This window comes from Trichomycterus rosablanca, chromosome 10 (genome assembly GCF_030014385.1).
Source record: "Trichomycterus rosablanca isolate fTriRos1 chromosome 10, fTriRos1.hap1, whole genome shotgun sequence".
NCBI lineage: Eukaryota > Metazoa > Chordata > Actinopteri > Siluriformes > Trichomycteridae > Trichomycterus > Trichomycterus rosablanca.
In genome coordinates, this window is record NC_085997.1 from 12,653,366 (window position 1) to 12,706,698 (window position 53,333).

Genomic DNA, 53,333 nt, shown 5'->3' on the forward strand with positions numbered 1-53,333 from the left:
CTTCTACAGTGCATAATATCATTAAACCATTCAAGGAATCTGGAGGAATTTCAGTGCGTAAAGACCAAGGCTGCAAGCCTAAGCTGAACGCCCGTGATCTTCGATCGCTCACACGGCACTGCATCAAGAACCGCCACTCAACAATAGCTGATATAACCACATGGGTGAGGGATTACTTTTGCAAACCTATGTCAAGCTCTACAATACAGAGTTACATGCACAAATGCCACTTAAAACTTTACTGTGCAAAAACGAAGCCTTATGTTAACCATGTCTAGAAGTGGCATCGACTTATCTGGGTTCGGAGGCATCAAGGATGGACCATCACACAGTGGAAACGTGTATTGTGGTCAGATGAATCAGCATTCCAGGGTTTTTTTTGGAAAAAATGGATACCGTGTGCTCCGGACCAAAGATAAAAAGGACCATCCAGACTGTTATCAGCAACAAGTCCAAAAGCCAGGGTCTGTCATGGTATGGGACTGTGTCAGTGCCCTTGGCAAAGGTCATTTACACTTCTGTGTTGGCAGCATTAATGCAGAAAAGTACATTGAGATCTTAGAGCAACATATGCTGCCTTCAAGACGTCATCTTTTCCAGGCACGTCCATGCATTTTTCAACAAGACGATGCAAAACCACATGCTGCACACATTACAAAGACATGGCTGCGGAACAAGAGGGTACGGGTACTGGACTGGCCTGCCTGCGGTTCTGACCTCTCCCCAATAGAGAATTTTAAAAGGAAAAATGAGACAATGACAACCCCGTACTGTTGCACATCTTAAGACGTGTTTGCAGGAAGAATGAGACAAAATAAAAGCTGAAACACTAAATCACTTGGTCTCCTCGGTGCCAAAACATCTTTTAAGTGTGGTGAAAAGGAATGGCAACATTACAAGGTGGTAAATGTTTTAATGTCCCGACTTTTTTTGGAATGTGTTGCAGGCCTGAAATGCAGTAATGGATGTTCATTAATAAATGAAATGAAGTTGATCAGATAAAACATGAAATGTTCATCCTGTCTGCAATCAAATACAAGTCAAAGTAAATGTAAGAAACTCTGTGTTTTTTTATTATTTGCATTTTCCATACTGTCCCAACTTTTTCTGATTTGGGGCTGTAGTACAGCAGTCATTACTAATGTATAAATTAAACTGAAAACAGTTATTATATATATTATATATAACATTTTAATATAATCAGTGTTTTCAGTTTAATTTATACATTAGTATAACTACTGTTTAGAACAAAGTATTTAAAACATCGTAAACACAAAAACCTTAGTATAATATAAAATGTAAGTTTTAAAAATGTAAAATCAGTCTTTAATAAAGTCTTAAGTCTTTAATAATTTGTAATCTTCAGTAAAAGTGTAAGATCAATCTGTACAAACCATGTACTAAATATTATTGCAAGTATATCATATGCTTTGCAGTATTCTTACACTAATCTTTTTATTAGGTTTTGCTGTCTAATATGAAGCTTAATACAGGTCTATGCTATTATTTTTTTGTTTTGATTTGTTTTAGTGAATGTTAAACTCAACAAAACCTTAAATCTATACATGATTGAGTTCATTAAGTACATGCTATCACATAGATTCTTGTCAAATACTATTTTGGAAAAAGTCCAGTCTGGGCCAGTGACAAATGAACATAAAAAGAAAGAACTAATATCTGCAAATATGCTTGTGCAGTTGCACCACTTACAATTTTTGTAGACAATAATAATAATAATAGTATTTTTTTAAGTATAGTATAAAATTGTTATAATACCACCTACCTTTTCCGATAAAACCAAGCAAATCCAATTGAAGCAGCATAACAAGACTAAAGCGGCCACTTTCTTCATGAAGTCCATTCTTCAGGAGACCCAGAGCTGGGTTAAAGAACAGACCTTTCTAGACTAATAAAGAAGGAACCATGTTATGCTATGCTATTTTATAAAATCACATAGAACTATTAATAAATGCACACACTTACTTTGGCCTTACTTCTGCTTGACTTTTGTACTAAGTGCCAACTCTGAAAGACCAGAGACCAAATATGTTAACATCACGTATTGATCGTGTGGTGTTTGTTTTAATGGGACTGGCTGATCATCTGAGCATGTAGGTGTTCAGTGTTAAGGTCTTCGGATAAAAGTCTTCTAATAAGCTTAGTAAATCAAAATATATCATTATTGATATATTTGCAAACTTGAAAATGTTAACATACATTTTATATACACCGATCAGCCATAACATTAAAACCACCTCCTTGTTTCTACACTCACTGTCCATTTTATCAGCTCCACTTACCATATAGAAGCACTTATAGAAGTTCTACAATTACTAACTGTAGTCCATCTATTTTTCTACATACTTTTCTAGCCTGCTTTCACCCTGTTCTTCAATGTCAGGACGCCCACAGGACCACCACAGAGCAGGTATTATTTAGGTGGTGGATCATTCTCAGCACTGCAGTGACAGTGACATGGTGGTGGTGTGTTAGTGTGTGTTGTGCTGGTATGTGTGAATCAGACACAGCAGCGCTGCTGGAGTTTTTAAATACTGTGTCCACTCACTGTCCACTCTATTAGACACTCCTACCTAGTTGGTCCACCTTGTAGATATAAAGTCAGAGACGATCACTCATCTATTGCTGCTGTTTGAGTTGGTCATCTTCTAGACCAGGGGTGTCAAACTCACGGCCCGCGGGCCAGATCCGGCCCGCCGCGTCATTTGATCCGGCCCGCGAGAGCTTAAACGACTTTGTGATGGTTCGAGTCGTTACAGAGACGCGCTTAAAATTTAATGCGCTCCTGCGCCTTTAAGAGACAACGTGACATCGTAGTCATGGCAACTAACTTTAACCTTTGCTAAGAAGCCATGTGACTTTTACGGCAAAAGAACGCGGGGTAGCGTAGTCAGTAATGTAAACAATAATAAATAAATACAAATAATTATATTGCAATATAATACCCAAGCGTTGTCTGTAAGTAGTGGCGTTTATATTCTCAGTTGTTAGTAAATGTTTAGTGAGTATATCACAGCGTTTTAGTTACAAATTTACCGTAATTAAATACTGTTGTTACGTTACTATAGCAATTAGTATCTTTACACACAATTTTAACTCGTTATTTTATGTTTGGTTAAATCTCATATTGTACCAGATGTAACACTTGACTACAGCTGTGTGCTTTTACTGTATTAGGTTCTTTATTGTTTTTATTGTTTGTATTTTTACTTCATTTTGATGCACACAGCTGGGGAGCAAATAAACCGACTGTATTCTGAAGGGAGCTGTCTGTCTGTCTGTCTAGCTGAGAAAGGGGGATAAACTATTAGTGAGGGCAGAATGATTGTCTTAAAAATACACTGTAAAATCCCAAATAAACTGCATCTTTTAAAATGCAGGCTGATTTTGTGACCTGCAAAGTGACACAGCCCGCCAGTAGATGATGTTACACATATTTACACATGATCCTACAATGTACAAAAAGATAAGTAAGAAAATTAAGCATAAGGAGGAAATTTAATGAAAGTGAAAACAAGTTTGTGCTTCAGGAAGAAAAACCGGTGCGTCTTTTGTGTTATGAGGCTGTGTCTGTGGTAAAGTAGGACAATATAAATGCAGAATTCAGCCTCCAAGAAAAACAGCAATGTGACTGCAATCACAGCAGGATACGTTACAATTGGCCCTTTGAGGGCCACCATAATGCTGATGTGGCCCTCGGTGAAAATGAGTTTGACACCCCTGTTCTAGACCTTCATCAGTGGTCACAGGACGCTGTTGGCTGGATATTTTTTTGGTTGGTGGACTATTCTCCATCCAGCAGTGACAATGAGGTGTTTAAAAACTCCATCAGTGCTACTGTGTCTTATCCACTCATACCAGCACAACACACACTAACACACCACCACCAATTGCTAACAAGCTTCTTAACCAAGCTTTGGTTGACATGAAAGTGTGCTTGAGATTATTGTCTCATTATCACCAAGGTTTAGTTTCTCCAAAAAAGTCAAAACATTCCTCCTCAGAATGGCTAGATATTTCTGTTGATACCAGTCACATGGTAAACATTACCAGTTACTTTATCAGAAAACACCTCTGTGCTTGATAGGGAGGATAGCATTATTCTTTCTTGCACCAGACAAATTACAGTTCCTGTTTTGATTTGTCACTCCATAGAACTGTGTCCCAGAACTCTTCAAGCCTATTAAAATTCTTTTTGGCATATTCCAGTCGACCCCAACTGTGCTTCTTGTAGCATGGTAATATAAACATAGTTTTGGTTTAGTTCAATTATTCGGAATAAAATAGATGCAGATCCTAAGTTATTGATTGAATATTTATGTGAACTTTTCTGACTCTCCTGTTTGCAGGATTGTCGACCTTTGAGAGTTGACTGTTGCTTGTTTGTTTGTTCCAGTAAGCTTAGATGGCTAACATGGGTTGTGTGTACATGCAGTAGCTGTCTTTATAATATGAAACAACTGCTATTAGAAGTCCTGACGCCTTTGAAAAATATTTTTTTGTATTAATAACCAATAATTATTACAAAAATGTACCTAATTATAGTATTCGACTTTTTATATGCATTATTATATTTTTAGGGAATTATTTCAGTGCACTGTAAAAAATTTTATCAGCTTCAACTCAAAAACTTAAGTTAAAAAGCTGCCTTAAAGTTTCAAGTAGAATCAAATTATAATTACTATTTACTTTAACTCATTACTTTAAGTCTAGTTTTGCTTCGGATTCCTGTCTTCAGGTTGATATGACTATGTAATGCTTGTTGTTTCAACTTAGAAATGCAAGTTTAAAATACAGACGACAAAACATTATGAGTCAAGACAATGGGGCAGACACACACACAGAGATGCAAACACACTAAGAATTTATTAGTAACAAAAGCTAATCACAAGGTCTAGGAACATAGCTAGTAACGCGAGCTAAACACAAGAGCTAGTAACACAGCTAGTAACGCGAGCTAAACACAAGAGCTAGTAACATAGCTAGTAACGCGAGCTAAACACAAGAGCTAGTAACATAGCTAGTAACGCGAGCTAAACACAAGAACTAGTAACATAGTTTACAGAGCTACCAGAGCTTACAGAGCTTAACCGAGTCCTGTCCAAAAGTCCACACCAGAGCAGTTCAAAATAGGTCCCAAAGTCTACACAAAAGCTGCCTCCTTAAATAAGGAGCAGCTGGAGATAATTAGTCCACATGAACCAATCAGGGTGTGGCAGGAGACAGAGTGTGCTCACGGAGAAGGGGGGCGTGGCAGACAAGCTCCAGAGCACACAGAGGCTTCAAGTGTTACATAACCCCCCCCTAAAGGCACTCCTCCTGGAGTGCCTAGAAAACAAAAAACACAAGGAGGTCCTGGACCCTGCGGGGCAAATTTTAAGTCATTAAGTATATCTTGAGGCAGGCATGACAAAAGCGTCAGAACACAGGCTGCTGACGGAAAACCAGCAAACGAGAGTTCAGAAGCATGCTCTGGGAGTGCTGACTTAACAGGAGCGCCATCTGGGGGCGCCAACTCGGGAACAGGAGCACCATCGGGGGGCGCCAACTCGGAAACAGAAGCGCCATCGGGGGGCGCCAACTCGGAAACAGGAGCGCCATCGGGGGGTGCCAATTTGGAAACAGGAGCGCCATCGGGAAGCGCCAATGAGGAAACAGAAGCGCCATCAGGGGGCGCCAACGAGAAAACAGGAGCGCCATCAGGGGGCGCCAACTCAGGAACAGGAGCGCCATCGGAGTGTGCCAACGAGGAAACAGGAGCGCCATCAGGGGGCGCCAACTCAGGAACAAAAACCAGCTGCGTGGAGCCTGGCGAAGAGGCTTCGGGCGCCATCTGGGGGCGCCAACTCGGGAACAGGAGCACCATCGGGGGGCGCCAACTCGGAAACAGAAGCGCCATCGGGGGGCGCCAACTCGGAAACAGGAGCGCCATCAGGAAGCGCCAACTCGGAAACAGGAGCGCCATCGGGGGGTGCCAATTTGGAAACAGGAGCGCCATCGGGAAGCGGCAACGAGGAAAAAGAAGCGCCATCAGGGGGCGCCAACGAGGAAACAGGAGCGCCATCAGGGGGCGCCAACTCAGGAACAGGAGCGCCATCGGAGTGTGCCAACGAGGAAACAGGAGCGCCATCAGGGGGCACCAACTCAGGAACAAAAACCAGCTGCGTGGAGCCTGGCGAAGAGGCTTCCGGAGTCAGCTGCGAGGACCCTTGAGAAGAGGCGTCCGGAGTCAGCTGCAAGGACCCTGGCGAAGAGGCGTCCGGAGTCAGCTGCGAGGACCCTTGAGAAGAGGCGTCCGGAGTCAGCTGCGAGGACCCTGGCGAAGAGGCGTCTGGAGTCAGCTGCGAGGACCCTGGCGAAGAGGTGTCCGGAGTCAGCTGCGAGGACCCTTGAGAAGAGGCGTCCGGAGTCAGCTGCGAGGACCCTTGAGAAGAGGCATCCGAAATAAGCTGCGAAAACACTGGAGAAACGTCATTAATCAGCTGCAAAAACCCTTGAGAAACTCCTTGAATCAGCTACGAGGACCCTGGAGAGGCGTCCGAAGTCAGCTGCGAAAATCCTTGAGAAACTCCTTGAAACAGCTGTGAGGACCCTGGAGAGGTGTCCGAAGTCAACTGCGAAAACACTGGAGAAACATCACTCAGCTGCAAGGACCCTGGAGAGGCGTCCAAAGGCAACTGCGAAGACACTGGAGAAACATCATTAACCAGCTGCGAGGACCCTGGAAAGGCGTCCGGAATCAGCTGCTTGGAACCTGGAGATTCATCTTGAATCAGCTGCTTGGGACCTGAAGATTTGTCTTGAATCAGTTGCTTGGAACCTGAAGATTCATCTTGAATCAGCTGCTTGGGACCTGAAGATTCGTCTTGAATCAGTTGCTTGGAACCTGGAGATTCATCTTGAATCAGCTGCTTGGAACCTGAAGATTCGTCTTGAATCAGTTGCTTGGAACCTGGAGATTCATCTTGAATCAGCTGCTTGGGACCTGAAGATTCGTCTTGAATCAGTTGCTTGGAACCTGAAGATTCATCTTGAATCAGTTGCTTGGGGCCTGAGGATTCATCTTGATTCAGTTGCTTGGAACCTGAAGATTCGTCTTGAATCAGTTGCTTGGGGCCTGAGGATTCATCTTGAATCAGTTGCTTGGAACCTGAAGATTCATCTTGAATCAGTTGCTTGGAACCTGAAGATTCATCTTGAATCAGTTGCTTGGAACCTGAAGATTCGTCCTGAATCGGCTGCTTGAACCCTGGAAGGACGTCGTGAATCAGCTGCTTGAACCCTGGTGGGACGTCTTGAATCTGCTGCTTGGAGCCTGAAGAGGCATCTTGAATCAGCTGCTTGAAGCCTGTCGGAGGCAGCAGCAGAGCTGAAGGAGAATTGTCTGTAGTAGCCTGTGGCTTTAACTCTGCAGGCTGGAACATAACGCTTGGTACTTTGACAGGAAACAAAACTGGAGAGGACTTGGAACTGTTTGACTCTGTCTGGGTGGCAGGAGGGCCCGAACGTACAAACAGACCGTTTTGGAAACCCTGACCCGTTGACTTACTCCTAAGACCGAGCGAGACAGACGAACACGGAACAGGACTGGACAAACTAGAACTCCTGGAACCTGACTTGGAGACAGGACAGACTTGGACAGACGGACTAGAAACAGGCAAGATCGACGGACTAATAGAATTAACTGGACTAGACACAGGGGCTGGACGAGTTTGAACTAGCGAACATGACCTGAACTGGACTGAACTCGACACTGGCGAACATGAAGCTACCCGAACGGGCAGGATACAGTCATAACCTTTCCTAGACAAAGACTTAGACTGACTAGGAGTCATTGAAACAGACGGAACCGGCAGAGGACTCACCCGAAACTGAGTACCTGGAACTGGAGCCGACGAACAAACAGAAGGGCCCTTGGGGTCATTACAAGAAGCATTATTAAACAGACGATCCTGACTGGCTCCTAACAAGGATGTGGGACGGTCACGAGCACTTTGAGCGGGCACTGGCACCCGGACCACATCAGCAGTGGGCACCGGGGGAAATACAACCTCCCCAGTGGGCACTAGATGCCGGGTATACGCTGCAGTGGGCGCTTTGCTGCGTGGAGCGTCTCCAATGGGTACGGGAGGTTTAGCAAACTTCCCTAAGCAAAACTCATAGGGGTTCCCTCCAGTAAATTTGGCTCTCATGAGGCCCTCCAAGACTTCAACCGAGTTCAGCTCAGCTCCCCTGTCAGACCACAACTGCCTAGCCCAACTACGAGCAGCACCCCTCAGCCGAGACATCATGAACAGCACCTTGTCTGTTTCAGCTGGCTGGGGGTCCAGAAGGTTCTGCAGGTAGAGCTGGCTTTGCAGAAGGAAACCTTCGACCCAAGGATCACTTCCATCATAGGGAGCCGGCCTACTGAGCGGGAAGGTCTGAGGGAACCTCATGGAGTCAAATTCGGGGAAGACAACAACAAAAAACATCTCGCTGTGTCCTATGAGGGGACCTATTATGTCACGAACAGGGCTAAGGCAAGACAATGGGGCGGACACACGCAGAGATGCAAACACACTAAGAATTTATTAGTAACAAAAGCTAATCACAAGGTCTAGGAACATAGCTAGTAACGCGAGCTAAACACAAGAGCTAGTAACATAGCTAGTAACGCGAGCTAAACACAAGAGCTAGTAACATAGCTAGTAACGAGAGCTAAACACAAGAGCTAGTAACATAGCTAGTAACGAGAGCTAAACACAAGAGCTAATAACATTGCTAGTAACGAGAGCTAAACACAAGAGCTAATAACATAGCTAGTAACATAGCTAGTAACGCGAGCTAAACACAAGAGCTAATAACATAGCTAGTAACATAGCTAGTAACACGAGCTAAACACAAGAGCTAGTAACATAGCTAGTAACGCGAGCTAAACACAAGAGCTAGTAACATAGCTAGTAACGCGAGCTAAACACAAGAGCTAGTAACATAGCTAGTAACGCGAGCTAAACACAAGAGCTAGTAACATAGCTAGTAACGCGAGCTAAACACAAGAGCTAGTAACATAGCTAGTAACGCGAGCTAAACACAAGAGCTAGTAACATAGCTAGTAACGCGAGCTAGTAACAGAGCTTACATGGGAAGAGGGTCATGTGACACATCAAACTTATTGAGAATTTCACAAGAAAAACAATGGTTTGCTTGGTTTTAACGTAACTTTATGACCCGGGTACTGCGTTCACCAGACATCAACACAATTTCTATCCGCTCCTCACGTGTTAACCTCTGCGACATGTCAATGGCTGTAAACAAAGAGAAGCTTGTAAATAACTCATGAAAGAATAAAGTTACGTTAAAACCAAGCACACCATTGTTTTTCTTGTGAAATTCTCAATAAGTTTGATGTGTCACATGACCCTCTTTCCATTGAAAAAACTAAAGTTGGATCCAAAATGGTCACCACCCATCTTGAAAAGTTTTCCCCCTCCCATATACTAATGTGCCACAAACAGGAAGTTAATATCACCAACCATTCACATTTTATTTAGGTGTATCCATATAAATGGCCCACCCTGTAGAATCAGTGTATTTATCTACTAAAGAACCCCTAAAGAAATCTTTTTAAGATTATTATTATTATCTCTGTAAATATGTGCCCAAAAAGCCTCTCAAAACACATCCAGGTCTTAATTTATATCCTCCAACTACTCAAAAAACTTTACCGTAAAGCTGAAAACTGCAGCCCGCCATTTTAAACAGCGGGAGTTAAGGTGAAGTTCATTTATTTTTATAATTCAGATAAACTCATACTGTGTAATAAACCATGTTGACTAGTCTCGCTGACATATATTAAGACCTGGATGTAGAATTTAAACTCAAAACAAGTCATAAATGATCGATTACATCTGTAGTATGTAAAATATTTGGATTTTGAGTTATCATTATTATTTGCTTGAAACTCACATCGGTATGTGTGCATTTGTTAAACGGCAACTGGCTTGAATAAAAAAGGGCGGGAAGGCAAGCTAGGGTTTAGTGTAAGCTAGCGGTTTGGTTTAACTAGCTGTCTCGGTTTGCCAACTTATTTCCAAGCTAGCTAACATCTTTCACGAAAACTACGCAAAACTGATAGAAGCGGCATCTTGTAAAGAATATACTAACATGAGAGCAATTTATGGCATGTATTTTTTACAAGACACCTGATGAACCAAATACTAAAGATAGTTTTCAAAATCGATGATCAATGCACCCACTTACCTCACTGAGACTGTCCGTATAACGGTCGTTTTTCCTCCGCCTGGTTGTAGCTAGTGACGTTCAACATTTCGCCCTCAAAATGTATCCCTCCGCCTCCAGGTGTAGTTCGCTTTTATTAGCTGGTGTCTGCAGATGCCCGTTAGGTGTTTCATTTAGAATTCTCTAGTTTAAATTATTACTACGTCTGGAATATCTGTAAGATTAGTATATTACCGAAAAATAATATTGCTAAAATAATTGATCAAAACAAAGGGCTCCTCCTATGACACATTCATACAGTTGCTCACATAGTTAAGTTCATTTGACTCCTTCAGATTTCCATTTCATTGAACTTATTTAAAAACTTAAGTTGAAACACTGAAAACTTGTAAAATCTAGTTGAAATTACAAAAATGATTTTGATAAGTTAAAGTAAATGAAAGAAAGATGTTATCTTGACTTATTGCTCAAATAATTTTTTACAGTGTGGTTTCTAAGGTAAGTGCAGTGATGTTCAGGGGCAGTAAAATTCATAGAAAACTATTATTAATAATGATATTTTATGTTATATAATTTTTTTTATATTCTATTTTATATTCTATTTGATTTTATATTGTATTTATATTTTTTATAAATCTATTTAAACACAGTTAGCATGGTTAAAGGAAAGAGTGTACTACCCACAATGGATAAATGGATATGTTTATTTTTTATTATTATTAATTATTAAATTTATGTTGAATTAAGGTTTTTTTTTACAGTTGAAAAAGAAGGTAAATACGGTAAGATGCTGAACGGGCAAACATAAAACATGTTGTTATTATTGTATAACAATTTTGTTATTATATTGTTATTTTGTTGTGTTTTATTATTAGTATTATTATTAATATATTGTTATTTTGTTATTATTACTGCTGTTCAAACAAATAGACTGTTGAGTGACATAAAATGGGCCTGGTTAAATTCCCGCCAGGCAGTCAGGTTACTTTCTGTGTGGAGACTTTAATCCAAAGTGTTGTACAAGAGAACTGAATGTACACATACTGTATTAAATATTAATAGAATCATTGTTGTTGTTCATTACATTTCAGCATTTGCATTATCACATTTTCTTTTATTTATTTAATAATAGTCATAGACATAAAACAAATATGCAGTAATAACCAAAAGATGGCATGAGTAAAGTTAAAACAATTAATATTTTTACTATTTACATTTTAGTATTTATGTATTTACTACACCATAAAACTTTACTGATTAGCTGAATATCATTCTGCCCAAATCTGTTTTAATAGGAAATGTAGGTAAACAATTAGTATTTGCTAGGCAATAAAAGTCTAGAAATAATAATAACAAATAATTAATAGCCTTGTCTATGTTTATGCAACACACCTCCAGCTAATAAAAAGCGATAAAAGTAAATCACGTACCTAAAACAATAGTATAGCTATGCAACTGATATGCAACTTTTCAACAACTGATTTATTACTTACAGCATTAGACTTAGGTAAATGAAGCTAAAAAATAAGCTATATATATATACAGTGTATCACAAAAGTGAGTACACCCCTCACATTTCTGCAGATATTTAAGTATATCTTTTCATGGGACAACACTGACAAAATGACACTTTCACACAATGAAAAGTAGTCTGTGTGCAGCTTATATAACAGTGTAAATTTATTCTTCCCTCAAAATAACTCAATATACAGCCATTAATGTCTAAACCACCGGCAACAAAAGTGAGTACACCCCTAAGAGACTACACCCCTAAATGTCCAAATTGAGCACTGCTTGTCATTTTCCCTCCAAAATGTCATGTGATTTGTTAGTGTTACTAGGTCTCAGGTGTGCATAGGGAGCAGGTGTGTTCAATTTAGTAGTACAGCTCTCACACTCTCTCATACTGGTCACTGAAAGTTCCAATATGGCACCTCATGGCAAAGAACTCTCTGAGGATCTTAAAAGACGAATTGTTGCGCTACATGAAGATGGCCAAGGCTACAAGAAGATTGCCAACACCCTGAAACTGAGCTGCAGCACAGTGGCCAAGATCATCCAGCGTTTTAAAAGAGCAGGGTCCACTCAGAACAGACCTCGCGTTGGTCGTCCAAAGAAGCTGAGTGCACGTGCTCAGCGTCACATCCAACTGCTGTCTTTGAAAGATAGGCGCAGGAGTGCTGTCAGCATTGCTGCAGAGATTGAAAAGGTGGGGGGTCAGCCTGTCAGTGCTCAGACCATACGCCGCACACTACATCAAATTGGTCTGCATGGCTGTCACCCCAGAAGGAAGCCTCTTCTGAAGTCTCTACACAAGAATGCCCGCAAACAGTTTGCTGAAGACATGTCAACAAAGGACATGGATTACTGGAACCATGTCCTATGGTCTGATGAGACCAAGATTAATTTGTTTGGTTCAGATGGTCTCAAGCATGTGTGGTGGCAATCAGGTGAGGAGTACAAAGATAAGTGTGTCATGCCTACAGTCAAGCATGGTGGTGGGAATGCCATGGTCTGGGGCTGCATGAGTGCAGCAGGTGTTGGGGAGTTACATTTCATTGAGGGACACATGAACTCCAATATGTACTGTGAAATACTGAAGCAGAGCATGATCCCCTCCTTCCGGAAACTGGGTCGCAGGGCAGTGTTCCAGCATGATAATGACCCCAAACCCACCTCTAAGACGACCACTGCTTTATTGAAGAGGCTGAGGGTAAAGGTGATGGACTGGCCAAGCATGTCTCCAGACCTAAACCCAATAGAACATCTTTGGGGCATCCTCAAGCGGAAGGTGGAGGAGCGCAAAGTCTCGAATATCCGCCAGCTCCGTGATGTCGTCATGGAGGAGTGGAAAAGCATTCCAGTGGCAACCTGTGAAGCTCTGGTAAACTCCATGCCCAGGAGAGTTAAGGCAGTTCTGGGAAATAATGGTGGCCACACAAAATATTGACACTTCAGGAACTTTCACTAAGGGGTGTACTCACTTTTGTTGCCGGTGGTTTAGACATTAATGGCTGTATATTGAGTTATTTTGAGGGAAGAATAAATTTACACTGTTATATAAGCTGCACACAGACTACTTTTCATTGTGTGAAAGTGTCATTTTGTCAGTGTTGTCCCATGAAAAGATATACTTAAATATCTGCAGAAATGTGAGGGGTGTACTCACTTTTGTGATACACTGTATATATATACACTGATCGGCCATAACATTAAAACCACCTCCTTGTTTCTACACTCACTGTCTATTTTATCAGCTCCACTTACCATATAGAAGCACTTTGTAGTTCTACAATTACTGACTGTAGTCCATCTATTTCTCAACATACCTTTTTAGCCTGCTTTCACCCTGTTCTTCAATGATCAGGACCCTCACAGGACCACCACAGAGCAGGTATTATTCAGGTGGTGGATGATTCTCAGCACTGCAGTGACAATGACATGGAAGTGGTGTGTTAGTGTGTTTTGTGCTGATATAAGTGGATCAGACAGCAGCACTGTCCACTCTATTAGACACTGCTACCTAGTTGGTTCACCTTGTAGATGTAAAGTCAGAGACGATCACTCATCTACTGCCGCTGTTTGAGTTGGTCATCTTCTGACCTTCACCAGTGGTCATTTTTGGTTTGTGGACTATTCTCAGTCCATCAGTGATAGTGAGGTGTTTAAAAACTCATACCAGCACAACACACACCAACACACCACCACCATGTCAGTGTCACTGCAGTGCTGAGAATGATCCACCACCCAAATAATACCGGCTCTGTAGTGGTTCTGTGGAGGTTCTGACCATTAAAGAACAGCATGAAAGGGGGCTAACAAAGCATGCAGAGAAACAGATGGACTAGTCAGTAATTGTAGAACTACAAAGTGCTTCTATATGGTAAGTGGAGCTGATAAAATGGACAGTGAGTGTAGAAACAAGGAGGTGGTTTTAAAGTTATGGCTAATCGGTGTATATATTTATATGAACCAGTTGTTATCTTATGTTATCTTATGATTTAAACATTCAGTTTAATTTGTGATTAAATGACTGCTATAGACTCATATTATTATTAAGCAATATTTGTCTCCAGTGCACAACAAGCAAAGTTTAGCAGAGATACTCTGTTAGATATGCTGAAAGGTTTATCCAGGTACAAAATGCCGTAATGCATCAGTGACCACAGGAATGTGCCAACTTCACACAGACTTTTCCTCACTGTGGTTAACTTGTTTTAGAGTTAAATAGCAGTGAAGTACATTTTGTATTTCAAATGCTTTATTTACATTTATTAAAACAACAATAAGTTAATTTAACATAAAAAGCCAAACTAAATAAATTAAAGTTTTATAAACTATTTATTAAAATGTTACTAGTTAAAGGAATAAAGCTGTAAAAGAGAAATGTGTGATAAGGAAATTTTGTAAATTACATTTTTTCTTGTTTATTTCTTTTACTGACAAAGACTTGTGCACTATAGTAAACCTGCAGTGGTGACACATCAGTGATTCAAAAGTCTTTAGTAAGTCATCAGGTTAATACTTTATTGTATGGTTGTAGCGTGGACAGAGGAAAACTGAAGAAGTAGAGCAGAGAAATAAATGTATATTACAGGCTTGATTTGGCAACAGATCTTTGTATGAAATGACCACAGAATCAACAAGAAACCAAACTTGCCAAATATGTAAAGCTCTAAAACAATGGCACAACTGTAAATTTACATTTTTACAATGCCAGACAAAGCTGTCACATACCTACAAGTATGACCTGTTAAATGTAAAATAATTTTGCCAATATGGACAGATAATTGACATCTTTAGCGGGCTCTTCAGATCTCATGTGTGTTGCTGTTATTTATTTTAAAGGAACAGCCTGAAGCTAATGTGTCAGATGTGTGACCCTTGATATGTAGATGTATGACACATTGTATCATTTTTGTTCTACAAGTTTTTCACCCACATGCAACATGATGCTTGGATCATATTTTGGAATGTTTTTGGACAGAGTGGCATGTTTTAGGCAAACAAAACCACTTGAGTTTGCTTGAAATGTTTTAAGTGTCTGTTGTTGCTTTTGGATAACTGGAAAAAGTCTTCGAGGATAATACAAATAAGCTGGTACACAGAATTAAAAATTCCATTTAATAATTACAAATTTGGTAAAGTGCTTGACATTAGGATAGTGTGTGTTATTAGTAGCTTAAAAAATAGGATCAAAATGAATAAAATTAGGATTTTTATTCAACTGTCTGTTTTGGTTGGAATGGTTTTCTGAAATCTTGCTTTTGGAGATTTTGGATCTGTAGATCTGGTGAATGTTTCCTGATCGTTAGCGTATTTAATGTAGAGGTTGTTATACATGTGATGTTGATACCACTAATGAGCAGTGTTAGGTAGATTATTTAGGAAATGTAAAAGTGTACTCATACTACTATACTGGCAATACACAAAGCTGTCATATTACTGTTGTATCAGTTTATCCTTACTTAGTTATAATCAGAAAGGCTCTTAATGTAAGAGGTCAGTCCAGCACAAAGAATCAAGATACAGAACATTATCTCAATTTAGGTCTTGTGGCCGCTCAGGTGGCGCAGTGGTAAAAAAGTACGCTAGCACACCAGAGTTGGGGTTTCGAATACATCGTATCGAATCTCAGCTCTGCCTTCCGACTGGGCTGGGCGGCTGCATGAACAAGGTTTGGCTGTTGTTCATTGGGTAAAAAGTCAGATCATAGCTCCTCATAACTGGTGCAACTGCGGCCCCTGCTGGCTGACTGATGGCGTCTGCACAGGGCTGATAAATAATGCTGATGGGGGTGTGGCCCTCCGTACAGAGTGCCCATTAGTGTATTAACTCGACTCGTGCAGGTGAAAAATGCAGTCTGTACTGACTGTACGTGCCTGAGGGGGCGTATGTCAGTTGAGAGGCGTCCTCAGTCAGCGGTGAAGGGTCGAATCAGTATAGAGGACGCAATCAGGGTAATTGGACACGACTAGATTAGTGGAGAAAAATGGGGAAAAAGTGGGATTTTTTTTTTTAGGTTATCTCAATTAGACTGAGAGATAGTTTATGATCAGATTTGCCAAATTACATTTAATTAACATAGAAAGTAATCAAAAAGACATACATAACTAATGTAAGTAATATATTTTTAAAACACAGCTAATGCAAAGGTTTGCATCCACTTTATGACTTTAAAAATGAATATATAAAAACTGGAATTTATAACAAGGTACCTAGTGTGTTACTAAAATATAAATAATGAGGTAAAATAATAATTTAAAAAACTTTTTGTGCCAGATTCTTTGACCTAGGGGGTCATGGTAAAACTCTTTCTTTGGCAAAAAAACAAAACATCTTAATAAAGTATTTTACAGGAAACTATCACATTTTATCATTTTTTTTTGGCATAAAAACACTGAATAATTAAATCAAAGTATGATAAATGCAAACCTTTGTATTTAACTGTGTGACCAACTCTGATTTGTAATTCTGTAATTACCAGGAATGTATTACCACCCAACACTGCTCATAGGGAAAATGTGCAAAGGGAGAGTGAAAATAAATGCTGATTAGGGTCCAAAACCAAATACTGGTTTGGTGGCAAGCCTCAAGGGATACTGTACTCATTTTGGTTTTCCTTTTTCTCATAAGTGCTTAAACACACACTCACACACACACACACATCAAAAAAACCTGTACCAACACCCATTGTGTTTTACCTTCTAAAAATTAACAGTGCTTGCGGCTTCATTGCACAGTTTCAACATATTTCAAAAGAAGAGGATAAAATGTTTGGCAGGGAAGGACAAGGTCATGGGGTGAGGGCTGGGTTCTGGAATTTTGTAAGTGGACAGCATATGCTGTAATTAATAAAGTAAGTTAAGTTGGGCTGCTCCTTTTGGTTTTAAGTTTAACATGAAAAACAAAGATAAATAGGCAGATTGACAGCAGATAGTATTTCAGGCTACCAGCAGCAAACATAAAAAATAAAGAGAACCACATGAGAACAAAAGTGATTATGAATGACAATACCAGAAGATAATGCTGTGTTTACAAGTCATTCTTAGCATCTGTCAAAAATGCATTGATGTGTGTTGCTGGTTTGTAGGCATGGGTGATCATTTTTCCACATCAATCTTAAATCACAAACTATCTACATACACCGATGAGGCATAATATTATGACCACCCTCCTAATATTGTGTTGGTCCCCCTTTTGCTGCCCCATACACAACAAACTGCGATGCACTGAGTATTCTGACACCTTTCTATCAGAACCAGCATTAACTTCTTCAGCAGTTTGAGCTACAGTAGCTCGTCTGTTGGATCGGACCACACGGGCCAGCCTTCGCTCCCCACGTGCATCAATGAGCCTTGGCCGCCCATGACCCTGTCGCTGGTTTACCACTGTTCCTTCCTTGGACGACTTTTAATAGATACTAACACTGCAGACCGGGAACACCCAACAAAAACTGCAGTTTTGGAGAAGCTCTGACTCGTCTGAGTCGTCTAGCCATCACAGTTTGGCCCTTGTCAAACTCGCTTAAATCCTTACACTTGCCCATTTTTCCTGCTTCTAACACTTCTAACTTTGAGGATAAAATGTTCACTTGCTGCCTAATATATCCCCCCCCCCCCCCCCCCCCCCCACTAACAGGTGTCAAGATGAAGAGATAATCAGTGTTATCAATTTAACATGCTGTTTAAGTCTGTAAAATGTGCAAAAAATATAAATAAATGCTAGTTTATCCTCTAACCAGCTTTATAGTAGTTTTGGAAGAAAGTTTACAGCCATAATTAATTTCTCCTTATTAATGAACATTTATTTCACTGATTAATTAGGGTTTTGGCTTTGATAGGCTGATGCGCCATTATTTAGCAGTACTGTTCCTTAAAGGTTTGGAGAGTAAATCTTATATAAAGTCATTAGTGTGGTCTGTTAACACATTGTTCAGATTAAAATCAATGCTGTTTTTGACAAATGCTTAAAATGCCCTTGTGTACACAGGCTAACTAATGAGCAAGTGCTGATCATGCGTTATGGTTATATTGAATCCAAGTTCCTAGACATGTTTCTAAGACTACTGTATATATGTAAATACCTCATAGCGGATCATTGTTACATGTTATATTTAAAGTTAAAAAAAATCTACCATACTGTTCAAACTTATGACTAAAATTACATTCATGTTTACGTGTACTTGAAAGACTTCAAGCACAATTCTTGTCTCTCTATCAAAAGGGAAAATATGTCAAATAAACAAATAATATTGTCTATAAAGAGACAAAAACAGGTAAGTCCTAAGGAGTGTTTGCGCCACTCCTGCTCAAAGAGCATTTTTTCTTAACGTTATAGCTCAGACCCTGCGTGGACATCAGGAGTAGCTGACGTCAACTCGTGTACTGCTGTGGAGAGGGAGTTGGCTAGCAAACATAACTCTTGGCTTGCACATAAAAGGCTTCTTAAAATCAAGTCCTCCTGAAAGTAGTTTTCACCTGTGGCTCTACTTGCTCCTCTCACATTTTCTGCGACTTTGACTGGCAATGTCCGACTTGTAGCATCAGACTTTCCACTACACACCTTCTCTCTCTCTCATTTTCCATTTGCTTCTGTCTTTCTTAGACTTCAGTCAAGTACATGGAGTGTCTTTGGTGGACACCAGGGGGCACTAGGGAGGAAAAGGCCACTAAATGTATTTTCTTTACTAGAAACGGTAATAAGATAATCAACACGTATTGGAAGTACACAGACAATTAAAAAAGTTTGTGTCCAGTTCTTCAGTTGAGCATCCAAACAATTTTACCAACAACATCTATAAACCAAACTATGAAACATATTCTTTGTACACAACATGTAGAGTCCATCCTTAGTTAAGTCATCAAGCAACTATAACGCTAGTTAGTAAAAGATCACATATACAACCTTTATCCAATCTGACATAGATACTCTATTAAGCTGCTAAGTTATGACTGACAAAGGATGAATCTTAACTAATTTTTCTACTTGCTGAACTACAAAAGTTGTAACAGCCTGTTTAGGAATGAAATATTTGATATCCAAATGGAATTGATCAAGGCTGACATAGCAAAATGGTTGCTGGCTACAACACTGCATGCATATGTTGCCGTCAAGACACCCATACACACACAGTAAACGATCACATCAAAGCCAGTACTAAAAATACACAACCTAACCTAAACATACAATGCTGTAAAGGGGAATCTACCCCAAGCTACATGCATGATGAAACACATACAGACATTCATGAAACTGCTTGTAGAATAATGTCTTCCTTCACTAAGTTGAGTGTGATATAACTTTTTCACCTTTTTAAGGTACATCCTTCTACTTACAGTATTGTTATATCAGTGCTATTACCATTATTGTTATTGTTTCTAGTGAAAAACACACAATTTCTGTCCCCCCCAACCCCCCTCACGATCTACACCCTGTTATTATTTTTTAATTACAGGAGAGGTGTGTTAGAGGTGTGTTTTGCCAGTGCCAAGGGGAAGCAATTGGACCAGTAGATCACAACCCTCCTTTACTTATTGGTGCTACCTCCAAAGCATCTCTACTTTACTATATTTATTTCCTAGATAGGCCTATTTTATGCTACTTTACAAAAGAGACAAAACATTGGTGCAAGTGCTTTAGTTAACATATGTTCCATCCAAGGTATGGTCCTCTTTTTAAGCTGTACAGTATTCCTTCACTGATGTTGCCCCTTATATTCATTCATGGATTGTCACCGTCTCGCTTTGTGTTACTGCCGTTATTATATAGGCTGGGGTTCACTACTAAAGGGTGGGGCATTGTCCCTGTAAAAGGGACACCTACTGCAGCATAATTGTAGAGAGTGGGTAAAAAGGACAACGGCTCTACTTTGTCCCCTGTTCCGACCATGTTGAGAGCCATAGGCAAAGCTGCAAGATTATATGGATATGGAAGTAACTGTGGTCCATAAAGTAGGTGATAGGGATCAGGGTAAAAGGGCAGTTTTGTTGAGTCATTATGAGGTACCATCTTTCCCAGCGCTCCAAAAGACAGAGGTGTTGGAGGGTAAGACATAAGAATCTGATCCTCCTGATTTTTACCGGAACAATACCCCCCTGGTATGATTAAGGGAAGTGCAAAGTCTTGAACAGGATATCCAGATTCTCCACAGAGGTCTCTTGCTGTTGAAGAGGTGCTATCCCTTAACCCGCATTTTGAACGAGACACTTGGGGGTGCATTGCAGCACGAGATGAGGACAGCCTACTTCCCGGATCTGAACTTGTTAAAGATCTCTGATTCTCAGCACAGCGCAAACCTTGGTGTGCTTGGTTTGACTGTGAATGTGGCCGCAACTGTAGGTTTAAGGGGCCTGGAGAGTGGCAAGGGGACTGTAACTGTAAGTGCTTTATAATGGGGCCTTTTTGAGTGGTTTGAATGACAGAGCATGTGGGAGAGGGTACAGGACTCAGTGGCTCTTCTTTGGGTACTATGTGCAGAACCTCATCTGTGGTCCGACTCTTAATAGTTGAGTATTGGTATGGAGTTTGCTGAAAATGCTCCCTTTCCCTTGCCAGTACAGTTTGCATGGACAGGTCCTCTGCTTGGATGCTGCAAGCAGATCTGAATACTCTGAGATCTTGAGCCTCCTGTAAATTATTTAAAGGATTACTTGTGGGAATATCTTTATGTCCTTGTAAGTCCCTTTCTACCACTGAATCTGAAACACTACCCTTGATCAGTTGTAATGACATGGGTAGAGATGTATCTGCTTCTGTTTTATCCTTAGATGCTATTCGCACTTGGCAGACTTGACTTGCTCTGTCAGTGGGTGTAAGGCCTCCTTTTCTTTGTTCCTGTGCATCTAGACTTCGTTTTTCAGGGGTTCGAAAATCCAAGCATTCTGCTCCATTCATGACCAGCACAGTGGGTAAACTAGGGGATATGCCCATGGATCTTTCTTGTGTTGGGTTGGGTTTGACTACAGAGGACACGATAGGCAACTGTGAAGTTTGGATTTTGTCAGAAGTTGCAAATTTTGTACTTGAACTAGTAACATTTCCTTGTTGTTCTTCAGTCATTTTATCCATCTGTTCCTCTGTGTGCTGGGAATCTGTTTTGGAATAGTTAATAACAGGGATGGGCTGTGCATGTCTAACTGTAATGTCTGAATCTTGTCTTTGACCTACATCTGGTACCACAAAATGACTTTGCGTTGTGTCTGGCATTTGCTGCATGTTCTCTGAAGAGCCACCTAACTCATGTCGTTTTAGGTGGCAGTTCAGTGCAGCAGCTGTCTTACATACTTTATCACACTGTGAGCAAGTATATCTCGTCAAAGGCCTCCTTCCCAAGCGAAAAGGACTACTCCTCTCCAAGAGCCCAGTGTTTAACACACTGCCTGCCTCCTTTAGTTCAACTGCAGTTTCTCTGCTTGAAGAATTACATGAAGCGGAAACAGAGGGGGATTTGTTCTTTGGGTGACTAGTTTTCTGGTGTTCCTCTAACTTGTTCTGAGAAGGAAAAGGTGCTCTGCAAAGTAGGCACACAAACTCAAACAGATGTGTTAGTTCATGCTTGTCTCGCTTTCTAGAGCTGGAGAACCAGCGGCCACAAGACCCACATTGAGATGCCTGGTCCCCAGAGCAATGTTGTTTGATGGGAGAGGAAACTGTATGCTGGGTGTTCAGATTAGACTGGGATAAAGTTGCAGAGAAAGGAAGTTCAAGCTTTTTAGGGGATCTATTCTCTTCCTCCTTCTGTTCAGTTACTAAATTAACAGAAAGAGACTGAGTGTTGTCATTGATCTCCATTTGTTGAATATCTTTTTGTTCCTCCTCTTGAACATCTTTTTCTTCCTCCTGGAAGTTGTCACACTCCTTCTCTACATGATTCATAAGTCTTTCTGTTCTTTTTATCAGTTGACGAGATTGTTTGTAGTGCATTTTGTGTTGCCAAGTCTTAATCTTCTGCATATGCAAGGCCTTTTTCTTGGGCTTATAGGAATAGTAGGGTCTCCACAGTTTATCCTCTCCATCATGATCATTCCTGTTCTCTCTGACTTCCTGTCGGAAGAAGTACTTTCTTACCTTTCCTGGGAGTCTTGGTTTTTTCCATTTGGGCTCTCCCTTACTATCTTCCTGATTGCTGCTGTAATGTTTTTGCCGTTTGCGGTGGTGGTGATGGGTGTGTCGCTGCTCTCTCTGGTCTCCATGTGAAATATTGTTCTTTTTGTCCTTAGTTAAGGACAAACCTTTGTCTCTCATGAGGTCTGTCTCAGAGATACTCCTCTTTACAATTGCTTCCTCTCCTATACGCACAGTGATTTGACACAGAGGCCCAATCCCTTTGACCTCCGAACCCGAAGACGTGGGAACTTTGTCGCTGGACTCATTCCTTGTATGAGCTTTACGTGCCTTGTGAAGTTTCTCTGTTGGCTGTCGGACATCTGAGACTTCTGTACTTGAGCTGGCTGTATCCCACCTACGACGATCGTGTGAGGGTTCTTTCTGACTATGCTTTTTATGTGGCTTGTGCACGGTCTTATCTTTTGCCTGACTGCTCTCAGGGGGGCTTTTTGCATCCTCAGCGGGTATCTTGTTTTTTTGAACGATAACTGAAGACTGGAGTGCTGTGCTATGCATAATGACAGAGGGTTTGCTATGTCCAAATGTAATGACAGAAGAGACAGCTGCCTCCAAGTCCTTAACAGTTTTGGCTTTGCTGCTGTTGTTTGTCGAGTGATCTGACTTTTCCATTTTACTGACTTCTTCAGATATGTCTGTCTGAGATGTAGCAGTCTTTTTGCACTGTGCTGTGTCCATCTTGATAAGGAAATGGTCAGGGTCAGGTTTTATATCTTGGGAACTGATATCTTTAAGAAAAGACTCAAGTTTATTGGGGTCCACATCTGGAGGGAGACTGCAGTTTAGAGGTAGCGGGAGATTGACTGATTGGTCAGGTTTGAGTAGTCCACCTGCTAAGCCCTGGTTATATGTTTTATAGGGTCGTTTTTGAGAGCGCATGGGTAGTAGATGGTAGAGTTTAAGGGCATTAACTTTCTGTTTATAGCCCCCATTGGCTGTCTTTTCACTTGATATAAGGCCAGGGCTAATGCCATGGAATGCCTTTTGGTGAGTTTTGAGGTTGTAGTAGGTAGGGAAGGCCTCCCAGCAAAATATACACTGATACCGCCTTTCACCGGTGTGCCACACCTCATGTTTGGTGCGGTATTCTGCAAGAGCAAAAACTTTGTCACAATAGTGGCAGGGGTACTTTCGACGCCATGAGTGAACATTAGAGTGGCGTTTGAGGCTAGACAGTGTCATGTAGGAACGTTCACACACTGAGCAGAAGTAAATAATATGTCCATCAACAACCTTTACAAAGTGATCTTCATCCCTGAGGTCATCACTATGAGATAGTGCCCTTACATGGTGTCCGTTGATGCCTCTTTTCTTCTTTACGGGCCGACCAGGTCCTGTCTCCCGCTCATTTTGCTCTGGATCTGCAGCATTGCTTGTTTCTTTTAACTCTCCCTCCTCCAAAGGTTCATCTTTAGGTTGGACAGGGAGAGCTGGCAGCGCATGTCGACAGGTGGCCTCATGGGATTGCAGTCTTTTATTATGGATAAAGGCTTTGCCACAGTGGCGGCAGCTGAGAAGTCGCCCCCCACGATGAAGGCGCATGTGCACGGTGAGGGACGAAGCGGTGCTGAACAGACGGTGACACACCCCACACAACAGCTCCGGTTTTGGAGCTGCCTGATAGGTGTCACTGATAGATGGAGGAGAAAGGGTCAAGGGAGAAACAGAAGATGGTGAAAGAGGAGGAGGGCTTGATGAAGATGATGGTGGGTTGATACTGGGAAGAGGGAGACTCAATTCGACATGTAGGCTGCTGCCTTTCTGGTTTTTGCCATTTGAATGTTCCATGTCTTTTGTCACCTGACCTTGGTAAGCTCTTGCACTTAAATTAAATAAAATATGTGCAGTCTCTGTTGTTGAGTGTTCTGGGTAGTCTTCAGGAAGACCAGCTCCAGATGTCTCTCTTGAGTAGTTTATTTTCCCCGATGTGTGTACAGCAGATGTTGGAAAGTGGGGGCCACTACCATCCACAGAAAAAGACATAGTGGGTTTGCAGTTCTTACTGACAGGTGCAGCCAAATCAACAGAGCGCGTGGAAGAGGAAGAACAGGACAGGTAGTCTGATTTTAATCCTTTGGACAAATGTTCGTCTCGGAGGGTTTCCTTCTTCCATGCGGAGCCATTTGAAGCATCTCTGCCAAATGCCGTAGAAGAGGAAGAAGGTTGAATTAAAGGACGGTGCTTTTGTGCAGACAATCCAGCGCTCATCGGGAAACTAAGAGATATTTTTGTAGTTTTGGCTTTGTCCATGTCATCTGTGCCCTCTCCCATCCTGTCTCCTCTTGTCTGTTTATTTCTGTATTTCATTTGATGCTCCTCCTGAAGTCTTTTCAGACACTTATTAAGGTTGCCCACCGTTAAGTGGTAGCAGATGCTACTCAGCAGTGTCAGAACTACAGAAAAGAGAGAGTTAAATGTCAGAATGGTGTCCAACACTGGAATGGAAGAATGGCGGGCACTCAGAAGAGGAAGAGAGTTAAGTGGTAAAGACCTCAACGTGTGAAAGTGGATGCTGTGCACAGTGATGATTTGTAGATAAACGTGGACTTGACTCTTCTTGCTGATTAGAGGAGGTCCAGCCAAGCACTGTTTGTTTAGCTCCAATGGTGCAAAGCTGGTGTAGATGGGGTCTCTGTCGTCCATTCTGGACACCATGACCCCATCCTCAATTCTGTAAAAGAGAACAACAAAACAATGATTATAAGGTGCCATTTAAGTACAAAATAGAGAAAAGTGAGCGAATATATACTGACATACACTGATCAGCCATAACATTAAAACCACCTTCTTGTTCCTACACTCACTGTCCATTTTATCAGCTCCACTTACCATATAGAAGCACTTTGTAGTTCTACAATTACTGACTATAGCCCATCTGTTTCTCTGCATACCTTTTGAAACTGCTTTCACCCTGTTCCTCAAGGGTCAGGACGACCACAGAGCAGGTATTATTTGGGTGGTGGATCATTCTCAGCACTGCAGTGACAATGACATGGTGGTGGTGTGTTAGTGTGTGTTGTGCTGGTATGAGTGGATCAGACACAGCAGCGCTTCTGGAGTTTTTAAATACCATGTCCACTCACTGTCCACTCTATTAGACACTCCTACTTGGTGGGTCTACTTTGTAGATGTAAAGTCAGAGACGATCACTCATCTATTGCTGTTGTTTGAGTTGGTCATCTTCTACACCTTCAGCAGTGGTCACAGGACGCTGCCCATGGGGCGCTGTTAGCTAGATATTTTTGGTTGGTGGACTATTCTCAGACCAGCAGTAACAGTGAGGTGTTTAAAAACTCCATTAGCATTGCTGTGTCTTATCCACTCATACCAGCACAACACATACTAACACACCACCACCATGTCAGTGTCACTGCAGTGCTGAGAATGATCCACCACCCAAATAATACCTACTCTGTAGTGGTCCTGGGAGTCCTGACCAGTGAAGAACAGAGTGAAAGGGGGCTAACAAAGCATGCAGAGAAACAGATGGACTACAGTCAGTAATTGTAGAACCACAAAGTGCTTCTATATGGTAAGTGGAGCTGATAAAATGGACAGTGAGGGTAGAAACAAGGAGGTGGTTTTAATGTTATGGCTGATCAGTGTATAGTGGCATTAAGGTCACTAAATGAAGTAAAGCCTACTTTGTGTTTCCTTCCAAATGGGATACCAACATACTTTGTCCATCTTACAAAGAGATACAATTCTTTGTTAAAGTTTGAATTGATAACACAACATATGCTTTTACTCATATGTACTGCCTGTTTACTACCCTGCCCTTTTCAAAAAAAAAAAACGCACCTCAGTGTGCTTTCTTTAACACTTTTCAAAGGTATAAACCAGGTTTTACACAAGAATGGTTTAAGCTGTCCCCAATTTAAGCTTTACAATGACAAACCTGAAAAGCATTTTAGCATTCAAAGATGTGAGCAAAGATGGGTTGTTGTGATGTGGTTCACCACTTTGTGCCTCTTTGATGCCTCTAAAAGAATTGCCAATCAGTTTAAAAAGAACATTTCTTCATGCAAAATTGCAAATAATTTTGGTCTTTCACAATCTTCTGTACATGATCTTGTGAAAAGATTCAGGGAATCCAGAGAAATTTCAGTCTGTGCAGGGCAAGGCCAAAAACTACTGTTGAATATGCATGCCCTTTGAGCCTTCTGATGGCACTGCATTCGAAACTGTCTTGCTTTGGTGATAAAGAGCCACATGTTCTTAAAAAGCAGCCAACATCTATCACGTTATGGGATGCAGCAATGTCCACAGCGAGGGGTAACTTGCCTATAGGGTATCACTGATTCAGAGGCATATATTGGGATTTTAGAAAGACATATTCTGCCATCAAGGCCACATCTTTTCCCAGTAAATGGTTGGTCACTGAAAACATTGGAAGTCTTTTCTGTACATTTAACAATTAATGAAAGTCAAAAGAATGAACATTCTTGATTCTTGCTTTCATTGCATTTTACAAAATGTCCAGACTTACTATATACTGTAGAAGCACTTTGTAGTTCTACAGTTACTGACTGTAGTCCATCTGTTTCTCTGCATGCTTTGTCAGCCTGCTTTCATGCTGTTCTTCAATGGTCAGGACCCCCATAGGACCACTCAGCACAGTAGTGACACTGACATGGTGGTGGTGTGTTAGTGTGTGTTAGTGTGTGTTGTACTGGTATGAGTGGATCAGACACAGCAGCGCTGATGGAGTTTTTAAACACCCCACTGTCACTGCTGGACTGAGAATAGTCCACAAACCAAAAATATATCCAGCCAACAGCGCCCTGTGGGCAGCATCCTGTGGCCACTGATGAAGGTCTAGAAGATGACCAACTCAAACAGCAGCAATAGATGAGCGATCGTCTCTGACTTTACGTCTACAAGGTGGACCAACTTTGTAGGAGTGTCTAATACAGTGGACAGTGAGTGGACACAGTATTTAAAAACTCCAGCAGCGCTGCTGTGTCCGATCCACTCATACCAGCACAACACACACTAACACACACTAACACACCACCACCATGCCAGTGTCACTGCAGTGCTGAGAATGATCCACCACTTAAATAATACCTGCTCTGTAGTGGTACTGTGGGGGTTCTGACCATTGAAGAACAGAGTGAAAGCAGGGTAAAAAGGTATGTAGAGAAACAGAAGGACTACAGTCAGTAATTGTAGAACTACAAAGTGCTTCTATATGGTAAGTGGAGCTGATAAAATGGACAGTGAGTGTAGAAACAAAGAGGTAGTTTTAATGTTATGGCTGATCGGTGTAGACTTACCCACTGCTGGTGGTTAGGTTTATGATATTTGAGGCAAATCAAAGTCTTTCATTTCATGAAGGCTTTAAGCAATGTGGTGAATGCAATACAACTATCATGCAATGCACATTAGGGCAGTAATAGCTTAGATGTTTAGGTACTGACCTAGTAATTATAAGGTGATTGATTTAAGCCCACCCACTGCCATGCTGCCACTGTTGCCATTTGCTTTGATTGAATTCAGTCCCAATTGTAAGTCACTTTGGATAAAAGTGTCTGCTAAATGCTGTAAATGTTAATATTTGATTAATATATCAAATATCCAATAATAGTTATCTGGCAAAGATCACTGCTAAAATAGGGCTATGGGGCACTGCAAAATTGCTGTGTAAGTATCACTGCTTTCAGAGGATACACTTTTTGCACTAAACTGACTGCAAGGCTGATCACACATTCCCTCTTTGGTCTCTGACGAGTAAGAATATCTTTCACCTTTATGTCTGTGGGTGTCAGAAGGTCACTGAATACAGCATTTAGCAGACACTTCTTATTCAAAGACTTATAACTGTGACCATACACAATCCAAGCAATTGAAGTTAAGGGGCAACCTGTCAGATGAAGAACTGAACCAACAACCTTCTGAATAATTTAATACCCTGACTGCTGAGCTACCACTGCCCTGGTACCAGTGTCCACATATTTTACAGCACCTATAGTAAAGCCTTAGTCACAAAATCTCAAGCCCTGCTGCTTGATGCTTTAAACATTTTCTTGTTGGACTCCAGCAACCTCCGGCAAAAAATAGGCATTTAAGTAGGTTGTACTGTTAATCACACAAAGGTTAACAAAGGTTTTATCCTGCTTATTTTACTTATTTATCCATTGTCAGTAAAAGTGGGACAGCGCCACCAACGAAGATACCGCCACAAAACTGTAAGCTTTGAAACAAGACGCTTTATGTGTTAATTCTACATATAATATCTATACTAATATATACAGTAGACCCTTGAATTACGAATTTAATTGGTTCCGAAGGGCTGTTCTTAAGTAAAAATGTTCGTTAGTTGAACATATTTTTCCCAAAAGAAATAATGTAAATAGAATTAATCCGTGCCAGACCTCCCAAACCACCCCCTTACCTAACCTTTCTAATGTCTTAAATAAAGCAATAAGCCACGAGAGGCCGTACGTTACTGTGATTTTAGCACGGGGATGACGTTTTTGGCACGACGCGAAGCGGAGTGCCTAAAACTTCTTTCCCCGTGCTAAAATCGTAGTAACGTACGGCCTCTCGTACGTACTGCCCTAATGTGCATTCCATGAATTTTTCAATTAACTTGTTTTTGATCATCACAAATCCTTATTTCAGTTTTATATTTTTTGCTTTTTTAATAAAAATCATTTTTGTATCACTACCCTTCTAATGCACAACATGGGTCAAAATGACCCTCATGTATTTACTATGGAATTTGACAGAAACTACTGACATTTGTAAGTGTTTGTAGTCAAAAACATATTTACTGATCTTTTGAAAGACAACCAAAGATTAGGCTCTTGAATCTTGAATATGTCCAATACTATTTGCTTGCTAGCTGTTTACATATTCTAGTATAGATAGCTTTTATTAGCTAAGACAGCAAATACATGAATAACTGACAAATGTGCATATGAAAATATTCTTGAATGAATGAATATGGGTCATTTTTGACCCATGTTGTGCATTAGAAGGGGTTTGCTTAGCTTGTGCATCAAAGGGTTAATCTTAAGTTATAGAATAGATAATACTGTAATAAATAATATAAACAACGATACACAGTAGTACTGTACATAAAAAAACCACACATCTCAGTACAGTGCGGGTGCTGTACCATACACCATAATAAATTTTCTGTGCAGTGATAGCTCAGTGGTTAAGGTACTGGACCAGTAATCAGAAGGTTGCCGGTTCAAGTCCCGCCACTGTTCCCCTTGGCTTGCTCAACAGGGGTTTTTTGTATCTGTTGGTCCTGGATTTTGTAAAGTTGCTTTGAGACAATGTCTATTGTAAAAAGCGCTATATAAATAAAGTTGACTTGACTTGACTTGTTGGGGCCCTGAGCAAGGCCCTTAACCCTTAATTGCTGAAAAAATTGTGTTCAGTCATAACTGTAAGTCGCTTTGGATAAAAGCGTCTGCTAAATGCAGAAAATGTAAATTTCCTTCTTTTTTTATAAAATGTATCTACCAGAAACAACAATAACTCTCATATTTCTCTATTATTTCCTTCTTTATTTCAATAGTGTTGTATTTTGTAGGTGTAATTGCACGAAAGAAGGAATACTTTACTCAGCGGACTCCCTTCTTTTCTCTCACTTACTGTCCCCTCTGTCTGATACACAGTGACAGCTACTGGCAGGAGTTATTATACAACACATCAAATAGTGATTTTCTCACCACTGCACTTTCTCTGCACCTTATTTGGGGCCATTTTAATATTGAATTTTACAAAATATAAAGACAACACCGAAAAAACACAGTCCGCTGTCCGAATGTTCACTCACTGTATATAGAGAGAGAGAGAGCATTAGACCCAACCAAATTATAACCAAACAAAAAGAAAATTACATTAAATACTGGACTGAGACAATTCAACAACAACACAGACTCCAGTGCTACTCAGCCCTGAACCGAGATTACTCTCTGGCGGCTTACCTGACAGAAATGAAAGAGAAAAAACTGAGGAAGGTTTTGACGATGTACAGACTCAGTGAGCACAGCCTGGCCATCGAAACCGGGCGGCGCAGACAGAGCTGGACACCCAGAGAGGCCAGGCTGTGCTCTCACTGTGAGCTGGCAGTGGTGGAGACAGAGCTGCACTTCCTAACAGAGTGCCCCAAGTACAGCTCTATCAGGAGTCTGTACTATGGGAAGATCAGCAGCATCTCCCCTGAGTTCCTACACTGCAGTAACACACACAAACTGCCCTACATACTGGGAGAGAAGAGAGGACTGATCAGACACGCTGCACAATTTGTAGCAGCGTGTCACAATCTGAGGGACAACCAGTGAGGCCGAGCACAAATTATTATTGATTTTTACTGATATTACATGGTTTTTATTTTTATTTATTTTATTAATTTTTCTTTGACCTTCTTTATTGATCACTAATAATCCTGTAAATAACTTTAATTCTAGAGTTGTATTTTTAATCTGTTTTATTAGTTATTTTTTTATTATTATTGTTTTTATATATACAGTGTATCACAAAAGTGAGTACACCCCTCACATTTCTGCAGATATTTAAGTATATCTTTTCATGGGACAACACTGACAAAATGACACTTTGACACAATGAAAAGTAGTCTGTGTGCAGCTTATATAACAGTGTAAATTTATTCTTCCCTCAAAATAACTCAATATACAGCCATTAATGTCTAAACCACCGGCAACAAAAGTGAGTACACCCCTAAGAGACTACACCCCTAAGAGACTACACCCCTAAATGCCCAAATTGAGCACTGCTTGTCATTTTTCCTCCAAAATGTCATGTGATTTGTTAGTGTTACTAGGTCTCAGGTGTGCATAGGGAGCAGGTGTGTTCAATTTAGTAGTACAGCTCTCACACTCTCTCATACTGGTCACTGAAAGTTCCAACATGGCACCTCATGGCAAAGAACTCTCTGAGGATCTTAAAAGACGAATTGTTGCGCTACATGAAGATGGCCAAGGCTACAAGAAGATTGCCAACACCCTGAAACTGAGCTGCAGCACAGTGGCCAAGATCATCCAGCGTTTTAAAAGAGCAGGGTCCACTCAGAACAGAACTCGCGTTGGTCGTCCAAAGAAGCTGAGTGCACGTGCTCAGCGTCACATCCAACTGCTGTCTTTGAAAGATAGGCGCAGGAGTGCTGTCAGCATTGCTGCAGAGATTGAAAAGGTGGGGGGTCAGCCTGTCAGTGCTCAGACCATACGCCGCACACTACATCAAATTGGTCTGCATGGCTGTCACCCCAGAAGGAAGCCTCTTCTGAAGTCTCTACACAAGAAAGCCCGCAAACAGTTTGCTGAAGACATGTCAACAAAGGACATGGATTACTGGAACCATGTCCTATGGTCTGATGAGACCAAGATTAATTTGTTTGGTTCAGATGGTCTCAAGCATGTGTGGCGGCAATCAGGTGAGGAGTACAAAGATAAGTGTGTCATGCCTACAGTCAAGCATGGTGGTGGGAATGCCATGGTCTGGGGCTGCATGAGTGCAGCAGGTGTTGGGGAGTTACATTTCATTGAGGGACACATGAACTCCAATATGTACTGTGAAATACTGAAGCAGAGCATGATCCCCTCCCTCCGGAAACTGGGTCGCAGGGCAGTGTTCCAGCATGATAATGACCCCAAACACACCTCTAAGACGACCACTGCTTTATTGAAGAGGCTGAGGGTAAAGGTGATGGACTGGCCAAGCATGTCTCCAGACCTAAACCCAATAGAACATCTTTGGGGCATCCTCAAGCGGAAGGTGGAGGAGCGCAAAGTCTCGAATATCCGCCAGTTCCGTGATGTCGTCATGGAGGAGTGGAAAAGCATTCCAGTGGCAACCTGTGAAGCTCTGGTAAACTCCATGCCCAGGAGAGTTAAGGCAGTTCTGGGAAATAATGGTGGCCACACAAAATATTGACACTTCAGGAACTTTCACTAAGGGGTGTACTCACTTTTGTTGCTGGTGGTTTAGACATTAATGGCTGGATATTGAGTTATTTTGAGGGAAGAATAAATTTACACTGTTATATAAGCTGCACACAGTCTACTTTTCATTGTGTCAAAGTGTCATTTTGTCAGTGTTCTCCCATGAAAAGATATACTTAAATATCTGCAGAAATGTGAGGGGTGTACTCACTTTTGTGATACACTGTATGTATCTTATTTTCTCATTTCTATTTACTGTTTATTGTTTACCGCTTTGGCAATAGTGTATCTAATTACATTCATGCCAATAAAGCACCACTGAACTGAACTGAACTGAACTGAGAGAGAGAGACGGTTGGAGTCAACTTGTTCGTGACGTCATGTGTTTCGCGAATTTCGGTTCATAATCCAAAATCTGTTCATACGCTAAGTTGAAACAGATCGTTCGTAACCCAAAATGTTCGTATGGTAAACCGTTCGTAACTCAAGGTTCTACTGTACTGTATAAAGTATGATTAATATATAAAGCTGGTTTATTGAGGGTATGACAGGTGAAGGACTTGAGTGCTTTTAAAAGATCAAGCTTGGCATCAGAGTAAAGTAACAATGCCTTGGCCAGTACAACAAGGTTTTACGACTTATGATCTAAAAGCAGCCTAAGGCAATAAGCATTAAACTTTTTACAGAGAAACATGTACAAGCAATGATGTATTTGGTATTGAGCTTGTTTATATGTTTTACTACCCACCACCCCTTTCTCTCATTCTATTGATTTACTGTAACTAAGACTAGATATATACACTATATTGCCAAAAGTATTCGCTCGTCTGCCTTCACACGCATATGAACTTGTGTGACATCCCATTCTTAATATGATGTCGGCCCATCCTTTATGGCTTTAACAGCTTCAACTCTTCTGAGAAGGCTTTCCACAAGATTTAGATTTTTGACCATTCTTCCAGAAGCGCATTTGTGAGGTCAGACACTGATGTTGGATGAGAAGGCCTGGCTCGCAGTCTCCACTCTAATTCATCCCAAAGGTGTTTTATCGGGTTGAGGTCAGGACTCTGTGCCGGCCAGTCAAGTTCCTCCACACCAAACTCGCTCATCCATGTCTTTATGGACCTTGCTTTGTGCACTGGTGCGCAGTCAAGTTGGAACAGGAAGGAGACATCCCCAAACTGTTCCCACAAAGTTGGGAGCATGAAATCTCTTGGTATGCTGAAGCATTAAGGGGCCGAGCCCAACTCCTGAAAAACAACCCCACACCTTAATCCCCCCTCCACCAAACTTTACACTTGGCACAATGCAGTCAGACAAGTACCGTTCTCCTGGCAACCGCCAAACCCAGACTCGTCCATCAGATTGCCAGACTGAGAAGCGTGATTCATTACTCCAGGGAACACGTCTCCACTGCTCTAGAGTCCAGCGGCGGCGTGTCTTACACCACTGCATCCGACGCTTTGCATTGCACTTGGTGATGTAAGGCTTGGATGCAGCTGCTCGGCCATGGAAACCCATTCCCTAAAGCTCTCTACACACTGTTCTTAAGCTAATCTGAAGGCCACATGAAGTTTGGAGGTCTGTAGCAATTGACTCTACAGAAAGTTGGCGACCTCTGCGTACTATGCACCTCAGCGTCCGCTGACCCCGCTGTCATTTTACGTGGCCTACCACTTGGTGACTGAGTTGCTGTCATTCCCAATCACTTCCACTTTGTTATAATAGCACTGACAGTTGACTGTGGAATATTTAGTAGCGAGGAAATTTCATCACTGGACTTGTTGCACAGGTGGCATCTTATCACGGTACCACGTTGGAATTCACTGAGCTCCTGAGAGCGACCCATTCTTTCACAAATGTTTGTAGAAGCAGTCTGCATGCCTAGGTGCTTGGTTTCATACACCTGTGGCCATGGAAGTGATTGGAACACCTGAATCCAATTATTTGGATGGGTGAGTGAATACTTCTGGCAATATAGTCTACTTGAAACAAGTACGAGGGATCTTCAAAATGTTTCAGCACTTTTATATTTTGGTTGGAAATGGTAAGGGTGGGAGGAGTAGTAATTCGTCGTGTCTGAGAGACTGAGAGAGAGCTTATAGTCTGGATCTAGCGCCATATGATCTCCACCTTTTTGGACCGCTCAAAGAAGCTTTAAGGGGAAGAAGATTTTCTTGTGATGATGATGTGAAAGCAGCAATGCATCAGTGGCTACGCGCTCAGCCAAAATGTTTCTTGTCGATGGCATTAAAAAGTTGATGGTACAACTCTGGGAAAAATGCACCGGAAGGTGACTATGTAGAAAAGTGCGGAAACCTTTTGAAGAACTCTTGTACACAAATGGTAACATAAGGCCAACACAATGTGAGTAAACTTAATTATAGAAAAAAATAAACATTATTAATCACAGGGGCCATACACTCACCCACAAATTAATCCATGAGCTGTTTTCCCTTTAACTTGACAGTTTTCCTATCAGGTAAATGTAAAGCTAATGTATAAAAGCATTATAAATGTGTAAATTAAAATGTGTAAAAAAATATGTTTGTACTTTCATACAAGCCCTGGCTCTGAGAATTGTTATTTAACTCTTTTGCCAAAACAGACTGGAGATAAACACACTTACATTCTGGGTGTGCACTCTATTGCATGTGTAGTGTTGGAAATGCAACGATACATGACATCAATCATTTGTAGGGATGTAACGATGCACCACAAGACAGTTAAAAATCGATGCACATGTGCCACGATTCTAATCGGTTATTCATTTAAGATAAATCGATCTTCACTTTAAACAGCAGAGGGCACTGGCGCTATTCACCTCGCCTGGTGGACGGCACTTCACAAAGTTGCCAGGTAGGGGATTTTCCAACCACATTTATTTATGTGAGAATACTTTTTTTATGCATTTTCTCCCCATTTTCCTCACGATTTAGTGCACCGAATTTTGTCTTCCGCTGCTGAGAGATACCCAATTTCATCCGAGGAGAGCACGTCACTGTACACGCCTCTTCCGACACGTGTACAGCCCTCCTCTTCTCGCCCATGCATTCTGCACAGGTGTCTCTTCCGACAATCAGGGTCCTTACACAGTGTATGAAGATCCCACCCACACATAATCCGGCACCCATCCTGCAGATACGGTGGCCAATTAGTATCTGCTGCAGGCACAGCCAATTATGCCCGCTAGATGGCGCCCAGCCGACCGGAGGCAACACCGAGTTTCGAACCGAGGAGTTCAGAAACTCTGTGCTGGTGTGCAAGCGGAATATCCCACTGTGCCAACTGGGTGCCCATGAGGATACTTTCTTTATTTGTATTATTCATTTATTTATATAATGTTGGATTTGTTTTAAAATTTCATTTCACTTTTTTTTACACAATAAGCATTATTTGGCATAGTTTGTACCTACCTCAGAAATAAAAGAGCATTCATTATTTAGATAAATAAAAGATAAGCACAAATACAGTATTTTATTTTATTTTTTAAAGAGAAATAATAAAAGGAAACTTTGTCATAATTTGTCTTCAATTTTTATTTTGTTTAAATAAATCAGGAAAAAATCATATCGTGAACCCAGTATCGTGAATCATATTGCATTGTGGGTAGAGTGTATCATTACATCCCTACTTATTAGTAGTGGGAATAGGCAGCATAGTGGCACAGTGAGTAGCGCTGTCGCCCCACAGCAAGAATGGCCTGTGTTTGATTCTCCGACCACATGGGTTTCCTTTGGTTGCTTCAGTTTTCTCCCATAAGTCCACAGACATGCAGTCAGGCCAGATGGAGCTACTAGAAATTTTCCTAAGTGTGAGTGTATGTGTGTGTTTCTGCCCTGTGATAAACTAGTTACCTGTCCAGGATGTTTTCTAGCTTTCACCCAAAGAATCAGACCCACTGCAACCCTGACCAGGACAAAGTGGTGGTAAAATAAAAAAAAAACAATAAAAGAAAGAAGGAATCATATGAATAGGAGTATCCCAATTTTGGTACAAATGCAAAAATGAATAAGATGAGCTTAATTGTTTGTATACAGTTCACCAATCTGAAAATGTGGATGTTTTTTAGGGGTGCTGGAGTCTAAAGCTACTCTCTGTAAAACTGACATTTTACTCTCAATGATTTCACATTGTAACTACATTTTGTGTACGAGGTGGTTCTGACGGAAACCTGTTCACCTTCTCGAGGTTAAAGACTGCAAGTCGAGACTGCAGTGCCAACAATGCTGCTCCTGCTAGATGGGATGGGCCCTTGCGTGTTTGCACCAAAAATGTCCAGAACTTACAATGGACTTTATATCAGACTGGACTGAACAATGAAGAACTCCAATTATTTTTTTACTAGTTATAACTTTCAGTTCAATTTAATTTTGTGTTTGTATGATTTGTTTAAATCCTATTTATTTAAAGTATCCTCCAGGCCACCCAAAAAAGTCTGGTTCCTCTCAAGGTTTCTTCCTGTAATTTTAGGGAGTTTTTTCCTGCCACTGTCGCCCTCGGCTTGCTCAACAGGGGTTTTTGGTCTGTTGGTCCTGGATTCTGTAAAGTTGCTTTGAGACAATGTCCATTGTAAATTCACATGTTTTATTTCTTGGACAAATAAAAAAACAACAACTACTAAGTAAAACTGTGTAACTAATTAGTAATGATGCAACTCATGAAAAGTTCCCAGTCATGGTTTCAGTCTGTGTTTAAGCAGGCCAGGCAGGCAGGCCTCTGTAAAATTCCACAAGCAGTCCTGAGTATACTGAAACTAGGTCAGCACTGTTATTGCAGAGAGACATAGAGTGGCAGTGAAAAAGAGCCAGGCCAGAGACAGGAACAGCCTAACACGCGTGCACACACACACACACATACACACACACACACACACACTAACAGGGACAAGCACACCCAAGCACATACTCTCTACCCCAGCCATGAACACACCTAATGCATTTGCAAGCATGGAAGCACATTTGAGCAAGTTTTCAAATAACCAGCCGCCCGACAGGTAGCTTTGCTAGCAAACCTCAAACACCGCCACATGAGTGTGCAAAGGAAGTACCAAGAAACTGGGCCGTAATTAAGATGTTACATAATGTACAGACACAGGATGTGCTTGAAAAGAAAAACAAAACATGTCAATGCTAGATACAAAATCATACATCTTTAATAAATGAATTATATTCAAATTGTGATATGTTGAGTATTAAAACAAACAACCTGGTTTGCACCTGTTTGAGTACATGTAAATGATAACTCAAAACAAACAATGCATACAAGGGTTCCACTTGTCATCATTTGTTTTGTACTGTGGATAAGGAAACACTACTGTCCCTGCCTTAGTCTCCCCCTGTCTGTGCATGACGCACATACTGCCTCTCGATGAACAGTCCCTAGCTCAAGAGTCTGGCCAAGCGTGAGAGAGGCTTTACCGCTTCCCCCCTCCAACACTGCTGCTCACTCTCTACTCAGATATGCAACGGTCTGTAACAGTAATGAACAATTACAGGGCTATACAGTTTCATGATAAAAAATTTATATAGCTCCAATAGTGCCCAATTAGTGTCCTTCTCTAATACCTAAATTAACACTAATCATTTACAAGTGGTAAAAAGAAGCCATATCAAATCGATGTAATAATAATTAATGTAGTAAACTTAGTGCATACAAATGCTGGAACCATATATTCATATAGAGAACAGTGAGTGCTGCTTTTATTTATTTGTAGTAACTGTAAAAGGGTAAACTCCAAATGCCACTCATTTCCAAGAAGCCTGTTTCGGGGCTGAGCTGACCGAGCTGTACTGTGAAAAGTGGGCTGTCACAAGAACTTGAACTCTAAACAACCCCCCTGGCCAGAAAACATGGTTGAACCAGCCAGAGGAAAAGAGAGGAGAGGGGAGCTACTGAGGACTAGAGCGGTTAAAAAAAGGGGAGAGGAACATTCGAATGGGTTCAGAGGTTTTGGCTCATTCTGGTCCTATCCTTCTCACACGGTCCTAAGTTTGCAAACTCTGAAGAATTATTATTAATGGCACAAAAAAGTAGAATTAATGTTTACTGTACAACACATTGTTCTTCTTATTATTAATATAATATATTAACTTAAAAAGCTTCTTATAAGTAGATCAAATCCGACTCTTGTCTGAGCATGTGCTTCAATGAAAATGATTCGACTCAAGAAAATCTGATGTTTTAAACAAAAGAATGACATGGTTGCTTTCACAAATGTGCTTACTTGCTTTTCAGTAGTGCCAAATAATATATGTATGCAAGAACTAAATTATAAAAAGCATGTGGTTTGCAAAGATTCAACTTTTTAATCAAATAATTATGCTGATGTATAATAATTATATGATTAGTAAGTAAGTAAGTAATTAGTAAAATAAAAACAGAGGCTAACTAGTGGTCTCCCACAACATATGTCTAACATAAATAATTATATTGTAATATAGCTCAGCTGTTAAAGCAGACTGGAGTCCTGTCCTTCTGCATTTTTGGCCAGCAGAGGGGGCACTGAGGTGCAGATGATTGATGTGCCAGTTCCTTTTAATTGACAGTAACGGCTCATGTTTCATCATCCTGTTTGTTTTTAAAGTTCTTAGTCTTTCCTTTTTCCCAGAGAACTGGGTTGGTAGAAAGCCAAAGTAGTTTTAGTTTTTTTTTCATTTGTTATTTTGTTTTTGTTATTTTGGCCACCTTATTTATATGTGATTGTCCCCTGTATATATACACGTCCAATGACATGTAGTCAGGCCAGTTGAAGCTGCTAGAAATGACCAGAAGTGTGTGTAATTAATGGAAAAGGTTATGGAACACAAAAGTAAACAAGCCTCTGTCCCAACTTTTTTGAAGTATGTTGCGGGCGTCAACTTCTAAATGTGTTTATATTTACAAAATCTTTTTGTAAATGAATTATATACATATATTTAGTGAGTAAGCACTCCGGTGGTGCAGCGGTAAATTACCTCAGCGGCTGGAAACCATGATTTAAATCCCCAGCGATGATGTCGGCCGGTTGGGTGTCTACATACAGACATGATTGGCTATATCTGATTGGGGAGGATGCCGAAACCCCGCAATGGATTTGCATACTGTTTATGGTGTGCCAAATGTCCTCAGGAGAAACCGGCCCACCCTGACCCTGACCAGGATAAAGCTAAAACATAAAAATGCATTAACAAATGTGTTAAGGTGAAATCAGTGAGTGTTTTAAAAATATTACTGACCAACGTCAGTGAAGCTCTGACCAACAGCTGGAAGTCCTGAATCAAAAACTGCTACAAAAATAGTTGAACACCAATGCTATACACATCATTAATTAGTTTAATATTTGTATTGCCTATTATTTTCAGCCCATTTTACAATACCCTAGTGCTTCTGTGGTCATTTTAGTTATTGAACTGATTTAAACTTTTCATACTGTCACATCACCATATATAATTTTTTAATCATTAATAACTGTCCTATCACTTTGCTCTAACGTTTATGCAGCCGATCTTCTCTGTATGAACTGCTGTATCTTGAGAGGATTTGTCTGCTCCCTTAAACTATGTACAAAGCCACTATGAAAACAGGAAACGTCACTTGGAATGTAATCACCAGTCAGTTTATTATTACATATAACACATTACAAATGAGGAACACTGATCCAACTTTAAGGGTGGTTGTTGAGGCAGTTTATCAACATTTATGCAAAAAATGTTTTAGTATAAAACAGGTTTTAATGTAACACCTAGGGTTAGGGTTAGGGTTTTTAAATTCCAACATTCCTCATAAATAATTTAAGAAAATATGTGTTGTGATATTCGTAGCATATTGACATATTACCCAAAGCTAACTTTTATTCCATGTTTCCTTCTAGCATTAAAAATGCTCCAGTGCACGTCCTTTGGAAAAAACCACGCCTGATATGATTAGCTGATTTTAACCCAAAAAGTAACTCCCATCATTCCGTCATCGTAATAGAGTCAAGATACACATTAATTGACAATGAAACATAAGGAGAAGAAAACATTGATAACTATATGTACTACCAAACCTTATTTCTGTCTTTGTCTTTGTAGTCATTAAACTTGTACACAGCATGTAATTATGTTTTTATGTGTTCTTTATCTTTCCAGAAAGCCAACTACTGTTCAGGTAGAGGAAATTATCAATTACTGAGGTACTAGTGCAAGTCTAACCTGCATAACCTGCATTCTTTTATACTTTAAGTTTTTCTGGTCCCTTTTTAACTGACATGTTTAAAGCAAGCTGTTTTTTTTAATCTGCATATACAAATATGTTTATGTGTTCACAATAACCACTAACAACTTTTAAAAATATAAATTCTAATGGAGTAGTAAAATTAACAGGCAGTGTATCTAACTTCAGATTAACAAAATTATAAAAATAATATTAGAGCAGAGCATCCAAAGGCAAAAGGAGGATTTGGAAAACCAGGTGTTTTCAAGCTCTATAAGATTCAGTTACGGATGTTTAATAGAAAAGGTAAATTGTGAAGATGCAAGAAAGAAAACTGTTTGAGTATGATCATCCCTTGTCTAATTAAAAATATATATATCACAAAATCCAGGCAGATCAGTTTTTTTTTTCAATAAATCATATTATTTAGGGCCTCCAAGCCATTAGGGGGAGCAATTAGCATACTTTTTTCTTTTAATAATTAAATTGAGCAGTTAGATTAAGGAAATAAAAACCCTCTTTATTTTTACCACTTCATGTTCAGTGTTACTGTTTAAACCAAATAAAACCACTGTGATTTCAACTTTATTTTTATTTTAACTTTTTATTTTTTATTTATTTATTATTTTGTTTGGTGAAGAACTACTACCCATTATTCCAAAATGAAAAGAACACTGTTGTAACAATGTGTTTACAGATGGACAAACATGCACAGTATCTTCACCTACTTTTTGAACAAAATCACTTCTGGGATCTTGAAAAATTAGGCTAGCTAGCGAACCATACAAGCTAAAATAATGAAAATGGCTGATGAAACAAAATAGTATTACAACCCTAAATCAGAATAAATAGTTGGGACAGTTGGGAAAATGCAAGTAAAAATGAAGTGTTTCTTAAATTTACTTGAACTTTTATTTGATTGCAGACAGAATGAACCCAAGATATTTCATAGTTTGTCTGGTCAACTACATTTCATTTGTTATTATACCTCCATTCCTGCATTTCAGGCCTGCAACACAGTAGGGCTAGTAATGAGTAAAAAACACGAAATAATTATGTAATTCCCAACAGGTGATGTTAACAGGAGCATACTTCTCAATCTACAGTGCATTATATCATTAAACGATTCAGGGAAGGGCAAGGATGCAAGACTAAGCTGAACACATTGGCAAAAAAAAGTCTTATGTTAACGATGTCCAGAAGCAGTGAGTTCACTGGCCTCTAAGACATTTGAGATGGACCATCACACTGTGGAAACATGTATTGTGATCAGACAAATCAGGATTTCAGATCTTTTTTGAGAGTAATGGGCGCCATGTGGTCGACCACATGTGGGGACCAAAGACAAAAAGGACCATCCAGACCATATTAGCAACAAGTCTAAAAGCCAGGATCTGTCATGGTATGAAGTTATGTCGATGTCCTAAGCAAAAGTAATTTACACTTCTGTAATGGCAGTATTAATGCAAAAAGGTACATTGAGATTTCAAGCTGACAACTTTTTCAGGAACATCCACACAGTTTTCAACAATGTATAACCACATGCTGCACACATTACAATGCCAAATTGTCTTTTAAGTGTTGTAAGAAAGAATGGCAACATTACAAAGTGGTAAATGCTTTACCATTTTAACTTTTTTGGAATGTTTTGCAGGCCTGACATGCAGGAATGGATGTTTATTAATATATGAAATAAAGTTGACCAGACAAAACATGAAATATCTTGGAGTAATACTGTAAATTAAATTTAAGAAACACTGCTGGTTTTTTTTTTTTTTTTGCATTTTCCATACTCTCAACTTTTTGTTATTTAAGGTTTTATACAGTGGGGCCAAAAAGTATTTAGTCAGCCACTGATTGTGCAAGTTCTCCTACTTAGAAAGATGAGAGAGGTCTGTAATGAGAACTTCAACTATGAGAGACAAAATGAGAAAAAAAAATCCAGGAAATCACATTGTAGGATTTTTAAAGAATTTATTTGTAAATTATGGTGGAAAATAAGTATTTGGTCAATAACAAACAAGCAAGATTTCTGGCTCTCACAGACCTGTAACTTCTTCTTTAAGAAGCTCTTCTGTCCTCCACTCGTTACCTGTATTAATGGCACCTGTTTGACCTCGTTATCTGTATAAAAGACACCTGTCCACAGCCTCAAACAGTCAGACTCCAAACTCAACCATGGCCAAGACCAAAGAGCTGTCGAAGGACACCAGGAAGAAAATTGTAGACCTGCACCAGGCTGGGAAGAGTGAATCTACAATAGGCAAGCAGGTTGGTGTGAATAAATCAACTGTGGGAGCAATTGTAAGAAAATGGAAGACATACAAGACCATTGATAATCTCCCTCAATCTGGGGCACCACGCAAGATCTCATCCCTGCAGAGAGCTGGGACCAAAGTAACAAAGGCTACCATCAGTAACACACTACGCCGAGAGGGACTCAAATCCTGCAGTGCCAGGCGTGTCCCCCTGCTTAAGCCAGTACATGTCCAGGCCCGTCTTAAGTTTGCCAGAGAGCATATGGATGATCCAGAAGAGGATTGGGAGAATATCATGTGGTCAGATGAAACCAAAATGGAACTTTTTGGTAAAAACTCAACTCATCGTGTTTGGAGGAAGAAGAATGCTGAGTTGCATCCCAAGAACACCATACCTACTGTGAAGCATGGAGGTGGAAACATCATGCTTTGGGGCTGTTTTTCTGCAAAGGGGACAGGACGACTGATCCATGTTAAGGGAAGAATGAACGGGGCCATGTATCGTTCCATCAGTGAGAGCATTGAAGATGGAACGTGGCTGGGTCTTCCAGCATGACAATGATCCCAAACACACCGCGAAGGAGCACTCCTTCGTTGCACTCCTGGCAACGAAGGAGTGGCTCCGTAAAAAGCATTTCTCCAGACCTCAACCCCATAGAAAATTTGTGGAGGGAGTTGAAAGTCCGTGTTGCCCAGCGACAGCCCCAAAACATCACTGCTCTAGAGGAGATCTGCATGGAGGAATGGGCCAAAATACCAGCTACAGTGTGTGCAAACCTGGTGAAGACTTACAGGAAACGTTTGACCTCTGTCATTGCCAACAAAGGTTATGTTACAAAGTATTGAGTTGAACTTTTGTTATTGACCAAATACTTATTTTCCACCATAATTTACAAATAAATTCTTTAAAAATCCTACAATGTGATTTCCTGGATTTTTTTTTCTCATTTTGTCTCTCATAGTTGAAGTGTACCTATGATGAAAATTACAGACCTCTCTCATCTTTCTAAGTAGGAGAACTTGCACAATCAGTGGCTGACTAAATACTTTTTGGCCGCACTGTATATAATATAGCAAAACATAACTTCAAAACATTTACAAAACTCTATGTTGTAGAAAAAATTATGTAATAATTGAATTACATAAGTTGAAATACATTATAGGAGTTAAAGTTCATTTGATTTTGATGGTTTACCACTGCTTTGTCCTAATCTGCGTTACACCCCAGACAGGGCACCAATCACCAACCCCAGGCCATCCCTTACATAGCCAGTCATGTTCGTATGCAGATGCCCAACCAGCCTATAACACCGCTGGGGATTCAAACCATAGATCCCAGCAGTATCATCAAAGTTCATTGCCTTGTAAAATACACACCATGTATTCTTGACAGTTTATCAAATTTTAAATTTGTGGATTTAAAATGGTGGTTTGACCCAGATCAATTATTTTAGCTACTTTCTTGAAAATTTGCTAAAATTTCCATAGAGAAAATGTATGCATATTTTTTCCAAAATTACAACCTAAAACTGGTCACCCAAATGAAAAGAAACACTTCCTTTTTTAAAATGTAATGCTATAATACAACAATAATAAGTTTTAGTTAAGGTAATAACTAAATACTTGCCAAAATAAGACGTGTTACCTCAAATGAAGCTGCGAGCTAGCTAGGACATTTTGTAATGTTATTGTTCAGTATGAAGTCTTAAACCTAGCACAGTCATTTAGTGTAAACAGAGTCAATGTCATGATTTTTTATGTTGGCTAGTTAGCTAGTTGCAAACAAGGGTCAATGAGTGTAACATAGCTTAGGGACCCCAGCTGTTAAGAAAAACTATACTATTGTACTGCTTTAGTGTTATAAGTTTAATAAATCTACATAAGGACAGCTTCGGTCTCTTAGCTCCTTCATTGATTTAACGGTTGAAGTACAAATTTGTTCCATGTAGTCACGTACTTTAAATGGAATTCAAGAACTGCACTTAGGCTTTCAGTAAGTGCTTTGAGTCAACAGGTTTTCTGATTTTTTTTTGCTCAGTTCAGGGAAAGAGTCACACATACTCTATAGATGGATGGTGGTTAGGTTGAAAATCACAATAATTCCATTAACTTTACAATCGTACAATAAAAATCTGAAGGACAGAGTTAATTTAAACTGTACCATTTTAAAAAATGTGTCAGTTAAAAAGACAAAGTGATGGCCTGAGCAGTGACAAGGAACTTTACTTAGCAAAGTCACACCCTGAAATGTTTTGAAAAGAAGCAAACCATTCACTCGTACATCATAATCCCAACAGTCCTGAAGCTGAAGGTATCAATCAGGCTCTACACAAAATTAAAATGATACTTGTACTTCTTGAAGCAGAAATACCACAGAATTTTAGCATCAAAACAATCTGGTCACAGATTTGACTCCTATATTTGTCATATCAGTAATTCCCATAAGTCATCCTTGCAGTTTCGTTATTTTATAATATGTCTTTGTTTTGATACAAAGTATTTTAATTATGTACAGTATAATTAGTAAAAGACAGATTTCTTCATTTTTGTTCAATCCGAGTGACTCATCAGTCCTGAGAAAAGAAACTGCGTGGTTGAGCCACAAGAGGAGAGGATAAGGGAGGCAGGCCTTGTTTAGCACCACACAAACACGCACTCTCGCGCATACACTTGTACGCACATTCGCACACGGGCACGCACGAGCAGGACCACACTTTCGTTTTAAAGTCCACGCAGTACCAAAACACTGATATGACAGTGGAGAGGAAGTGAACGAGGCAGGAGAATGCAAAAAAAGGAAAAAGCATGTGCATGCGTCTCCTTTCTATGCTATAGGCAAGCACACAACAAGACTACGTACCTCGAAAAACCTCCTGCTGCATCTCTGCTGCGATGTGTTCTCTCTCTCTTTAGCTCGCTTGCTCGCCCTCCCTTGTTCTGTGAGTGTACGTGTATGTGTGTGTGCTTGTCTCTGCCTGTATTGTGTGTGTATACGACAGAGCGCACCCTGAGAGAGCACGCACACACAGGCTGCACTATGTTGAGACGGTGGGCAGGAACGACGCTCGAACTCCAGAGTCTACCCCTCCTTCTCGCATTCTCTCTCTCACTCTCTCGGTCTCTCTCTCTCTCTCTCTCGCCTGATCTCTACACACTGTCTCCCCCTCCGGTCTCTGTTTAGTCAGGTTTCGGACACGACTCCAGGGTGTTTTTGCCTTCCCTTCTTTCCACGTTTTACCATCTAGCCTCCATCTCCCCACATTCCCAGATCTTGACCTTATTTCAATTCCAGTCCTCTCTTGGTTTGGAACTTTTGCTCTTCACAACCATCAGTGTAGTCTGTATACACAAAGCTGATGGTGATAGCAAGCGAATGAGTGAGCAAGGGAGGGAGGGAGAGAGAACCAGAGGACGCCATTTAAGCGGTTTGTTACGAGCACTGCCAGTCCCCAAAATGGCTGAAAACAAACAGGAGCCATGCCAACAGAAAAAAACTGGGCACAGCTAGAGACAGAAGGAAAGGAGATAAAGAGTAGAGTGATGAGTAAGAGAGAGAGACAATACTTTACTGAAAGCACAACTCTTTAAATAAAGTTGTTGAAAAGAGAGAGATCAAAGGTACACGTGGACATGCTCTTTGTTTTTCACCGTATCCTACTTTACTACCCTCCAGAAAGACCACAATGGTTTATAGCTACTAGGACAGAATGAGCCAAGGAAAATATTTCACGCTCTGCTGATGTGTGAGATGGAGGTGTCTGGTTAGGTGAACTTAAAACTTACAATGTAGGGTATAAGATTTGAAACTGCTAGCATTCAAATATGAAGACCTCTGGCAAAGCCTCCTTTGAGTCAAACTGGGTAAACATTTATAGTATTCAAAATACAGCATGTTCCAAAACGCCCAACATAAGTGCCTTGTGGTCCCCTTGGTAGACAAACCTACCTACCTACAGCTATTGTCCCGGACCGATTGACCCCTTCATCAAATTCTTAAGTACATGTTCCATATCAATACCACTTTCTTGAGGAAGGGCCTTGACACATTCTATTTGTGCTGGGATCAGTTGCAGGATGTAAAGTCCACATCAGCTGTTCAAAAACTGTTTGTAAAATGGAAGATGCATTTTATTGATCCAACTATTGATCTTTTTTCATGTTTTAGCCTGCTTTATCCTCCTCAGGGTTGCACTGGGCGCAATGCAGTAACACCCCTGTCAGGATGCCAGTCTGTTGCGGGGCCTTGGCAGTGCCCTTTTCACACGTTGCCAATCGTGTCTGTATGTAGATGTTCCACTAGACAACAGCACATCTGGGGGCTACAGCCTTGGATCACAGCAGTAGTGGGCTAGCATACATTTCTGCTACTCCACCACACCACCCTCAGCTTAGTCAATGTCTTGGGAGCAGATCACTTTCACATATGTGAAAGGGGCCAGTGATAGCTCAGTGGTTAAGGTACTGGACTAGTAAACAGAAGGTTGCCGGTTCAAGCCCCGCCACCACCAAGTTGCCAATGTTGGGTCCCTGAGCAAGGCCCTTAACCCTCAATTGCTCATTGTGTAAGTCGCTTTGGATAAAAGCGTCTGCTAAATGCTGAAAATGTAAATGTAAAATGTAAACATATGGTATGGTCCACACTTGAGTTTAATTAAAGTAATACTAAAAGCATGTTTTAAAGAGGATCAGAGGTTGAGTCCTGAAAAATACCTGGGCTCAGAATCAGAATTCATACTTGCCCAAACTTACAAACCACCAAACCTTTTGTTAAAACTGGCCCATGTCCTTAGAACACATTAAAAACACAATTACGTTTAAAACCTGAGAGAAAGGTGTAAATGGTTTCATTTTCATGCATTGAGTAGATACTTTTATCTAAAGTGATTTAGAACTGAAATCGAATACAATGCAAACAATTCAGGGTTAAGGACCTTGCTCAGTGGCCCAACAGTGACAGCCTGGCAGTAGTGAGGCTTGAACTAACAACATTCTGATTACTAGTCCAGTACCAAAACCACTGAGTTACCACATGAACACAGTACATGATCAAGACTGAGTACTTAGTAAGAAGGTGGGTCATTAGTCTTTGCATTAAGACAGCTAGAGATTCAGTTTTTCAGACAGCCAGGCCACCTAGGTGCCAGTGAAGAAACCTGATGCAGGATGTGGAGCTGTATACCCTAAATTGGCTTCCTATAGCTGATGCTTGCCTGCAAGGAAAAATAAACCAACCCCTCATGGATCACTGTGCATCTATGTGGGTAGGTTAAAACAAAGTCTGTGACTAAGGTGTAATAGTACAAATGGGAATACATTCCAGTAGAGCTGCTGTAGTCCAGCCTCAAAATGACAAGAGAGTGTACAAGCTTCTTAGTGGCTTTCATGGAGAGAAATAGAGAGTTATTTTGATGTTTAAAGGGGAAACCTGTATGGTCAATTCATGTAAGCAGCAGAAATGGGAAACACTTGATGGTGTTCCAAAACAGTAACACTGGCAAAGGGTATGATCCAAGTGGTTTTTAGGAAGAACTGTTTAAGAAATACTCTAACACAAATAGTCTGACATAACTATGGTCATAAGTATCCAAATATTAATTTTCAACACTTTATTAATTAAGTAGTTTTAGGCTGCAGTAAAATGTTAGGAAGCTACCTAAACAATGTACCTAAACAATTGTGGCAATACTTCAATTCTAAAGAAAACAAATAGAGGCAAAAAAGTAAGTCTCTTCTTACCTGTGATTGAATCCTACACCATTATGGCACACCAACCAGGCATAACATACATAATATTAATGATTTATTACATTTAATTTTAATCGACTGCTTTATCCCTGGCATGGTCTTGGTGGGCTCAGCACCCCCGGGAAACACTGGGCACAAGGCAGGTATAACTTGGACTAGGTACCAATCCAACGCAGGGCTTCAGGCGTCCTCAGTAACATAGCCAATTATGTCTGTGTAGCCCTGTGATGGACTGGCAACCTGTCTGGTGTGTTTGCTACCTTTTACCCACCAGGACCCTAAATAGGATACGATGGTGGTAAAAACAGACAGTGAATGAATGAAGACACACGGCCTGCCAATATATCAAATCATATTGTAGGATTTTTGCTTTATTATTATGATGCACAAACCTACACTTGCTTGGATATTTTTTTATTAATTTCATTTAATTGTTCATTTGAACAACTTTAATAAGATTTTTTCAACATATTTTCGAAGAAAAAAGTTTTTAATGTTTACGAATAATTGAGTACAAAAGAAAAGAACCAAAAAGCTCTTATTACCAAATTTTACCCTTTTGATATTTTCTAAGTGTACCCTATTATATATACACATCTCATCCTTCTTTATTTCTCTTTGGCTTGCCCTTGTTTCCAACTCACATTGTGCACCAGGCCCCTTGTCTCCATGGGAACTCGCCTGGAACGGTGCTGCTTCTATGACCTGCCAGCCTTTCATGGAACTTTGTCATTACTTGTTCCCCTTCATTTCTTTACCAGTTTATCTGTTTATCCCTCAAAGCCTCATGCTGAGTACAAGTGTCCGGCAATTAATGTACGGATTTTGTGGTTTAGTACATACCAGGTTACACGTGTTTCAGCGATGCTTCCCTGCAGGCTGCTGTTCACTCTGTGTGAGTGTAGCTCTGACCATCCATTCATGCATGTTCACCTTGGAATCATCGTTGTGCTTTTCAGTGCAGAAATGCGAGAGCTCACAGCCACAGACAGAAGTAACTGGAAAAAGGGTTGCTGATTCAGCCACACTGGCTCTGGAACCTTAAAGAATGCTGCTCTTGGTGCATTGGGTTCAGGATGGTACAATGAGTTCACAAGTTACATAACATCCCAGACTTAGTTTTCAGCCTAACCTCCTTGAGCCCCATTGTTTAGAAATTCACAGATTACCACAAAATGATGTGTGTAGCATTACACAATCATTTAACTCCAATAAATTGTGCATTTGTCTGTGTAATCTGTGTAATCATTTTGCTTTATTGTGCATTTTATTAACTTTATTTTATTTTTATCATTATTGTCCATCATTACCTTTAAACTCTGGACTTCTTCTAACTATAAAACACAGACACCAGACTATGAGCAGCTGAAGTTTCTTAAGCCAAAATGGAGAAAAAATCCACTTGAAAAACTGCAACAATTAGTGTCCTCATACGGTTTCCCAAACCATTAAAAATCTCACTTATAGAAAAGGTTATGTAACACAGGAGTAAAAACGCCTCTGTCCCAACTTTTTGGGATTGTGTTGCGGCATCAAATTCTAAAGGTGTTAGAGTTTACAAAATACAATAAGTACACCGATCAGGCATAACATTATGACCACCTCCTTGTTTCTACACTCACTGTCCATTTTATGGATAGTGCCATATTTTCATCTGTTTATTCTGTAAACTGAATATATTTGTTAATTATTCCTAAGCTGTTTGTAACATTGTAGATGCTCTCATTGTTTATTACTGTGAACACAGTTCAGGCAAACGCTCCTGCGTTCAGTGCTGATTAAAGGCTATCTTCAGTATGGCATATGGATCAGTGGACACTAATGAGCAAGCTCTGGCCAGCTGAATCTCTTCGACAACAAAGAGCCTGGGACATCTGGAGGCAGCCGCACACACTCCTGGGAAGCTTTGGGTGGGTGGGGGGGGGGGGGGGGGGGAGTGTCCCAGATTGCCACAGGGTATGTATAAGCGGGTAATGGATGACTAAAAGAGTGAATTATCCGATTAGATTGTTGTATTTTGGTCAGGTAAACATTACTTTCAATGCATCATCCTACTATTGTCACTCCCATTGTCACTACCTTTATCATTAGTATCATCTTATCTGATGATATTTTATCATAATGACCAAATATGGAGGATCACACACTCACTTTCTAAATTCCACTGCCTCTTATGCCAACATCACAACCAAGAAAGTATGTCACTGTGGCAGCAGCAGCAGGGAGGTGACTCCCAATCAGCTTCCTCTAACTCATTCATGGCCAGTTTTGTCTGTAGGGCACCCAGCCACACCCTGCTCCCTGCTAAACATCCTATAATCCCCATTCCATGGCAAACATCTGGTTCATTATCACAAATTGTATTATTTTAATCAAATATAATCTAACTTTAAACAATATTATTGTTGGTTTAGGCCTTTAAAATATATTTTTACAGTTTGTCGCTTAACTGTTTTATTTACCTGAGTTCATAAAATGTGTATCAACTTTATAATCTTTTAGGTACTAATGTTTTTGGTGGATTTAATCCCCCATCTATCTCTAAATCTAGTTCAAAGGAGCTTTTGCAATCCCTTGCCGCTTGCATCACACTGCTATGGCCTTCAGGAGGGACAAGTACTGTTACACGCCCACTCCATGATGCATAGAGCATGAGCTGGCCACTCCGTAAACACCGACCAGCGGCAAAGCCACCGGAACGCACCAGTTAAAATGTTTACGAGGGATCTTCAAAAAGTTTTCACACTTTTATATTTTTGTTGCAAACTGTGAGGGCGAGAGGAGTAGTAACTGGTTGTGTCTGAGAGACTGAGAAAGAGCTTATAGTCCAGATTTAGCGCCATCTGATTTCCACCACAAAGAAGCTTTAAGGGGAAGAAGATTTTCATGTGATGATGATGAAAAAGCAGTGGTGCGTCAGTGGCTACACACTCAACCAAAAACATTTTTTGCTGATGGCATTAAAAAGTTGGTACAACATTGGAAAAAATTGCGACGGAAGGTGACTATGTAGAAAAGTGAAGTCATTTGTTTTTGTAATTCTTAATAAATTTTAAAAAGTGTGGAAACTTTGAACCCGCATATATTATTTTATTTTTATAGTTATTGGATCATGTGTATATTTTCATATGTATTATTACAGTACTAAACACAAATCAGTGCTGAGAATGATCCACCACCTAAATAATACCTGCTCTGTGGTGGTCCTGTGGGGGTCCTGACCATTGAAGAACAGGGTGAAAGCAGGTTAAAAAAAGTATGTAGAGAAACAGATGGACTACAGTCAGTAATTGTAGAACTACAAAGTGCTTCTATATGGTAAGTGGAGCTGATAAAATGAACAGTGAGTGTAGAAACAAGGAGGTGGTTTTAATGTTATGGCTGATCAGTGTACATGTATACATAGATTGGTAGAGAAGGTGTTACGCTGCAAGATAGATTCTGGGGATTGGAATCGATCCTCACATCCAGTCAATGTAATGCCCTTAGAAGTGAGTAAGTGGGTACATGTTTAAGTGTGTGCCCTGCAGTAGATTTGCCCCCTGCCTTGCACCCATTGTTAGCACTGGTCAGGTGGCACAGGACCCACTACAACCCAGAATGAAACAGTTAGTAAATGAATGAATGAATAAATAAGTGCTGACTTTTTTATTTTACATATAAGTTGATTTGAAAATGATCTATTTACTTTTTTTTTTTTTTTTAAATGATCTTAATTTTCTATTTAATTAAAATATTATCTTCATAGCTTATTAGCTTATAAATGCAAATTAATAGTAATAGACTATAAACACGCCAAACATGTCTTGACTGATCAAATACATTTGGGACAAGTGGGAAAATGTCAAATTGATTCCCAGCCAATTCATTAAACCAACTGGTTTTTCATGTGGCTTGTTTTGGCATGACAGAGCATACAGTACTGAGGCTAAAAATTAACCATTTAATGGAATACGTTAGAATATCACCTTACTTTATCTAAACTAGTTTACATTTATCTTGCTTAGGGGCCCAACAGTGAAAGCTTGGCAAATCTGGAATGTGAACTAACAACCTATTAATGAGTACTTTAAAACCTTCACCAACAAACCACCACAGCCCTTAAAATGTGTGTAACCTTGTGTTATGATTTTCTGTTTTAAGAGAGATGTAAAATATGCTCAAATGTGGGTTTTCAGAGTTACCACAACTATACTTAAATATGTCCAATTAAGTTCTGCTAATGTGGTCAAGCACCATCCTTACAGTGGCATTAGTCAAAATGATTAATTTAAAAAAAAACAATGTTTATTTTCACATTTTGATTATGCATTACTGGTATATTTTGAGAACTAACTAAATTCAGTTGAACAATACGAAAACATTCAAACTAAAAAAAATCAATGTCTACAATAGGGCAACAATGATACATAACTGTTCAAATTTATACCATATCCCAAAGATCACTGTCTATACCATAGCTATACATATAAACGTTGTGGTAAAAAACAGACAAGTGGGCTATGTTGTTCAGACAGTCTGAGACTAATATGAATAGCACAGCGCTCTATGTATCTACAGTGTACGTTTATACCAATCCTATTCCCAAAATGTTCATATTTGACCTGTTTTCAAATAGAAACAGTACACAAACAAAATCTTCAAATGTCATATTTATATATGGCCAAAAGTCACCCCTCCTGGACCCCCCAGGGGCCCATATTTTGGACTGCGGTAGTCTAGTGGATAGAGCTTTGGGCTATCAACCGGAAGATTGGCGGTTCAAATCCAGTCTCTGCTATGCAGCCACTGTTGGGTCCTTGAGCAAGACCCTTAATCCGGTCTGCTCCAGGGGCACCGTACGATGGCTGACCCTGTGCTCTGACCC

General features: G+C 40.3%; 2 protein-coding genes across 3 annotated transcripts in view; both read right to left on the reverse strand.

Moving 5' to 3' along the window:
• Positions 1 to 2,016, reverse strand: part of shbg (sex hormone-binding globulin) — an 11,294-nt gene extending 9,278 nt beyond the window's left edge. The window contains exons 1-2 of the mRNA XM_063002846.1: positions 1,984 to 2,016; positions 1,784 to 1,906 (exon numbers count right to left, since the gene is read on the reverse strand). Coding sequence (XP_062858916.1) covers positions 1,784 to 1,861 — 78 coding nt within the window. The 5' untranslated portion in view covers positions 1,862 to 1,906; positions 1,984 to 2,016. The remainder of the gene's footprint in view (positions 1 to 1,783; positions 1,907 to 1,983) is intronic.
• Positions 2,017 to 17,887: 15,871 nt separating this feature from the next.
• Positions 17,888 to 46,033, reverse strand: zbtb4 (zinc finger and BTB domain containing 4). 2 transcript variants are annotated; one of them, XM_063002847.1, is made up of 2 exons: positions 45,582 to 46,033; positions 17,888 to 25,036 (listed from the first exon to the last, which is right to left on the reverse strand). In XM_063002847.1, the coding sequence occupies exon 2, from the start codon at positions 25,018 to 25,020 to the stop codon at positions 19,963 to 19,965; it is 5,058 nt and encodes a 1,685-aa protein (XP_062858917.1). In that variant the 5' UTR covers positions 25,021 to 25,036; positions 45,582 to 46,033; the 3' UTR covers positions 17,888 to 19,962. The 2 variants fall into 2 exon arrangements, with proteins under 2 accessions (XP_062858917.1, XP_062858918.1); XM_063002848.1 differs by lacking the exon at positions 45,582 to 46,033 and having other exon boundaries at positions 17,888 to 24,758; positions 24,857 to 24,942.
• Positions 46,034 to 53,333: the final 7,300 nt, after the last annotated feature.

What these genes read in the sequence shown, in the direction of transcription:
- zbtb4 (XM_063002847.1), bottom strand. Translation starts at nt 25,020, where the DNA reads ATGGTGTCCAGAATGGACGACAGAGACCCCATCTACACCAGCTTTGCA.